At 32.2% G+C, this 72,089-nt stretch overlaps 5 protein-coding genes across 5 annotated transcripts in view; 4 read left to right on the top strand and 1 right to left on the bottom strand.

The window, feature by feature from the left end:
* LOC139523320 (serine-rich adhesin for platelets-like) overlaps nt 1–1,671 on the top strand; it is a 10,554-nt gene extending 8,883 nt beyond the window's left edge. The window contains exons 2-3 of the mRNA XM_071317196.1: nt 1–911; nt 1,582–1,671. The exon at nt 1–911 is cut by the window's left edge and continues 483 nt beyond it. Of these exons, the coding sequence (XP_071173297.1) occupies nt 1–723 (723 nt within the window). The 3' untranslated portion in view covers nt 724–911; nt 1,582–1,671. The remainder of the gene's footprint in view (nt 912–1,581) is intronic.
* Nucleotides 1,672–18,013: 16,342 nt separating this feature from the next.
* Nucleotides 18,014–57,321, top strand: LOC139523349 (selenoprotein S-like). The gene is made up of 6 exons (XM_071317238.1): nt 18,014–18,225; nt 20,264–20,401; nt 20,988–21,094; nt 23,994–24,077; nt 52,981–53,038; nt 56,016–57,321. The coding sequence occupies exons 1-6, from the start codon at nt 18,135–18,137 to the stop codon at nt 56,087–56,089; spliced, it is 552 nt and encodes a 183-aa protein (XP_071173339.1). The 5' UTR covers nt 18,014–18,134; the 3' UTR covers nt 56,090–57,321.
* On the bottom strand, nt 34,662–43,159 carry LOC139523350 (uncharacterized). Its single transcript, XM_071317240.1, has 2 exons — nt 43,024–43,159; nt 34,662–35,228 (listed from the first exon to the last, which is right to left on the bottom strand). Exons 1-2 carry the CDS (start codon nt 43,084–43,086, stop codon nt 34,863–34,865), a joined length of 429 nt encoding a protein of 142 aa, XP_071173341.1. The 5' UTR covers nt 43,087–43,159; the 3' UTR covers nt 34,662–34,862.
* Nucleotides 57,322–58,172: 851 nt separating the features above from the next.
* On the top strand, nt 58,173–59,891 carry LOC139525018 (uncharacterized). Its single transcript, XM_071320194.1, has one exon. The coding sequence runs from the start codon at nt 58,173–58,175 to the stop codon at nt 59,889–59,891; it is 1,719 nt and encodes a 572-aa protein (XP_071176295.1).
* A 6,362-nt stretch (nt 59,892–66,253) lies between these two features.
* Nucleotides 66,254–67,996, top strand: LOC139525017 (E3 ubiquitin-protein ligase TRIM71-like). The gene has a single exon (XM_071320193.1). It carries the CDS (start codon nt 66,254–66,256, stop codon nt 67,994–67,996), a length of 1,743 nt encoding a protein of 580 aa, XP_071176294.1.
* Nucleotides 67,997–72,089: the final 4,093 nt, after the last annotated feature.

Genomic DNA, 72,089 nt, shown 5'->3' with positions numbered 1-72,089 from the left:
ACCAGAACGGACTCCGATCGTGTTAATGATAGTGATACCGGATGTGAATATGACATGAGCATTTCAACTGAAAGTGATGTAAGCAGCGAGTATAAGGAACTAATAAGTAAGATACAAAACAATTTAACATTGAAACATCAAATCTTAGACATGATAAAGGAATCAGAAACTGGTGAAAGCGGGAAAATTAAATCGTCTGCAAAGATCACGTCTTCATCTTCTCTTGATTCTTGTGATTTTATTCGTTCACGAGATACTTTTGACAGAGACGAAACAGAATCAGAATACAGTAGCGGATTTGAGGAATATGAGTTAGACGAACATTTGTCTTGTGAAATTCCTTCAGCACAGGCCAAAAACAGGATCGTATCCGCAGCAAGTTCTGAAAGTGGAAAATCTACCTCAGAACCAAGTGTTTCTAATTCCGAAACGTCGTACAAATTACAAACTAACAGCCTCAAAGAACAATATGGTATTCCTAAACGAACCTGCAATCTTCAAAGTAAAAGTTCGACCTCGATAGACAGTTCTAATAATAAGAATTCAGACATTTATGGCAAAAGTTCAAGGTCAAAACGGAATTCGTTGCAATCAGCCGCTTCATTGGCTCCTAGTCCAACAAATATCTACCAAAAAAGTAACAACACTAGATATTCCAGTTCAAATAGAATGCTTGGGGATCTTATAAACATGAATCATAATATGCAAACAATGAAATTTTAAAAGACTTTGTAAATTCTTCACGAACAACATATTCGAGGAAGTCTGTACCAATAAGCATGACAAAAATGTAAATTCTTCACGTACATCGTGTTGGAGGAAGTCTGCACACCTAAGCATGACAAAAATGGCATTGGTTCCAACGGACTTGAATGTCCAAGACAACAGGAATGATGACAAGCGACGATTTTGTAAGTAATTGAAATTAAAAATTTAGTATTTACATAAGTATGAGAATCAAAATCTCATTATAATTATCGAACAGATTTTCCGAATATCTGGGATGGGCTAAAGTAAATAAATAATTCAAAGGCCGGAAAAAAGAATATCAAAATAAAAAAAAATATCTTTGCATCACTGCTTTACAATATTTTTATTTATTAACACTTATTATAAGCTCATTTGATGACCAGGTTTGAACTTTTTTGGCTTTTTGTAAAACATACATTTTATTTCGTATGCATGTTTTATAAATTTAATGTTTGCCTTGAAGAAAACACAATAAATTTATTGTGACACTTTTATAGCACTTACATTTTATTTTGTAAATGGTTGGAATTCAATAGTGTCGGAACAATTTATCTGCACCCATCTCTATTCATTATAATATTTATTGCACGGGTCAAATCTTATCGAATACATATATATTTAGAAGAAAAGATCTTATAATTTGGACTGAAGTTCTGTGTAAAGCCCAGGAAAGTCAAGACTCGTTGACACAAGACAAAATAAATATGCACAAGTGCTTTAATTAGTAGACCAATATTGCAGGTTGTATTTAAAATTAAAGATATCATGTAGCTGATATATATGAAAACTTATGATTTAATTGAACTTATTATTTTCCAATTTCTTTTTCAGACAAGACGATAAAGAGCGCCACCTAGTAAAACCATGTAAAGTACACAGACATTGTTAGTGCTTTGTCATTACATAAATAACAAAATTTAACTACTTAGTTTTTTGTTCTTTCAATTGAAACACTTCAAAGACAAAGATCATATGTGGTGGTCTTTAGGCTCTTTGTTAACCCAGTTAAAAGGAAAATTGGGAGGAGCAGAGCAAACGGAGAGGTTAAGTCCCGTTGATCCGAAAGGCGATTAAGATGTTACCTTTTTCTCTCAAGATGTACCCTTTTAAGACCTTGTAATCAATGCCTTTTAACTTTATAAATCTGAACACATCTTTGATGTTTTGTGGTGCATCTAATTTTTATGACTGATCACATAATCACACATTCAGACATTTTGTCTGGCTCTCTGAAAAGTGCACAAATCTTCATGCAAAACTTTCTTCACTACGGCCATTTTTCGTAATAAAAAAAGGACAAGTTGGCAAGCGACAGTCAAAACACATAAATCGAAGAAAGACAGTGCTAATGTTATCGCTCAAGAAAAAAATCTTATCAAATATCAGTCCACAAATCTAGCATACAAACAAAAAGGATCAAACAATACCAGCTATACCAAAATACCTGGGTCAGGTGTTACGGGAGAGGGAGAATCTGTTCCGAGTCCCATTGCGTAATAAACCATTATATAATAGGGAATACGTGAATTATTCGAGTTAAAGGAAATACGGGAAATACGCCAATATGAAAATTCGACAAAATAAAAAGCCAAAAGACATCTTTCCTCTTATTAAAAAGCTAGATAGTCCTAAAGCCTATCGATACGTGTATATCACAAGGTAACAATAAAGTTTCTCTTCAACAAAGGATGACGTCTTGACAATAAATGTCATATCTGGGAACAGTATACATTTAATATATATCGATATAAAATTGCATGAGAATGGAAATAGGGAATGTGTCAAAGAGACAAGAACCCGACCAAAGAGCAGACAACAGCCGAATATATATGTTCCTGGTCATATGTAGTTACACCACTTCTTCAGAGTAGGGGGTTTGGTTGGCTGCTGTCTGCTGGCATTGGTTTTTTGCTTGTTGTTGGAATATAAATTAGGCGGTTGAATTTCTTTTTCACTTGTCTTACATTTTATCACTCTAATGACCTTTTGTTGAAGGCCGTAATGGTTTACTTTTGTGGGTTGTTATTTGGATGGAGAGTTGTCTCATTGGCACTCACACCACATCTTCCTATATCTATATACATATCACAGGCATAACACAAACAAACAACCGAGTAAACTGATCCATACACAACTGCCAACTTCACAATAACCGGGCATCACCCATGAACTCCGAAAAGTAATCAACTCCAGTCATATGTCTATGCGCCTAAAAATGAACACAGTGAATTATAGCCATCATGCACAAGGAAGAACAAATTCCTTCATTTATAATGATTTCCAATATTTCATAACTGCAAATTTCAATTATCTAAAAATTACATCAATCGAACAACATGAACATGCCGTATAAAAAGGCGAAAAATATAATACAAATGACCAGAAATAGAGTATTTATCTGTATTTAAATTATTTTCGATGAACAACTTCGAAATCTGCAGCGTATCTTGTTAGCAAAAATAAGCTAATCTCAGCATGCTGATATTGCTAATTCTTAAATAATGATCGTTTTACAAATCATAGCTTGACAATTGCACAATTTTGTTCCGTTGCAATAATATGCAAAATTACTATTTAATTTAGTCAAAATCTGATAGCTCGGATGTACAACTCGGTGACTTTCATTTAAATCAAGAAATCCAACAAAGTTTCAATTATCTTGACATATAATCAGCTTAGAAAGTATTGACACATAAATCAATCACGCACTTCCTCTTGAGGTCCTCGTGAGATATTGCGCAAGTTAATGCCCATGCATCATCTGTCATTCGGATCATTTTTGCATTTGGATCTCCTTTGAATTACTCGGCAAATTCAGTCCAGGATCTTCCTTTGTAACAATTCTTTGTTCCATTGCAATCATGCAAGCAAAAATATGATCGCCTTTCAAAGTGTTTCGGAGTTTAGTATATATGACGTCCATTATCACTGAACTAGTACACATTTTTGTTTAGGGGCCAGATGAGGCATGCATCGAGATCGGAATTTTCTCGCTGCATTGAAAAGCCATTGGTGGTCTTCGGCTTTTTTCTGCTCTTTGGTCGGGTTGTTGTCTCTTTTACACATTCCACATTTCCATGTTCAATTAACTATGATTGTTGGTATACATGTATTTTTGGCTAAATCCCTTTTTTGTTTGAACTACACCACTTGATCTGTTAAAACTTAGAAAATTGAAGATTCGAAGCTTACAGTCAATTCAAGAGCTTAACCATCTAGCTCGGGTGAGCCTCTATATATTAGCGGACGAAGGTTTGTCGGGAAAGAGGGACAGAAGATTGTTTCACTGAAGTATTGTTGAATCACCTGTTGCTAGGTATTCTTATTTATTTTTGAGCGACATCTCTTTCCAATTTTGAACACAATTATAACTCTTTTTTTGTGGGAGAATATTCATAGACCATCATTTTCATTTTCCAGAGCCCTGTTCTGGAGTCAATATTGTCCCTTTATAAAACTAAAGTAAAGTATCATTTAATTCCCGATAGTGAAGCACTATGCAAATAGAAAATGAGGTATGGTTGCTAACGGATAACTTTCTTTATAGCTACAATATTTGGTTATGCTTTTATTTATTATTCACAAAATGTAAATGGTTGTACTGATAGAAACAATATTCAAAAATCTGATAAAAGTGTTAAGATGATAGCATATTGTATTCAGAGGATTGGTAGGTTTAAATGATCGTATCTAAATTTACGGTCTTTATAAACAACATCATCGTAAAATTTATGATGTTATATCTTGTATGTAATACGTTTTCTATAGTCCAGACAGTTAAGATTCCAAATTAAATCTTTGTGTATATGAAAATAATTTGTAAAGAACCTTAGTAAGTTATGGTTAAAGTTCCCGGACTAAAATGCGTTACAAGAGATACATATCTTCTTATATTTATATATACCACTCACTGGAATTCTTAAAATCACTACAGACAAGAGCAAAATAAACGAGTGGATATAGATCAACACCGCAAGATTTTGCCAAAGACACATTACACGCAAGATTTTTCCTAAGACACATCACTGTCAAAAAAAAGAAAACGAACAATACCACACAAACACACTTTTCGGGTTCTTCGTATCATTTGAATGAGGAAACCTTGTTCTATAGGAATATGCCTGTCGTATGGTTAGAAAATTCATATTTAAAAAGATTAAAGTCAAAGGTTAACTCCTTACAACATTTTTGTGCTTTATAGAATTGTTTCCTTTTCTATATATGACAAATACCTGTTAGAGGGTAAGTGCCTGTGGTCAAGTTCCTTGATTGTGTGTGTGTGGGGGAGGGGGGGGGGTTAACTTATCAGTGTGCGTGTGTGTTGAACACTCAAGACTGCCCTTTAATGACACTTTCAATACTTCCTGTTTCATTTCTATATCAGAAAATCTTGGTCTTGGACTTACATCAAAATTTAATGCACGTTCAGCAGCAAATGTTTTGACTTCATGTCATTGGCTTATCATTTGTAAACTGTCGGATATAGCCACCTGATCTGTATCTAATAATGACAAATCACCATAAAATAATTAAGACATTGAAAATCTATATTGATTATTCAGTGCTGTAATTGTGATATTTCATTTACAAATATGAACATTTTCAAATACAAATTAACCTTGCTCTCATTATCATCAAATATTGGTTTATCAGATCCAATGTCGCTTTCTCCTTCTTTTTAAAGAATAAAATAATTGCGTCACGCATAATCAAAAAAATTAAAAGCATAAATCGGACTATCAGATTTCAATTTAAAAAAAGTTAATAACACAAGCAAGTATGAACGCCTTCGAATATAATTCAACGATTATAAAACTATCAGTGTACTGCTATACCATGAAGGTCATGTTGACGGTTAAGAAGTGTATCATATCTTTACTCATATTGAAGGTTATAAGCATAAAGCATGTAATATAGATGTTTATTAAATGTCAATTAAGAAATACAAGTTGGAAATGAGAAATGTCAAGTTTGAAATTAGAAATTTAAAACAAACATGCCACCACCTTTCCTAGATTACATTTTCATATTTTGAAGAATAAAAAAAAATAGTATTCCGATATTGTCCAATACAGCTATAGGAACAATTATGTATTCCAAAGATTTTGTTCATGAACAACTCAAGTGGCTATTGACCCCTAGTCTTACTGAGTGTAGATATCTGGTCACCTATGGACTTCTCCTGTCGGACAGTACAATATTTGCCAAACTTTGAAGTTCGTTTGTCTGTTTGGTACCTAGAAATACCAGAGACATATGATACAATTATCATATGTCTCTGGAAAAACGCACCAAAAGCAGCTGGGAATTGAGATGTATAAATCCTATAACTCTCGTAAGGAAATTATCCCACTCTATGAACGCTGCAAAAGGTCCGTTAGACGCTTGACCTGAATAGTCATGACCTATTTGTCACTGGACGTATTTTTTTTTTTTTAGCAAACAACAATAAAATGACTTTTCCTTAATTGAAACAGCTTGTGTGTTCTGGCATATAATTAAAACATGTATTTTCAATAACCAATTTGTTTCATCTGACAAAGTAAACGTACTGATTATCTATATAAATATATAAAACCATTTTATTGAGGAGAAAAAAAATCGCTATAAATCTATCCAACTTTTGTCTGTTCTGACATAAAAACAAAACAAAAAACCCTTAACAACCTAGGTTAATACCTGTACATAGCGGATACTGTTTATTATTCCTAATATAATGCACATATTTCATTATTTATATTATTTGTTGTCATTCTCAGCTAATGAATTGCTTGTAATTATATAAAACACAAATAAAGTTAATCACTGATGTTTTGATATTTGTATATAATAATTATATAAGCTGTATTGCATTTGATATTTATTATCTCTTTTCATATGTATTCGCTATACAACTTGTCTTGTGAATATTCACTGGAACATATTTGGTTAATAGAAAATTCAAATAAGGAGATTTGATAGGCTTGTCAATGGAACAACTATCCACCAGAGTCAGCATGACGTGGTCACCAGATAAACAGCCTTCAACGAGTAGCAAAAAGTCGTCCTGTTTAATCCGACTGAAAAAGTCCAATGAAACAATTCACAATAACAAAACAGCAGATTGATCAGTTTATTACAAGGAGAGTAATATCCCTTTTGACTTGATTTAAAGATACTGATCACAGATAAAGTTAATATAAACAAAGATGTGGTATGATTGCCAATGAAACAACCAGAGAACAAATGATTTAAAAGTTATCACCTTCAACAATGAACATAACCCATACCACATCGTAAACTATAAAAGGTCAGGAAAGGACAAATCTTAAACATCTCAATAAACGAAAACTAATATAGTATTCAGAAAATCACTGAATTACAGGCTCTTGTCTTAGGACTAGCACATACAAAATGTGGCGTATAACCCTCTCCTAATCTTGAACGAAGAAGCGAAGAGGGGCGAAAGATACCAGAGGGGCATTCAAACTCATAGACCGAAAATGAACTGACAACGCCATGGCTTAAAAAAAAAACAGAAAATAATAGTACACAAGACCAAACATAGAAAACTATATAGACTAAGCAACACGAATCCCCCCCTCCCCCCCCCCCCAAAAAAAAACAACCAAAAAACTGGCGGTGATCGAAGGTGCTCCGGAAGGGTAAGAAGATCCTACTTCACATGTTGGCACCTGTCGTGTTGCTCATGTTATTACAAACCCGGAAAATAATTTAATTCGGTAGGTCACATTCGTTCCACATACACAACAAACTATCAAAATCAGACGAAACAGGCTTAACTAATCAAGTCGATACAAACCAAAACAAAATACCCTAACAAAAAATCTAAAGACACATCTCCACAAGAGACCAAAAGATACTGGAGCAATGTATTCTACTTCATTCGTTGTTATTTTAGTGAGGTTTGTAAAGGATTAAACCAAAAGACATCTACCAATTTTATTTTGCAATTAAACCACGCCAACTTTTGAAAAAATCTAAGACATTTGATTTTTTTTTTGGACATAATTCGATAATGATTTTGAATGCTGTATGGGAAAAATTCAAGTTACCATATGTCAATTCCCAAGTAAATCCTTATGTTCTAAGATAATGATAACGCGACTTAATCCCTAAATCCACACTGAACAAAGTAGAACCAATTTTGTCTGTTGAAGGTGTCAATCACATTGTCAAAATGTAAAAGTCGCCGAATAAATATTTAAGATATAGAAAAGAAGATATGGTACGATTGCCAATGAGATAACTCTCCACAAGTGACCAAAACACACAGAAATTAACAACTACATATTTATCACCGTATGGCCTTCAACAATGACTAAAGCCCATTCCACATAGCCAGCTATAAAAAAATGAAAAACAGTTCAAACGAGAATACTATAACGGCTTAATTTACGTACACAAAAAAAATGAAAGAAAAACAAATATGCAACACAGCAACACACGACAACAACTAAATAACATGTTCCTTACTTGGGACAGACATATTTATACAGAATGTTGCGGGGTTAAACATGTTAGTGTCCCCCCCCCCTAACATGGGACAGTGGTGTCACAGTACAACATAAGAACGAATTATACAAATCAGATGAAAAGGCTTAACTCATCAGATGGATACAAATAGAAATACACAGAGTGGACGTGATCGCGTACTTGTACATCCCAACACAAAACGATGTTTATAGTTGTAACTTTTTTTTTCTGTCATTTCACAAAATTACTTCAATCAATAGGCGTCTGTGTGATCCTTTTAATTTGGCCGTTATTATTTCTACTATTTGTTAACTACAGCAATGTGTGCTGATCCTTGATGTTTACAGTTATCTTATAAATACAAAATGTAATCATGGTATTCTATGATGAGTTTATTTGTAATAATAAGGAGACGTAGTATAATGGCCAATGAGACAACTATCCACCAAAGTTCAAATAAAGTGTATGTAACATAGGATTTGTGTTGGGATGTATAAGTACGCGGTCACGTCCACTCTGTATATTTCTATTTGTATCCATAAGCGATATAGGCAACCGTCGGCCTTCATCAATGACCAAAACCAACACCATATACTATTAGTTGGCTATAAAAGGCCCCGACATGAAAAATATGAAACAATTCAACTACGGAAATTAACGGCTTAATTTATATCAAATCAATTTACGATTAAACAAATATGACAGAAGTGAACCAACAACAACCGCTGAACTACATGCATACGGGGGACAGGCACAATAGAATGTGGCGGAGTTAAACATGTTGGTGAGCGATCAACTATTCCAATAAAATGGAACAGTGGTGTTACTGCACAACATAATAACAAACTATTACAATCAGTTGGAACGGGATCAACTCATCAGATCGATAGAAAGAAAATCATCAAACAAAACAGACAAGACACGGCAGGGTATATATAAATCCCACACCCCTAACACCAAAAAATACTCTTAAGGTGGTATGGGAGTTTAAAATAAAAATGATAGAATTTGTTAATACTTTGCCAAAACGTAGTTCATATTGATATATGTTCAAAAATATAATAAAAATGATAGGTCCAGCGCATTTTCTTAAGCTACAAGGTATGGCAAAATGACACGTTTAGTATGGATTATACAGGGAAAAAAACATAATTTTGTTGATTAGAAGCTAAACTAAATAATAGAATTGCTAAATAAAATACTTAAAGATAGCTAGCTTTAAGACAATGCTTTGGGAATATCAAAAGATAGGATCACCGTACGTTTTTTTATAGCTAAAAATAAGAGGAAAATTCCATGTAGATTCCGTCAGAAAATGCACTGTTTCAGAGTTACCTCCCCTTTAAATGCAAATTTGAAAACATTAAAAATCAACTTAAAATAATCTATACTTGTTAAAATATTTATAAATTATAATCTATAAAAGTGTTCTTTACAATAAAAATTGACATTAGTTATCTGCATTCCTGCATCAAATTTTGCTAACTTGATTGACCTTAGTTTCTCTGTTTTTCACAATCCAAGATGGCGAAAGACACCCATACCACTTAATATAAGTACAGATCTGAGATTACTCCCAGATTTACCCACAGCTAGCGCAAAGCCAATAACAACTAATGAAAACATAATATACTAGCACCTAAGACTTAAATATCAACCAGTACATATCGAACTTCCAATAGATTTAGTGTATAGACGTCATTAGTAAAACATGACCTTATACTGCTTCAGATACAAACATAAATCTATCAACATAATGTTTCATTTGTATACCAATAATGCTTCAAAATGTAAGTTATATTGATTTGTGAGGGACTGCATGTCACAGTATCCTAACTTGAATTAAATACTGATTTATCGAGATAAATTTTGAACACGGATTCAGAATCAAATGCCAAGGTAGTGCATCTTGACTAAGAGTGAATTAATACCATACAAAAAGCACTTTAAACATTTCCTAGCGGAATTAGTTACCAGAGAGAATTAATATTAATTTTTATCGAACATGTTTTTAATTAATAAATTTGCCTCAAATCAATGTAAAGTTTCAATATTTGATAGGATTGAACTCTAAATATAAATATGTATGAGCTCTTAAAGAGTATCATATATTAAAAACGGTTTCAGGCACTAAAACCCCAACTTAACAACACAGTAAAAATAAAACATTTTCCTAAGCTGAATAAAAATTCTAAACTATTAAAAAATAAACAATGTGTTACGTCATGTGATTTTTTTTATCAGCTTGAAATCGAAGGCTAATTCCAAACCGAGCCTCTGGTTATATAATCAAACCTTATATATGACTTTTGAAAAATAACGTTAGCATAAATTTGTGATATTTACGCAAGTGTAATCGTTTTATTTTTCTAGGTATTAACCTAACTTTCAATGCTTATAATAACACGTGGGAAAAGGATTAAAAGAGATTCAGTAGCATTTAATGGTCTTTATATTTTATTGCATGATGATATTTGCAATTTCAAAATGAACAGTTGTACTTTTAATTGAAGGTAAAATGAAAAGTTGGTGGGGATAATAAACAGAAACGGGACTTGGTGTATACTAAAATATATACTGTCTGTATAAACAAAACTAAACAAAAAAAAGTGAAGACTTTTAGTGTCATCATATATCCTTCAAAATGGACAGAAACTGTATGTAAATAAGGCCATTAGTTTTCTCGTTTGAATTGTTTTACATTGTCATTTCGGGGCCTTTAATAGCTGACTATGCGGTATGGGCTTTGCTCATTGTTGAAGGCCGTACGGTGACCTATAGTTGTGAATTTCTGTGTCATTTTTGTCTCTTGTGGAGAGTTGTCTCATTGGCAATCATACCACATCTTCTTTTTTTTTTTATAGAAACTGTGTGTACACAGTCAAAAGCTCAAAATTCAGCTTATAAGTAAACAATTTCATTTTAGACTGTCAATATTTACACGTCTAGCGGATTTATGCCAATATGCTATAAACGGTCAGAGAAAGCATATACTTGTGTGCAAATAGTAGTGGTTGTCGTTGGTTGGTATCTGTCATAGTTATTCATTTATAATTTCTCTTTTGCATTGTTTCACATGTTGTCATTCTTTCATAGTTTACTGTACGGTATAGGCATAGTTTACTGTACGGTATAGGATTTTTTGTTCACTGTTAAACACCTTACGATGACATGCATGCTGGTTTTCACATATCTGTCACTTGGTCATTTTTAATATTTGTTTTTTTGGCATTCATTTCGCGTCTCCTTATATTTGTTATTATATCTGCACGTTTTGTTGATGTTTTTCCTCTCAAATTAACAGTCAGTCCTTCGACACATTGCAAACTTGAATTTAACTTCAAGTGCAAAAACGGACTGTGTATTAATGCTGGTTCGGTTATTTTATTTTTAATGTCAATAACGCTATGTGCATTGAAAAACAAATGCAATTTGATTACCTAAGTGACTCATGTATGATAATTGCAAGGCAAAATCATTATCCATCTCTAACATGATGCCATTTTTCAGTGGCATCTAAATTTTTTGTGACGGTCGACACATTTTAAAGAACCGTAAGAACCTATACCTACCTATTGAATTCATATGTTTTCGCCAGGAAATATTTGCCACTGAACATAAGGCTAGCAACAATCGATAATTTGAAAGCTTATTGACGAATCAGGCTATCGACTTTGATAACCATTCTGGACCACATAGAGTCACCCCACTAGTGGTCGAAATATGTGTTTGGCAGTATAGTCTATGGTTGTATTTCATGGTGGGACCAGGCTTAATGCGAGATGCAATGGTTTCCGATTTAATCTATTAGCATGTATTGCAATCAAAGATCGACAACTCCAGAATGTTTTACCGCATTTTTCGATAAAGAAAATTATTACATATTTATGTTTTTGTTACTATATTCAGGCATTGCGACGTGGTGCGACGGAAATTGTGTGATTTTCCATTTTTCTTCGAACAAAGCGGGATAATTCAGATTTAAAAATCTGTATTCATTTTAGTACTTTTTGTTACAGATGTCAGATACAACAAATTTAAAATGAAACAAAAATATAAATTAAGATGTCTTTTGAATATTTGAATAAGTCGTTATGTATTTCTAACTTATTAACACTATTCTTCTATATCTTTTTGTAACCTTCTAAAATTTAATTATTACAAGAAAAAAAATGTATAGAAATAAAAAAGAAGTTAAAACAAATTGATATGATTATTACATATTGATAAGGATTTATTGAAGTTTTTTCAATCTTATCTCTTACAACTGACATTCCTTGGCATCCAAAAACTATATTTTAATGTTAAAAATAGAAAATTAAGTACATAAGATAACGATTTATTTTTAGATTGGAGCCATTTTCAGGTAACTTAGTAGTAATTAATATGTTGACACTTTTCCCTAAGGTGGCAATAAAAAATTACATTGATTAATTAGGCGATAATAGGAAACCAATTGCACTTTTCAGCCATAATGATCATGGGGTTAATTGTAAAAATGTAATTGCAGTATTGAATATTTACAGAACAATCGTGTTAATAATTAAGTGTGTTTGACACGCGTGATTTATGATTCTACATGTTTCAAATCTCTTACACGTGCCAATTAGATCATGATTCCATAATTAGATAACGAGAATTTAATTATTTGTTTTTTTCTTTCGTTCAGTTTTGTTGATGAATAAATGTAGATTCAGATTAAATATTTATTATAATCTCACTACATACAAATACATACATTTTCACAATAAAATATTAAAATGTATTTTCGTTTTTTATAAGTAACGGGGTGATAGCAAACTATAATGTCAAGAATTGTTTACAAAATCATGAAGTTTTTTCTTTTGCTTATATTACATTTCTTTTTCCAAGAACTATAAGTTTTTGGAATTCTAAGGCTTGCCAAACCAGGTAGCCAGTGGCCCAGAGTTAGATACTTTAAAGTCCTAAACACAGTCCATTATGTAGATGTAGAAGTATTGTGAATGTTTTACTCTCTATATTTGAACAGGAAAAACAACTATGTAAAATAACATTCAAACGATAAGTAACTTCAAAGAGCCATGATACAAAATGTTTTTAGAAAAAATAAAAATATTGGAAAAATCGTCAAACGATATTTTCCTTCAGGCTTGCATGGTAAACTGGTTTGTGAAACTGAATACTTTGATGTGTAAATTCATAGATGTTAGCGTTGCCTAGTACTAATACGGAAAATCCAGGAAATATCTGGTTTGGCGACATTAATTCTGGTCTCCTCCTTATTTCAATGATTGAATAAGAAAGAGTTAAAGACAAATATCGGATCTAAAGGATAGTCAACAACTTAATGACTTTTGATCGGCCGCTTTAAAAAAAAGTCTAATAAATTTGTATTTTACTAAGGATTAAAATCAGAAAGATAATGAAACCTGCACGGGACTTCTATAACACATTATCTGATGGACTTTTGATTCATTTAAATATACTTCATAACTGTCGAAATTTGTATTTTATTCAAATTAAAATTGAAAGCCATAATTGATTGAATTGCTACAGTTAAAGAAAAACGACACGATGATGCTTCAAATTAAAAGTGAACATATGAAGCTATTAGATTGTATATTTTATTAAAAACTGTAAACATCTATCGTCAAGTGTAGAATTTGGAATAGTTGCTTATAGTTGTAAAATGATTTCTTTTTGATTTCAACAAAAAGTCATTGAAAAAAAAAGAAGATGTGGAATGCATGCTTCAGACATATAAATTATTTAGATAGAAATTGACAATTTCCAACTTTTGCAGGCAAATAAAACACTCAGTCTGGTTATTATTCCAAATATGAAGTTGCAATGCTCCAAATAAGAAGTTGCATTGCAAGCCAGTTATTAATCAAAACAACTAGAATTAAAATTTAAACAATGAAAAGGTTAATGAAAATAAAGATCTTTCTAAAAATAGTATAATTGATAGTTTTTTTTTAATCGATTGGAACAAAATCATCCGAAAAAGTAATTTTCGTTTTTCCATTGAATTGTTTTGAGAGTGTAAGTTTTCAGATTTCTCCAGACAACTCAATCTTGTTGAATGTTAAAATTGTTCAATCATAACTAGAGTAAATATTGACGAACTCATAAAACAATATGATAATTGTAATTAAACTTATGATTACAGTCAAAGCCAGACCATACAATTTCCTTAAGACGCAATCATATTGGGTGAGAACCTCCGACAGTGTTCAGAACAACTCTGACACGAGTTTCTCTAGCCCCAAGCTGTCATGCGCAGACTATAAAATATCCTGTATCTAGTTAAATAGTTATATTTCACTAAAATCTTAGTAAAGCTATTGTTTCAATACCTTAGGCAGATCTCGAAACAAGAATATATAAAAACGTCAAAGTAGAATTTGAACCATAATTCAAAATATCAGTCAGGATAAGCACAATATAAGAACACAAGGATTATTCTGTGGATATAAGTTTATTCAAGACGAATCTCATCACAAGACGTATTCTTAAAACTGGTAAGTAAAAAAACCAACCCCAAAACAACAGATTTTAGTTAACTGTAACTACAAACTGCATATATTTTTTTTTTCTAATTTGAGTTAAACTATTTTATTTATTTATTTATCAATTTATCTGTTAATCAATTAATTAATTTATTTTTATTTATTTATCATTTCATTATTTATAAATGCAACTTTTCTCTACAACTTATCTTTTATAAATTTATAGTTGTTTTATATGAAAAAAATTATAAATACAATTTCCTTTTTTCAGTTACAAAACTATCAAAATGTTTCGGTGGCTGGAAAGAAGAAAGGAGAGGCGAGTGAAAAGGAGACAGGAAAAACACAGACAAATCTTAGAAGTTTTGAAATCGAAGGACACAAGAGGAGCTAACTCTAGTGATTATGGATTTTATAAAGACGATTTCATTTACAAGAAAGATTCAATGTCTCAGTGTAACGTAGAACACAAACCGCACGATTATGAAGAAATTGACGATTTATCTAGCCTCCCACCTCAGTTTTCCAGAATAGTAGGGATGGATTTTAGATTCAACTGTGCCACTGATAACATTCCACAACCACCTCAGCTTCCAGCAAGAACATTTTCAACAGGAGGTCGCTCTGTCTCTGTCAGTGGCTGCAGGGATATTACAAACGGGAACAATTTCAAAGAAAGAACATTTTCTCTGCCGTCTTTCGCCAGGAACAGTAAGTTTCCAGTAAGCTCAGACGACGACGAGGAACCAGCAGAACCATTTTATAATGAGCCATGGGATCGTAGAAAGAATCTAACAATTACTAGCAAGCGTGATTCATTAAACAGTACTAACAATTTAAGCAATGTTCAGTTGAGAATTTTTGAGAAGCTGAACAAGGAAGAAGATCTTTCAGCAGAAAGGAACTTCGATTTAAGATGTAGTAGAATTTTAGATGTAAGTAATATTTACTCTGAAATAGAAGATAGTGACACAGGTATTGAGTCCGATGCTATTTCTGAGTCGGGTAGTGATTGTAGTGTGTTCATAGACAATGATGAGCAAACTCGCTTGCTTCACGGACTTAAACAATCACTTCAATCCTTTACTATAGACAGAGAAGACGTTTCAGATTCGGACGCTAGCAGTGGATTTTGTGAGGGACATTCTGAAATCGACGAAGACCATAAGTGTTTACTTTTAAAGTCTTTAAGACAGTCTCAAAATGAGATTTCTTCACCAAGCTTGTTCCGAATGAGTAAAAGTCCGTCAATCCGTTGCAATACATACCCTCGAACACCAGTCCAGAAAATTGCCGAAGATTCCGAGTTGTACCTTGTTCCGAAAAGACGACATAGCTTAAATACTAATCGAAATGACAAATTGGATTTACCCATTCAAAAGAAAAAATACAAAATGGAACAAAGGAAGATAACTCATGAAAACAGAAACAGACTATTAGATGATATAATTTGGAGGAATAATTTCAAATAACATTCTGTGCTTTAAAACAATCTTATTTTTTGTTTGTTTATCTAGTGCTGCATGATATTATATTTGTTAAGTGAATGTTACTGACTGAATAAAAAATAAAAGGTGTACTTCATCGTTAATTAATACTGTTTTTATCCACACGCTACAACGACATATTAGTTTTTAAGTTATTTAAAATTTAGATGTTTTATGGAACACACGTTTCAGATGAAAGTAATATTTACTCTAAAATTTTCTGCATAAGAAAATGCCTGTACCAAGTCGGGAATATGACAGTTTTCCATTCTTTTGGTGTGTTTGAGCTTTGATTTTGACATTTGATTAGGGACTTTTCGTTTTGAATTTTCCTCGGAGTTCAGTCTTTTTGAAATTTTACTTTTTCTGATGCTTTAATTTAAAAACTGTGAAATATTTCTGATTTTTTTTCATGATAGTTGATTGTGAGTTGGTCTTGTATAAATCTTTCATGTTTTGCACTGTCAATGATACTACAGCCTTTGTGTTTTTGTGGTTGTGTGTGTGTGTGTGTGTGTGTGTTTTTTTTTGTGGTTTGCTTTCCGTCCGGTGTTGTTTTGTCAGCTGTTTTACTTGTTTTGGCGTTTTTATGATTAAATTTCATTAAGTGTCCCGTATTTAAAACCTATGCTCCATTGCGTCACATAGTAGACACTATATATCACTACCACTTCTAATCTTCATGCCTCTCTAGACATTTGAAGGACCATCTGTGTATTGAGTATTCAGAAAACAAAAAATACCGTCAAATACCGCTTCATCTATAGATGTCTATTATTATTCAACTTATCGTTCTGTCCTTTTAGCTAGATCCCTGTTAAAGAACGTTTTATTCAACTTTTGTAAACAGCCATATGAACAAACGGATTAGACTTTTTAGTGTAAAACAATGACTCTTTGAATTCATGTTTCTGGTAGAGTAGAATGAAAAATAGAAACAGGAAATTTTTCTTAAAAACATCAACAATCCTACCAAAGAGCAAATCACAGCACAAGGCCACCAATAGGACTTACAGTTTAATTCAACGCAGCGAGAAAATATCATAGATTCAGATTCAATATTTTATTATAGTCTCACCACATACAAACATAAAATGAGATTCACATACATTGATTTAAAACATTAAAAAATGTGCACACGGTCAACGCTTTTACAACCCTATGAAGTAACAAAAAGAAACATTCAATCATGACTTATTATTACATTTTTTAGCTACGATCATGAAAACACGAATTTTATTATTTTTTTAAAATTTAATTCACATGTGCACTTTATTGTGAATGAATGAATGATAAATTATATTGTGTAATGCATTTGCCTAAGGAATGGATTTCATGAATAGCACTTGATGTGCAGATAGCCAATCACTAGAATAACGTATTGTAATTATGAAACATACATCCAATGTAATTATTTATATATTTAGTCCTAATCTGTAATGAAAAAGATTGATATGCTAGAAACACGTACTAGGAATGAGGCGAGAGTGATTGAAGTTTATCTTGAACAACTAAGTCAACTCTGAGACTACTATAACACACATGTGTTATAGAAGTCTCAGGTCAACTTCTATATAAGGGAATGCATGTGGAATGTCATTATGATTAGGTCAAAATGATGTCTGTTCTCTTTCTCCAAATTTGGAATAAGTTTGATTTAAATGAAAATACTATTCACTATTAATGAACGATTCAAATTTTGTGCTTCGAATTTGACACCCAATCCCCCCCCCCCCCCCCCCAAAAAAAAAAAAATTAGAATTTGGTTCATGCTGGTATATATTTATTTTCGATTTCTTTGTGGTTATTGGCGACACTGTTGATTAAGTCCGTACTTGACTTTGAGATTTAGACACCATTGTTTTATTTCCGGTGTAAAATTATGACCACGTAATCTTAGTAAATCGATTTGACACTTACTTTCATAATGGGTGATGCTCCTCAAGGAAATCAAGAGCAAGGCCAAGAGGTTCCAGTTAACCAAAATCCACAGTTTGTGACAGAAACATTTTCGTCTGGTATGGACTTTTAATTTTTGTGTTTGCAGTAGATCTAGGCCCAAGACTGCAAGATTCAGTAATGTTTACTTTCAGTTTTACTCTTCACAGTTCACTGCAAGTCAATAGTTTTTGAGGCATAACAACACATAGTCCGAGATTACTCTGACGTCCAACGGCTGTTTTGCTGAAACTTACATAAATGAAGAGATAAATGAAAAATGAACAGATTGATTCCCGATTTATATAATTCCAAGGCCCTCGATCGGCACCAGAAGCGATGAAGCAGCGCATCTATTTTGGGTGGGCAAATATCCACTTTTTGATATGGGACGAGCTCTGACGTCCCACGACCCCAGCTTGTCTGTCAAAACAGCCGTTGGACGTCAGAGTAATCTCGGACTAAACAATACAAAATCAAAAACTGTGGTAAATTACTAAATTTTGTTGTATTTCAAAAATAAACAAAGACCATCGTGTTTTTACAGGAAACAAAGAAAAACTATCTGACAGTACACGATTAAAATCACAGGCACTTGTTTTCTATCCATGGCAAGATCTACTATCCCTATCTTAATTTATATAGGGATAGTAGATCTTGCCATGGATAGAAAACAAGTGCCTGTGGTTAAAATAGACATATTTACACTTTTGTGCTAATTTGTTCACCATTGCTCAAAATCACATAAGTTCCCGTATAATTTTACACAACAAATTAAAAAAAATTGATGTCACAAGTAGAAGGTGATTGTTGCTTGAGGTCCGCAGGTTATTTGGATCAGATCTAAGTCAATTTCTGATGAGACAAAATTCAGTTAAATACCAAAAGTGTAAATACGTTTATCTTAAGAACTTTATTTTAAGTCGGGTTACATGAATTTGAAATACTACAAACAGGAGCTCTGTAGAGCTTTTTTTATCCGATATCCACAGTTACATGTACGTCAACATCTCCCTTAAAGAGATCCCAGACTCAATTCTGCTCCTATAAAGAAATATTTGACATCATAATCATGATAAACATATATGGTTTACAGTTGTACAAGCAATTAATTGAGAAACAGACATTCATTTGAAGAAAGTCAATACATTTTATGAATCTGGAAATGGTGGACAATTTTCAGTATCATTTGTGATATTATTGACACATTATAAATAAATTGTTACATTATATTTAATATTCTTTGAACAAGTTTCTTGTAAATGAAGTTTCCCTGAATTATGTCAATGACATACATGTATGTAATTTTCATGGATCATACATGTACAATATAGTATATTTGCATTTGAATACAAAGGATCTGTTTTCAGTTTTCTGATACATTGTATTAAGAGTTTACATGCATTTTTGTTTATAACATTAGTGGATGGGTGGAGTACATGTATGTTAGAAAAAACAACAACTGAAGACACAATATTGTGAATAAAAGTAACAAGTGTACAATGTACAAATGCTGACCCAATTAAATTACTATAATATATATATATATTTAACTATAAGTACTGCAAATACAACTTGATAAACCATTGTTAATGTAGTTCATGTTGTTTTGAAATATTCTTTGTTAAGGCTAAAAAAAGGCATACATATTATGGCAATCAAATACTATAGCAGAGAGGGTACAATCTGAAAGTGTACTCTGTTATTGATGAAATATGAACAATATTAAATAATCTTTTGTTAGAAAATACAAATAAGGTATTACACAGGTACATCACTGCAGGGGTAATTACAGTCAGGCAGATGTCTGACTAATCCCATTGGGACATATATAGGAGCAAGACTTAAAATGTACATGATGTACTGTATATATGAAAATGCACCAGTTATCAACCATTAACAATCCAGGATACATATAAAAGTGTATGTAAAAGATTTACATTCTTATATCGATGAGAATAGATATTTTCACTTTTTAATCTCAAGTTCAGATGTACATGTAAAAAAAATTAAATGCATGGATTGTTTGAATTGTCAATGTTGTCCAGCTAATTCAGCTGGTGATTGATGACTACCAGGAGAAGTGCACATGTTGATAGTTTGCTTTATTTTTTTCAGTGATAGAATTTCTGCAGCAATATGGCTGGTTTGTTTTATTTGGTATTGTGGTTCTGATTTATATAAAGGTCAAGTTAGACCCTCATATCAGAAGAGTAAAGAAGAAAGCTGAAGATGTGATAGAACAAAAGAAATTTGGTAAGTGAAAATGCTAGTTTTTTTCCCACTAAAATGATTTTACAATCTCTCAATTTTCCCACTTGAAACTTAAAAAAAATACAGTTGTATATTCTTATCACAATAGTTTGTAAAGAGTGAATGACCTTATTTTGCTAGTGTTTTATGAAATGGATGTATAAATATTTCAATTAGTGATATAGACTTAAGTTTTTATATTAACAGTTAAAGCTATGATGAAAAATGTTCTAAGAAGGAAGGAATTTGTTTCTTGATGTTTTTTTTTACATCAGCTAAGTTCTTAAAAGGTGTGTTTCCTTTCTTTGTGATAAGTTTGTGTACGATATTTACAGTAGTATTGCCAGAATAAAATACATGTACAGGTTTTTTAAAGATATAATATACTTCAATGGAATTTTTTAAATAAAACATTATAGTTTGTAAAATAAGGTGAATCAAAGAAGTTCAATGGAAGTTAAAAAGTTAAATAGCTTGCTGCTCAGTACAGCCTATTTAAAAAGGGATGAACAGCAATGTTGGCATAATTGGCATAAATATTTTGTTTTTCAATTGTCTGATTTAATCAGTTTATTTTATTATTTGACAGATCCAGATGTAGCACAGAGACGTATGGAACAGATGGAAAGAGCCAGGCAGAGATTACAAGAACAGCATGATGCTGAAGCAGCCAGATATGCTGAAAAACAAAAAATTGTATGTCATTTTAGAAAATTTTTGAACAATTTGTTTTTTGTTTTGTTAAGCATACTACAGTAGCGTCCACTCCCTTTGACATTCTTCATCTGTAAAAAAAATGTTATCTTGTAACTTAGGAGGCCATTGGTTAACCTGGTAACCCCCACTTATAATTTTTACCCTTCGGCAAATGAAATATTGCTTTTGTTGGGAAATTAATGATAGAACTTGTACAAAGACTTTACTAATTTATTTTTAATTTATTCGATTCTCCTCCAAGTGTTCATTCCATAATTTTAGAGGTTAAAAAATGATTTTTAAAGAATACAACCTAGTTGACCTAGATGCTATCTAGACTTTGACATAAAGTAAGAGCTCACTGCATATAAGTTGCCCCTAACAAATAACACCCTAATGAGAAAAGGTTAAATATAAACAAACTCTGGACTAAAGTGACATGTTTTTTTCTATATTTTTAGCTCACCTGGCCCAAATTTCCAAGTGAGCTTTTCTCATCACTTGGCGTCTGGTGTCGTCCGTCGTCGTCCTGCGTCCGGCTTTAACTTTTACAAAACTTTCTCCTCTGAAACTACTGGGCCAAATTTAACCAAACTTGGCCACAATCATCATTGGGGTATCTAGTTTAATAAATGTGTCCGGTGACCCGACAAACCAACCAAGATGGCCGCTATGGCTAAAAATAGAACATAGGGGTAAAATGCAGTTTTTGGCTTATAACTCAAAAACCAAAGCATTTAGAGCAAATCTGACGGGGTAAAATTGTTTATCAGGTCAAGATCTATCTGCACTGAAATTTTCAGATGAATTGGACATTTTGTTGTTAGGTTGCTGCCCCTGAATTCGTAATTTTAAGGAAATTTTGCTGTTTTTATACGCCCGTCGTCTTTTAGACGGGACATATTATGGTATACCATTGTCCGTCTGTCTGTCCGTCCGTCCGTCCTTCCGTCCGTCGTCCACACTTCGGACAATAACTCAAAAACACTTTCACCAATTTCCATGAAACTTAAGTGAATTGTTTATATCTATTGACGTAAGCTCCCTTTCGTTTTTTTTTAATTTCAGATTTTAAGTTTTGGATTTATGGGGCTTTATTCATAAAAAAGGGGGATTTTCAACACTTCGGACAATAACTCAAAAAGGCTTTCACCAATGTCCATGAAACTTTGGTGAATTGTTTATATCTATTGATGTAAGCTCCCTTTCAATTTTTATAATTTTCAGATTTTAAGTTTTGGATTTATGGGGCTTTATTCATAAAAAAAAGGGGGATTTTCAACACTTCGGACAATAACTCAAAAAGGCTTCCACCAATGTCCATGAAACTTTGGTGAATTGTTTATATCTATTGATGTAAGCTCCCTTTCAATTTTTATCAATTTCAGATTTAAAGTTTTGGATTTATGGGGCTTTATTCATAAAAAAAAGGGGGATTTTCAACACTTCGGACAATAACTCAAAAAGGCTTTAACCAATGTTCAGGAAACTTTGGTGAATTGTTTATATCTATTGATGTAAGCTCCCTTTCAATTTTTATAAATTTCAGATTTTAAGTTTTGGATTTATGGGGCTTTATTCATAAAAAAAGGGGGATTTTCAACACTTACATTTTCTTAAGTTAAGAATTTTTATGCTTAAAAAAGGGGGGATTTTCCAATTTTGGGACAATAACTAACACTTTCACAAAATTTTATGCAACTTTGATAATTGTTTATATCTATTGAAATAAGCTCCCTTTCCATTTTTATAAATTTTAGATTTTACGTTTTCTTAAGTAATGAATTTTTATTCTTAAAAAAGGGGGATTTTATGAAACTTTGGTGAATATATTAATGTAACATCCCTTTTGATTTGTATATATATTTCTAGTTGATCATATAAATTCATTTAAAGCATAAAAGACAAGTTAAAAGAGCAACAGGCGTATCATGCGCTAAAGCGCAGCCCTTTATTGGTTATTATCTTGAATATTATTATAGATAGAGATAAACTGTAAACAGCAATAATGTTCAGCAGAGTAAGATCTACAAATAAGTCACATGACCAAAATGGTTAGTTGACCACTTTAGGAGTTATTGCCCTTTATAGTAAATTTTTAACCATTTTTCGTAAATCTTAGTAATCTTTTAGAAAAATCTTCTCCTCTGAAACTACTTGGCCAAGTTAAACCAAACTTGGCCATAATCATCATTGGGGTACCTAGTTAAAAAAATGTGTCTGGTAACTCGGCCAACAAACCAAGATGGCCGCCATGGCTAAAAATAGAACATGGGGGTAAAATGCAGTTTTTGGCTTATAACTCAAAAACCAAAGCATTAAGAGCAAATCTGACAGGAAGTAAAATTGTTGATTAGGTCACAATCTATCTGTCCTGGAATTTTCAGATGAATCAGATAATCGGTTGTTACATTTTTGGTTGCTGCCCCTAAATTGGTAATTTGAGGAAATTTTGCTGTTTTTTTGATATTATCTTGAATATTATTATAGATAGAGATAAACTGTAAACAGCAATAATGTACAGCAAAGTAAGAACTAAAAATAAGTCAACATGACCAAAATAGTCAATTGACCCCCTAAGGAGTTATTGCCCTTCATAGTCAATTTTTAACAATTTTCATAAAATTTGTAGATTTTCAATAACATTTTCCACAGAAACTACTGTTATAGATAGAGATAATTGTAAGCAGCAAGAATGTTTAGTAAAGTAAGATCTACAAACACATCACCATCACCAAAACACAATTTTGTCATGAATCCAGCTGTGTCCATTGTTTAATATTCACATAGACCAAGGTGAGCGACACAGGCTCTTTAGAGCCTCTAGTTTGTATTGGCATGACTGTCTTGAGTGTTCATTATTGTGCATGTTTTAAAAAATCTTATGATTGTATTTCAGAAAGAAGAAGAAAAAAGAAAACTAAAAATAGAAGATTGGGAAAATCATCAGGAAGGAAAGGGTTACAGATCTAAAGTTAAACCAGTAAGTTCATTTTTTATACGAAAGCAAAAATATATTGGTATCACTTTGTCATTGTCATCATTAGCGTCGTCCGAAGACATTTGGTTTTCAGACAATAACTTTAGTATAAGTAAGTAGAAATCTATGAAATTTTAAAAACACAAGTTTATAAGCTCAAAAGGAAGGTTTGGATTGATTTTTCAGGGTTATGGTCCTAACAGTTTAGGAATTATTGGTCCAAATAGGCATTTTTCTAGTTTCTAGACAAGAACTTGTGAAATGGTGAATGCACCTCTTTTAAATCATGTATATAGAAATGTTGTATTGTCTCGAAATGATTAGCTGTCAATTTATTGTTTGAAGTTAATATTAAATGCTGATTAAGGAATATTAATTTAAGCCATTATTATGTATGCCATTTTCTATTTTAAGATTTTATGATGTATTCAAATTGGTAATTATGATTGCTAACTCCATTGGAAATGTGAAATGAGATTATGAAAATATCATTTATTTTTTTTATTTTTTTTGGGGGGGGGGGGGGGGGGGAAGGGGTCAATACGCAACAGCATAGTGTATTGCAAAATTGCAAAAAAAATCACATCTGTATCAAGAGCAAATATTGTGTTCATTTTGCCCCAACTGTTCAGGGTTGGACCTCTGTGGTCGTATTCAGCTGCGCACAGCGAAGCACCTTATTTTTAAACATTAAACATGTATCTTGCATTATAATTTGTCTTACCTCCTATACATTTATAGGAATAAGATTGTTTAAAAGAAACCACATCGAGATCGTGTCTATTTCATTCAGGATTTGAAGACTTGGTTTATTTCAATACACTATTAAAAGTTGTGTTTCGTCCCATCAAAAAATTGAAAGGTTTCAACAGACGAAGTAATTGATAATGAATGATTGAAATAAATTCATAAAACACATTAAATGCTATTAAGTTGTTATTATCAGCATTTGTTTTTGTATAGTCAAATTTAAGTACATGTAGGTTCTTGATATTGAAGACTTGATCACTATGAATGGCCACTAGTCTAAATACCACATGTTCAGATAGTCGGTTAGATAAATTGGTTACATAGTCTGCTTGTGACATGAGTGACCTAATATGATATATATATATGGGGTCACTAGCACAATATGTTACTTATAATATTAATTCATTTTGACTTACATGCAGGTTTGTTTTCAACAGGTCTTATTTTATTTATTAAAATTGTTTGACATAAACTGTGTACGTTTTTTCACCATAAAATACAATAAAAAAACATATGGTGACCAATTCCTGTGTTGTAAACTTGTTACAACCTCCTGTATCTATGTAATGCATTTGTGCTTGCATGTATTTAGTGCTATCATTATCTGTAAAGAACATAAACAATGTGGGCAAAACAAAAATAAAGCACTACAAAGTACCAGTGTTCTGGCTTACACAAGGTCACAGACTCCAATGTTTATGTATGATAATATAAAATTGAGAATGGAAATGGGGAATGTGCCAAAGAGACAACAACCCGACCATAGAAAAAAACAACAGCAGAAGGTCACCAACAGGTCTTCAATGTAGCGAGAAATTCCCGCACCCGGAGTCGTCCTTCAGCTGGCCCCTAAACAAATATACTAGTTCAGTGATAATAAACGCCATACTAATTTCCAAATTGTACACAAGAAACTAAAATTAAAATAATGCAAGACTAACAAAGGCCAGAGGCTCCTGACTTGGGACAGGCGCAAAAATGTGGCGGGGTTAAACATGTTTGTGAGATTTTAACCCTCCCCCTATACCTCTAGCCAATGTAGAAAAGTAAACACATAACAATACGCACATTAAAATTCAGTTCAAGAGAAGTCTGAGTCTGATGTCAGAAGATGTTACCAAAGATAATAAACAAAATGACAATAATACATAAATAACAACAGACTACTAGCAGTTTACTGACATGCCAGCTCCAGAATTAAACTGACTGAAAGATTATGATTTCATCATATGAACATCAGGCACAATCCTTCACGTTAGGGGTTTAGTATCATACCATCATAACATATATGAGAAGAACATAACCCGTGTCATGCCAACATCTGGTTTTTGAATAAATGTTTTTAGTTTCGATGCAAAGACCCTATTAGTGAATCAATATTAACGCCAAAATATGTAATTTTTAATGACCTGACAACAGTATCGTAACTATATCCCTTCTTAATAAGTCTGTTTATATGATGAGAGCAGGACAAGATGAACATTATGTCTAATGTTGAAAAACATGTGTCAGTTTTGGTTTTGATGTGTTTTGTCAATACCAAAATACAACTAATCCTTAAATAAATCATAGAAAACAGAGAATGTTCAAAAACCTCTCTTAAAACAGTCTATTAAAGTTGTGTTTAGATTTTGTTAAATTAAATGAATTAATATAAAATTTGTTTAACCCTTATCGGTCTGTATGTACGTACGGCCAACAATCGGTTTCCGTTCTCCAACTTGGGTTTGCCTCAACCAAATGTTATAAAACTTATACACAATGCTTATAACCACAAAACACAGATCAAGTTAGAATTTTGGTGGAGTTACTTTATCGTTCTAGAGTTATGCTCCTTTATAAATGGAAAAATTTCAAAAATTTTCAGTTTCCATTCTCTTACTTAAGTTTGCCTCAACCAAGTGTTATCGAACTTATTCACAATGCTTATTACCACAAAATACAGATCAAGTATGTATTTTGGTGGCGTCACTTCAACCGTTATAGAGTTATGCTCCTTAACAATGTAAAAAGTGCAGAATTTTTGGTTTTCGTTCTGTAATTCCAGTTTGCATCAACAAAATGTTATGAAATTTATAAACAATGCTTATAACCACAAAACACAGATCAAGTATGAATTTTGGTGGCGTCACTTCAACCGTAATAGAGTTATGCTCCTTAACAATGTAAAAAGTGCAGAATTTTTGGTTTTCGTTCTCTAATTCCAGTTTGCATCAACAAAATGTTATGAAATTTATACACAATGCTTATAACCACAAAACACAGATCAAGTATGAATTTTGGTGGAGTTTCTTTAATCGTTCTAGAGGTATGCTCCTTTATAAATGGAAAAATTGCAAAATTTTCAGTTTCCATTCTCTAGTTTCAGTTTGCATCAATGAAATGTTATGAAACTTGAACACAATGCTTATGACCACAAAACACAGATCAAGTTTAAATTTTGGTGGCGTCACTTCTAGAGTTATGCTCCTTTCTTTATAAATTGAAAAATTGAAAAATTTTCAGTTTCCATTCTCTTTCTTAAGTTTGCCTCAACCAAGTGTTATCAAACTTATACACAATGCTTATTACTACAAAATACAGATCAAGTATGAATTTTTGTGGCTTCATTCCAATTTTTATCAAAATTATACACAATGCTTATCACCACAAAACAAGATCAAGTATGAATTTTGGTGGCTTCACTTCAACCGTTGTAGAGTTATGCCCCTTTACAATGGAAAAATTGCTGAATTTTTGGTTTCCATTTTCTAACTTCAGTTTTCCTCACCCAAATGTAATGAAACTTATACACTGTGCTTATAACCACAAAATACAGATCAAGTATGAATTTTAATAGCCCCACTCTAACCGTTCTAGAGTTATCCCCTTTATCATGTTTATAAACGGATAAATTAAAAAAAAATAGATTCTGTTCTCTAACTTAAGTTTGCCTCAACAGCATGTTATGAAACCTATACACATTGCTTATTATCACAAAACACAGATAATGGTTGAATTTTGGGGGGTCACTTTAACCGTTCCAGAGAAATGCCCCTTTATAAATGAAAATAAATGCAAAATGTTAAGTTTTTGTTCTCTAACTTAAGTTTGTGTTCTCTAACTTAAGTTTGTGTCAACCAAATGTTATGAAACTTACACACAATACATTTGTACATGTACTTATTTCCCCAAAATACAGCTCAAGTTTAAATTTTGATGGGTCACTTTAACCATTCACGAGTTATTCCACTTTATACATGGAAATAAATGCAAAATTTTTAGTTTATGTGCTCCAGCTTAAGTTGCCTAAACCAAATGTTACGAAACTTATACACAATACTTATAACCACAAAAAACAGATCAAGTACAAATTTGGGTAGTGCCACTTTAATCATTGATTTATATCCGTTTAAAATGGTGTATGCAAGCGGGGGCATCATCTGTGTCCATTGGGACACATTCTCCATTTATATTTTATCAAAATTAAACATCAACAAAAGGTTGAATTATGTAATAGATCTTCATTGATTAAAAAACTCATCAAAGATGCCAGACTTATAATTTGGTACAGCAAATTTACTATTTGGCTACATGAGACATACCAATGGGTCAGAGGATATGCTACTACTGAAAAACAGAACTTGACAATTGGAAAGTTGAAATCATTTTGGTTGTAGATTCTAGTACAAAGTCACTTTATGTCAATTAAGAAAACGATATATGATGTAGACATTCTTGCTTTGGTAGTAGACACATGTATCTTTAATGTCAAGTTCACTGGGGTACATATATATGAGATGCAAGTGCTCTCTGAAATGAGGGTTACTGAGTGACAGGCCATTGTATTTAATTATGGGCCATCAGGAGAGTTGATTGAAAACTTGGAACTATCTTAAGATATTGTATTGAAATGTAAATATGAGACTGGAGATCTTTGTGAAAACTGTAAAAAATCTTAAAAGTAAAATGTGGACACTTTTAAGATGTGAAATTGAAATTGTTGATGCCGATTTCATCAGTGTGCATAAAACTATGGAATAACTTTACTTGATGCAGTCAATGGAGAAATGTTAAGAGAATAAAATGAGCATACAGAGTCTGGAAGAATTTAAAGAGACCAGAAAACATAACACCAAAACAATTGTGTTCTTTTTCATTTTAGTACGGCGGCTTTGTGAAAAATTGTGCACATCCTGCTACAAGCATGAAATTTGGCATAGACCTTCCTCAACTATTACTCTTGTATTTCAGATAGGGAGGCATTTGAAAAAAATGTCTCACTTCCGGTTAAATCCAAAATGGCGGACATCATACTTAAATCAGCCCAATATTGAAGGCTAGCATGTGAATAGGTGTTATTTTAATGCTACTATCATAATATTTGGTACAAATCTTTGTTTTTTACTACTTTTGGATATATCATATAGATTAGTGGTCTTTAAAAATCCTACTTCCGGTAAAATCCAACATGGCGTACAGTGTACTAAAATAAGCTTATTTTTTAGGGCGGGTAATTGAAATGTGTTTTAACGTATTGCTACTATCATAACATTGTGCAGGAACCTTTCTTTGGTGCTTCTCATGGATTAATGTATAAGACATATATCTTTAAAACCCTTACTTACGGTAATATCCAAAATGGCGGACATAGAAATATCAGTTTCTTATTTTAATATTCAATTTTTTTCTACATGTAAAGAAAATGTTTTTTTTTAGCTGGTCATTATATTTTTGGCTTTAGGTTAACCCAAAAACCACTAATTCTATTATGTTGTAAAGGTTCAAATACAAACTTAACACTTCTGGTAAAAAAAAACCAATATGGCGAAAATTTCAAAGATGAGTCTTCAATTCATATCTTACATATGGAGTTTGGATAGACCGATTAAAACAATATAAAATCACTTAAATACTAAAACATTTTTAAAATTACTACTATTTGGCCAAAAATACATGTTTATTCACGGTCACCCCAGATGCACACAAGGCAGTGCACAGGAGACCCGATTTTCCCCATTAACAACGACCGCGGCATCCTTTCTTTCATCCACAATGTACAAGCTTCTGACAAAATGATCAGGCCTCAGAGTTTTCAAAAGGAACCTCTTTGTCTCTTTGCCCCCTATTAGCGCATCGAATTGGTACCATAAGAGCCAATTCCAGATTCTTCCCCCTAAGTACCTGCCTTAGTATGTTGTACGTTTTACATGCTGGAATGACTAGACCAAGTTGAGGAGAGAACCGCATCACAACTGGTAAAGGCATGGATCACAATAAGTGTGTGTGATCATTCATTGCCTTGTGCATTTGAAAGGCCATTGATAGATATTAATCCAAATTGTTTTGCCCTCTCAAACAAAATCCATAGTTCGTCTACCCCTATGTCACGGAATAGCGAAAAAGTAATGACAGCATCATATCAGTAACGACTGTTCGAATCATGACTCGTTTAAGTTCGTGTTTTACTGCATCAGACACATGCACCATGATTCTAGTGTCTGCTTCTTAATGTGAACTTAGTGCTAAACTTGAAACACATCATGTGGTGGATAAGATAGAATATCCTGAGCATTTGTTGCTACAACTACCATACGCATCCAAGACTTCATCCATTCGTATAAGTCTTTTCTCTTCCAAAAACACATGTTTTCTTGCTTTGGAAACCCCATCTGATATTGTTTTTCGATCTTACAACAAAACCACGTATCGTTTTATCAATGACATTATCAAATCCATAGCTGGCGTTGTAATGTTGGTTGATCAATCATAATTCTAAATGCTAAAGTCACATCTTCAAACGCCATCAATGTGACCAACGATGTTCCTTTTCCGGCAAACGTGTAATATCTCAATGCCTAGTGCATTTGATAGATATATATATCTAAAGCTTTTCCTACTTGCAAATGCAAACCAAAGTTCATCAGCCCCTATGTCACAGTATATTGAAACAGTAATGACATCAGCATAGACTGTTCGAGTCATGAATCAGTTAAGTCTGGGTTTCCCTGCATCAGTGACATCAATCTTGATTCTAGTGTCAGTCCCTTCATGTAAACATGGTGATAAACTTGAAACATCATCGTGTGGTGGATAACACTGAACATCCTGAGTATTTGTTGCTATAACTACCATACTCATCCAAGACTTCATCCGCTCTTGTTACAGTTTTAAGGTATTTTATTAATTTTTATTTATGATCAGTGTTATCCACAACGTGATGTATTTCAAGTTTAGCATCATTTTCACATTAAGAAGCTGACACAAGAATCATGATGCACCGGGGTTTTACTGTAAGATCGCACAAACTTATCAGATGGAGCTAACATGGTTATCGAAGCAAGAAAATAACTATTTGCACAATGTGGAGGGCTAATTGAGGCTATTCCCTCAACTTGGTATAGTCTTTTCCAGCATGTAAAACGTGCAATAAACTAAGGCGGGTGTTTAGGGGGACGAGCTTGGGATTGGCTCTTATGCTACCCAGCCCAGGCGCTAATGGATGATGAAGGGACAAAGAGGATTCCTTTTAAAAAAACTTGTTCTCATAATTTTGACAGAAGCTTGTACAGTGTGGATGTAAGAAAGGATGCCGTGGTCGATGTTAATGTAGAAAATTGGGTCTCTCGTGCACTGCTTTGTGTGCATGTTGGGGTGACCGTGAATAAACATGTTTTTTCTGGCTAAATAGTAGTAATTTTATAAAGGTTTTTGTACTATAGTGATTTTATTTTGTTTTAATCAATCTATCTAAAACTATATATCGCAGAAATGGATTCAGGACTCATCTATCAAATTTACGCCATATTTTTTACCGGAAATGTCAAATTTGTATTTAAACATTTACAACATAAAAGAATTAGTGGTTTGGGGGATAACTTAAAGCCATAAGTTGAATGACCAGCACAAAAAACAATTTAAAAAAAGTTGAATATTTAAATAATAAATTGATATTTCTATGTCCTCCATTTTGGATATTACCGGAAGTATGGGTTTTAAAGACATAGGTCTTATACATTTCACCAAAGAGAAGCACCAAAGAAAGGTTCCTGTACAATGTAATGATAGTAGCAATACGTTAAAACACATTTCAGTTACACTCCCATAAAATAAATTTATATTAGTACAATGTCCGCCATGTTGGATTTTACCGGGAGTAGGGATTTTTAAGACCACTAATCTATATAATATATCCAATAATAGTACAAAACAAAGGTTTGTACCAAATATTATGATAGTAGAATGATAATAACACATATTCACATGCTAGCCTTCAATATTGGGCTGATTTAAGTATGATGTCCGCCATTTTGAATTTAACCGGAAGTGAGACATTTTTTTCAAATGCCTCCCTATCTGAAATTAAAGAGTAATAGTTGAGGAAGGTTTATGCAAAATTTCATGCTTGTAGCAGATTGTGCACAATTCGTCTGAAATATGCTTGTAGCCGCCGGACTATTTACTGTGCATGTACTTTGTAAAAAATTGAAAACAACACATTTAATATATTTTTGCTTCCAAAGCGCTTTTCTGGATTTACCTTTATCAGGAACACTCAAAGCCAAACATTTGAAATCCGAAAATATATAAGTACCGAAAATCGTTTAAGAGCTATATGTCAAAAATACCTAAAATAAATAGCCAAATTCATCTAAAGCCAACTTCGCCTGAGGGAGTTGAAACCTTAGTTTCATAATAATTTCAAAATTAATAAACGGACAATTTTAGTAAAGTTTGTTGTAAAAGGTTGCACTTTGTAAATACAACTGTTTCTCAAAACATGCCTCTTTTGGGGAGATCTTGAAAAAAAAAATATTCATAGAAAATTAATTTTGTTTACATACTGGTTCCCAGTTATGCTCTCTGTGTTCCATCTCACAGAGACAGAACTTGGGAATGTTACCAGTAAATATACATGTGCATAGTGTTTACATAGAAATCTGTGGTAACCTTTCTTTCGAGGTAGGGGTAGTTAAGAAAATTAGTGTTAGTTTTAACTCTGAGAAGTTCAGGGCATATAAATGTTGAAAATATGCTATGCAGCCCTATATTTTGACCTTTGAAAAAAATTGTGGTGCATATGAACTTTAAATTCTAGGATAAGATTTTTTCAAAAACGTCATAGTAAAAGGGGTAGAGTTTTAGCCGTAAAAGGAGTTCCTATGGGAAATTGCATTGTCAATATTTACAGAACTGCAAAAAGAGTTTTAAAAAAAAAGAAATTTAGAAAATGAATTTTATAATGAAAATTATTCGGTTAAACGATGGCAGTTCAGAATCATTGGCTACAATGGGATAGAACCAATAACATACCTATAGTCTACAACCAGGCTTTTCAACCTATCAGCTATAATATTGTAAAAACTCACCAAAGATACCATAGCCTATAATTTGGTATGTTATACATTTGTTTTGGTTTCATCAGCCTTGACAGTAAAAATGCCAAATGAAATGCATACGAAGTTTAGCACTATAATTAGTGAAACAAATTTCTGTATGCACCACACATACATATAAAAAAGTTACTCCTCAATACCTGGCAGCCAAACAATTTCAAATCTAATGATATTAATGATATTAAATGTTGTTAAACTAAGAGATTTTTTATAGCGTATAAAGAAAGAACAAAACCTATTGATAAAGTTTCTCTAAAAAAAAGTAAAATAACAAAAATACAGAACTCAAAGGAAAATTTAAAACGAAAAGTACTTTATCAAGTGACAAAATCAAAAGTTTAAACACATCTAACGAATGGAAAACAACTGTCATATTACTGACTTGGAACAGGCATATCCTTATGTGACCAATGGTGGATAAAACCTGGTGTTATAGCTAGCTAAACATATCACTTGTATGATAGTCACATATGATTCCATTATATTGACAAGATCGGTGACCAAAACAAACATACATAATGAAAGAGTTGAAACTTGATAATACAATACATTTTTTGAATCATAAGATTATTCAGCGTATATTTAAAAGAGGACTATATATCAGTGTCAGCAGGAAAATTTAACCCATCTCAGAGCCTTGTATGTCACTTTTAACATTTTAAAACACATGTTTTAACTTTACTTAATCGTATTATTTGTTATTCAATGTGTTGCTTGAGCATTTGATAAGTCAATACATTTTTTGTCTATCATGTTAGTTTGTAAGAATACATTTTTTAGGAGACTTTTGAGGAGAAATGACTCTTTAATTGAATATGTTACCCTGTCCAGCACACGATGTTTTTTTTGCATTTAAGTAATACAAATATTTAAATAGTTAACCCCACTATTTCGGCCAATTTAAGCAATTAAAGCAGGAAGAGCTTCCTGAAAATTGTAGATACATCTACGACTGCAAAATACATAAAATTTAGCTTTAAATGATCATGAGTTCTGTATCTGTCATCTCCCTCATTGTTTATTGTTATGTAAAGAAACTTGCTGTATTGTTTGATTGAAATAGTGCTTGTTGCTATTGTGTTGTGTTGTAATGTACCAGTCCGTGATATAAACGTAAATTCAACAAGGAAGGTTTACAATTTCTCATTTTATTGGTTCATCTTAATTTGGTTATCCATGTTCTGTCACAATTTTTCTAGATGGAAAAGATTTTGAAACTAGGATAGATTTTAAAAAAAATATTTATTATTCCTGGTGAGTGAATGACCATTCATGGACTCTTTTTTTAATACTATTAATTGGAAAAAGATAATATAAGAAACATGTAATGTATTATTATTATTATTCTTTAGGGGTTAAATATGTAATTTTAATAAAGAAAAGTGTGCATTGTTGATATTTGCTAACAGTAAATTATTTTTATCTTTTTATTGTATCAGGAAACTATGAATTATTTACAGTAGACATTTTTCAAATTTTATTAAAAGTAATGTAGTATTTATAATGTCAAATTCTTTTTGTATGGTAAACATTCCATCTAATGACGGTCTTTAGAAATAAACGTGGATCACAGAATATCTTAAAAATGTCTAGCGGTAACATAATTTCGGTGAACCATCCTGAGTTTCAATTGCTTGTACTGAATATTAAAATAGCCGCCATCTTATCCGTATCTAAGAAGGTTTGAATTTGCACCTCCTCTACCATTTGTTCCTGCTTGACCCTGTCGTGGAACGGACACGTATCCTTGGGCTGGCATCCAAATCCAAAATCCATCTCGTTTAGCTGGCGTTTTGTGTAAAAATGGAGCAAACTTTTGCTGGTACATATTCGGTGGAGCCAATAAAGACAGTCCATTTCTTCGTTGTCTTGATGGATTTGTGTTTACATAGACAAAATGTCCTTCTGATTCAGAAGGGGTTTCATCTGCTACTTCTGTTTCCAAATCAACAGGTTCGGTAATTACCAGTGTAATAGACATCATCGTTACAAATAACAGGAAACATTGCTGTAAAACTATATCAACTTTCTGAAATAAGAAGAAGAAAAGTTTAGATTATTAAAGAGGATATTTATAAGTTAAATTTCGAGTGAAATGTTTTGCCATTGAAAAAGTTTTCATGATTGATTCACTCAACACCGGAGTAAAAAAAACGAGAATCGTAGTAATCTCGAAATCGCGGGACGTTTAGAGAGGTTAATCAAAAATGCTATCGTAACATAGTGTTATCCTTAAAAATACGGATTTAAAGACAACTTTAGCTTTTAATTGATTTTGTTTCCTGCTTTGAATATGTTTTTTGTTTGTTCAAATATGTAGTCGCAGGCTTGTAATTTGATTCGTCAAATTAACGTTTCGTCAACACCAGCCTCAGCAGTGACACTTGAATAATGAAATACAAAGTTGATGTATTCATAATACAACATATAACGGAGGCCTATTTCTAAATTCGTTACGCATAAGTAGATATTTGTCTGATATATTCTACTCGTCTTAAGTTTTAAGATTCATTCTTCAGGTTATGATTTCTTTTGTAGGTCTATGCATCAGTATTTGTATTTGAAAAGTCAATATTTTATGTGTGGATTTTCTGTAAGGAGTCAATGTCTGAAGTTTCCTATTTAAAGCTCATATACTATTTTTTTTACTTGTCACACAATATTAAAGTCGCAACAGAAGTAAATGTAAAAGTAAGGAACATGACAAAACAAGTAATAAAGTCGGATTGCCATAAATGGACAAGTATGATCTACGATATATTGGTACTAATGCGTTGAGAAACTGATATAGAAATGATCAACCTATTCAAAATAGCCACTGACAAAATTGTGAAGTGTTTGAAATCTTATATCAATCTATAAACAATAGTTGATATGATTAAATTCTGTAATTAGGCAGTGAAATAGAAAAAAGGGAATGGATTTTAATAATTAAATTAAATAAGTTCTCATTTTGATTGTCATGACTTCAAAACTTTTTTTTCTTTTGTAAATTTTCTTATTTTATTGGCCACACATTAGTGTCAGTTGCCATAAATAAGAAGGTCTTATATTCTCGTAAGTAGGAAAGTTGATCTTTAAATCAATTTATGCTTTTATTAATATTGAATCATGTCACCAAATGTTTCATCTATTTTTTTTTTATTTCTCGTTCGACCGTAAAACGGGTTCTAAAATAAAACGTATATTTTTAAAATTGGACGAAAAGACATTTTTTCTACATTTTCAGACAATTCTTAATTATTTTGTTGATCGCCGTCTAAATAATTAATTTAAAAAAAAACAAACCATGACATGTTATAGAGATCATTACATCCCTAAATAGTGACTTGGGTTTTAACGATATATTCACTAAGTTACAATACTTTAGGAAGTCTGTTTTTATTAATACTGAAGGACAAACTGGAATATATATAAACCAAGGACGTTTTATAATTATAGACACATTGACTATCACAGAAATCCCGTTTGAATTCGTGTTGGTGGTTTTTTAAATTGATTTATTATGTAAAAAATATTATATACTTTCTTACCGGTATAGTTTATTAGACATTCAATTTAAAAATAAGAAGATGTAGTATGATTGCCGATGAGACAACAGTATGTATATTTATTGGACATTAAATTATATATAATTAATAAATTCGTCCCTTTGTAACTCGATATTTCATTATTCGAGACACTAATCATGATATATACCAGTACAAATAGCTAAAAATCAAACATAAAGCATCTTCATTACTATATGGCCTTGTACTGAATTGTGTATCTCTTTTTTAAATAAATATTTTTATCATGATTTTTTTCTAATATGATAACGGGAAGGGAAAGCAAATTTTTTAAAATTTTAAATGTGACATGATATAAGTGGCAGACACATGGAGAGACACATAGACTTAAATGGCATGCAACTCAAATTTTAGACATGTGTAACCTGTTATTTTTTTTACTACTAAATAAACGATGAACAGAGTCTTCAGAGTATTATTATTATTAACTTATTTTTTTAACAGTACCCTGGATAGCTATTCATTATTTAAGTTACACGTTAATCGAACATTTTATGTGAGCACTTTATTTATCTTTACACTATTATAACCACAAAAAGATGACACACAACTATTTCGAAACATTTTTGACTCCTTATCAACTGATTAACGAGTCGGCTAAAACCATTTTAAAGCCTACTGGAGCAATAACAATGTGAACACAACCAACATTGGTGTAATCTCGTATTTATCGTTCAACAAAACAATATTGCTCTGTGGGGGAATGAAGCAAACATCATCAACAAAGATAAAACAATTTTTCATGTATATAATCTAAAAAGGATAGATCAGATAGAGCTAATATTGTAATTTCTCAATAAGTTTATCGGATTTGAAACGTATTGATACATTGCAATAAACTTTATCAGGCGTTTAGCCTACGCTTTGTACATTAGTTGCTGACCTTTCAGATTAATATTAATACTTTGTCTATTTGTAAGAAACACAAGAGTTATTTGGTGATTAAAGTTTAGCAACTCAGATAAAGTATTATCATGGGATTAGTTTTAAAAGTTTTCCGGAAATACTTTAATGTCCTTTTTTTTGGAGTTTAGCTACATGCGTATCGGAAAGGTTGCTGTGAACTTTTTTTTTTAAACCGAAAAGCTTTGAACTTCTACTTTAGATGCTATCATGTATTTGTTTGAATTGTCATTGGCTATGATTTTTAATTAAGAAAACAGTGAGAGGTCATAATTTGTACCACACAGTATTATTTTAAATGCAAAAATACATTATTTGTTTAAGTTATACGACATCAGAACACTACATGTATTAAACTTAAACACGCTGGCTACAGAATAAAAAAGGGTTTGACATTAGGGTCTTATATTATGTTGTTATGCTCCAAATTGTCGGGATAGTAGTTCCATTTTTAAAATTTTTGACAGGCCATTTAATGACTTCCATACCAATAAAAATAATCATAAAGTATTCAATCCTAACCACATCAAAGAATATGGCACACGCTCCTCCTTTAGGGATCATGCTTTTGCAGTAGATTATTAGTTACATATTTTTTTTATACAGCAACTAATTCTGGTAAACAGTAAAATTTAAAAAAAAATGAACTCCGAGGAATATAAAAAACGGAAAATCCCTACGCAAATGGCAAAATCAAAAGCTCATGCACACAAAACGATTGGATAAAGTTATGTTGCCTTGTAAAACAGTACATAAAATTTGAACTACGGTATTTTTCAAATTAATTTAAAAAAAACCCCATTAATATTCAATAATTTGGACATGATGAAACACAAAAAAATGTTCATTTCGTGCAATGCATGTCCGGTTACTAGTAATTAAGAACACGAACTATGGGAACTTATAATCAATCTTAATTTCATTTAATTTGAATCATGAAGAAAAAGGCAAGCATGATATTATAAAACTTTAGATTGAATGATTGATTGATTGATTCATTATTATTTTTTCACCCAATCTTAACACAAAAACAACGTATCCGTGGCGATAAAACTTTATGCAAGACCTTGAGGATTCAAATTATTTTAATCTATGTTATTATGTTTAGTTCCCAGTTTTCAGAGGAACAAAACCGGTCAAGTAAATTTTATCAATATATGAAACTATTATACTTCTTTTTACCGTTGTATATGAAGTGTTTCTCTATTGTTATTTATATTTAAAGAAATGTACCTAACTAAATGTGGAATAACAAGACTATTTTTCTCATTCTGATAGGCCATAGTAGTTGCTTTCATCCACGTCATTTGAACTCTGGTTTTGTCCTTGCAATCATAATACATCTTCTTATTTTTAAACTAATACGAATGCATTATAGGAAGAAAAGAAGATTTAACGACTAATTCTTAATATTTGTAAGCACAGTTGATGTGAAATACCTCTTTTTATTAACATAAAACTCAATAAAACTCCCACATTATATACATTGAGCTATAAATTTGTAATACAAAAATAAGGAAGATTTTTCACGGAACTATAATATTTATTACTTTGCAGTACAACTTTAAGTAATAAGATGTTGTTAAAATTTTAATCTGAAACATTACTGCATGTGTCAGACGAACCATATTATAAATATATATGAAAATAAGAAGATACAGTATGATTGCCGATGGGATAACTCTTCACCAGAAACCAAATGTCAAGGAAGTTAACAAGTATGGGTCAACCTTAGGCCTTCGACAATGAGCAAATTCTATGCCGCATGGTAAGCTATAACAAGCCCACGGTATTGATAAATGTAAAAGAAACGAGAAAACTAACGGCTTGAATTTTTTGCAAAATAATTAACGAAAAACAAATATGATATACAGCATAAATGTTCATTTCATGAGTAGGAGTTAATGAAACATATTCGCTATATAAAGAAACATTTCTTCAAAGAAAACATCTCGTTTGTCATTAATTGTTGTATAGGGTTTACCAATAAAAATACTAAAGTCATGATAATAATATGAGACAACTGTAGATTACCTAAATTCAAAATCCGTTTTGGAAAAACAAACCAAGCGAAAACTACGAAGATAATCACATGATCTCCAAATTAGAATTGAGACTCAGTTTGTCAATTTTGTAACCGATTCATGTTACATCATCATGAATGTAACACCCATCATCCGATTCTAGTCTCAATTTTCGAGATCGGTCAATTTACAGATCAGATAACTATTTTAGTTCCGGAAGATGATAACCGGCTTAATCATGTTTATCGTGAGCAGAGACGCAAATACATATAATCACAACACCGCTGTTAAAAACGGTCACTTTATTTCCTTAAACTGATTCGTATGCAATTAATTTAGTAAGTGTCATTCTCCTTTTCCTGCTCTACTTGTCGATTGCTAGGTCTCGAAGGTGCAAAATTTAATTCTTTACCCTGCAATACATTTTTAATATCCTCATTGATTGGTTATGGGATTAATAAGGTTCAAAACTCTATGTTGTGTCTTCTGTACTATTATTTGTCTGTTTGTCCCTTTATTTTTTGCAAAGGAGGTGTCAGTTTATTTTCAATATATGAGTTTGACTGTCCTTCTTGTATCTTTAGTCCCTCTTTCATAAGGCAGAGTTGACATAGATTTAATTTGGCTAAATATGTTATACACATTTTTGATCATAGAGGTTCCGTAGATTTCAAGTAATAATTAACGTTACATCATTAGGTTTCCAATTTTTAGGCTTGGACGTTCTTTATGAAAGTACGGTCGGAGACGCATCAAACAAAAGCGATATATAAAAAGATTCAAACGAGAAAAAGGTCAAGTTTTATTTTCACGATTTTAGCATTTCTCCTTGTTCAGTTAAAGTCCTTTCCCTAGATTTAAATTTTTGATGAAATACTGATTAATTACTAGATTTCTGTTGAGAGGGAAATAACTCATTTTTTAATAGATAAATGACATTTTGGATTTTTTCCCCTTTTCTTTAGTAAATTGTTTGAAGAATTCAGTGGTAGGTTTGTTTGTTATTTTTGTAGTTTACACCATGACAAGTTATAGATCAAGTTAGATTTTCGTTCCATTATAATTATTTTTTAATCGGTAGGGGACTATATGTATTGCCATGCAGGACTCACATGTTTGTTTTTATTGATGTTTGTAACGTCATACACAATACATTCATGGTTCAATCCCATCAAGCAAATCTTTGGGTGTCCCTTTTTGGTTGTGTAGCCTCGCAGCTATTGAAGTATGTTCTCAACTTAACATCTTTGGCTTTAATTTAATTTTAAATGTTTTAATATATGTGAGAGTTCCTAATGTTGGTAAAACCAGAAATACTCTTCGCGTACACCCAAATTTTTAAAGTGATATTTGATCCGTATAATGAACAAAAGTACATTTGGAAGAAGGACATATATTTATTATAAGATTCGATTGAGTATGACGGGGTATCTTGATATAAGTTTGTTAACGAATTATGGGCGTATTGTTATCATATGCCTCTGGCTAATATGGTCTTACATGGATTTTTAGTGAAATAACTCTTTAACTGTTTCGGTTCTTACACATTCATGACTTTCAAATATCCGGCTTTCAGTCTTCCTGGTGAGAGTGAATACAGAAAAGGCATTTCGGATGCATTACATTTATAAAGTGCTGTTTTCATTAATTGTAAATATATGTTGATATCATAATCTTAAATGACTTATGCCTTTTTAACTTTTTTCAATCCTGGTATCTACGATGAGTTAATTTATGTTTTAATCGGATGAACATTTGTAGAACTCATTAACTTAATACTACGATATCTTTTTTATTTAATAATTGCATGCGTAGAAATCGAGTAATTTGTAAAAATAAATAAATATTTTAACATGCAAATTCTACTCATCTTTCATTTTGTAATTTAGTCGTTGATTTGTAGGGAAATGTTTCTTTCTGCTAACAGCGACTTAAAATCTTTTGTTAAATACTGAAAGTACTGTTTTACAAAATTGGTATTGTGTTTTGTAAATATATTCATGCAGTGCATTTTTTATTTAAATTTACCATGTTACTCTTTGTATCCTGATTGAGTAAGAAAAACCAACACCAAAATATGGAGCTCTGACAAAAATTCAAAACGGAAAGTCCCTTATTAAATGGCAAAATCAAAAGCTGAAACACGTCAAACGAATGAATAACAACTTTCATATGACTAAGATGGTATTCTACAATTCTGTACTTGGTAAAATAGATTATTAAGAACAACATTGAGAAATTTGTGTATAGATTTTCGTGTTTAAAATTGCATATTGCAATCATATAAAATTTGTGTCCCTATATAAAAAAACGAGGATGTAGAAATATTGCCTGGATGATTGTATGCCTTATATTAAGCATCAATTCATCTTTCCACAAACTAACATTATTTCTGTCTTTTCGAGCGAACTTCTTTAAATTAGGTTGTTTGTTGATGTCATTCTAAAAAAGTTTAATTTTTGTGGGTAGAATTAGACGATCTAAAAAAACAATTGGATAATTCAATGAATTTCAAAAACTTATTTGGGGTGTGAATAAGATTTTTATTTATATAAAGGAGTAGGTCCGGTAAGGGCCGATTTTGGCCTCAAATTTCAGGTTCATCTAACGAAAGATTTTGGACAGTTTTTTTAACACTTAAGTGCCTATTCCAATGGATTCAATTAGTGTATGTGAAAGATTTTAACTGATTTAGTCATTAAAAACGCTTTGATTCAAGATTAAATATGACAATTTTTTCAAATATGCCAAAACACGTCACTTTTCAGATGGTTTTTGTCAAAAACGAAAGTGGCCGCATCCGTGTTCATCCTCAACCTTTATATGTGTTATGTATTATCATCAAATACAACTTACATTTCAATATTATGAATGATCACGAATGCGGCCACTTTCATTTAAGACGGAAACCGTCTAAAATTGAACTAAAATGCTAAAATTGTGAAGATTTCTGTAATTTAGCATGACTTAATGATGCTAGTACCCGGTAAATGTGCATTGCATTGTCAAAAACTGCCCATATTTATGTAGCAGAAGCATTTTACTTTCCAGTAAATAGCTAAAAGATTACATTTTCACAATTTTGTAAAACTGCTATATTTTGAGGCCAAAAAGGGGTTTTACTGAACCTACTCCTTTTTAATTATCATAATTTAAATGTATTTCAGACCTTTAATTTTAGAAAATTATTCCATAATTCTGTGAAAAAAAATCTTAAATAGAATCTTAATATAAAAAAAACCAAAAAAACAAAACCCAACAATTATATTAAGTTCAATTGAATATCAATTTATATGAATAAAATGAAGTCTATGAAGACATGTCTTACCATAATGGCTGTCTGTTCAGTTACTTTCAGGAGGTTCCAAGTGAACGAGAAAACAATGCCCATCAGTTATATACATGAAGATTTTTATGTCCAAATGACGTTATAGGGATAACCCACTCTAGATCGGCGGTTTTAATTACAAAGTCATTATTTATTATTAATTTGGTAATGAATATCTGAAAATAACAGTTTATATATTCTGTAAATTAGAAGCTCATCTCCAAACTATCAATCATGCCTGAAAAACTGTTTTATTATCATTGAATATTAGCATAGAAATTAGATAATGTAATCAATTGACACGGAAGGAGGTACTGGGAGACAAAGAAAAATAATTTTGATCATTTTTATGAATTAATATGTACTTGATATGGCTTGAGGATGTTAGATGAATTTTTTCTCTCAAATGTATTGAAAGATGTTTCTTCTAGTACCCATTAACATTAGCTTGGGTTGATTATGCTGTCAATGATATTGGAGACCGTACTTTATATTAATATTTTGATATATAACAGAAAAGGCTTTAGAGTATTTTGACTACTTGTGATTTAATACAACTGATATAAATTTTATATTCTATAAAGATACAAAGTACAAATGACGATCATCTCATAATGATTGATTAATAGTTGACATGATGTCTGACACTATTGTCTCGCCTGCAATGAAAGTCGGTGGTTGAAGAAAACAATTATCTTAGTCAAATCTTTCTGAAATTGCATGAACGTCTTCATGTTAAAAATACGATACCAAAAGCAGCATTTTGATAATGTTGTTTATTTTTATTTATTTCTAACTGGGTTTTTTTTTGCCTGCAGAAACCTTAACAAATGTTCAACCGGAGTTTTTTATTTTATTTTATTATATTTAAAATAACAACATGAAGGTCTTGTTCGATTTTCACTTTTACGTTCGGGAGTAATGGACCTTTAGGAGAATGTCACTTGGTGTTATTATCTTGCATTTGGTAGACGATCAACCAACTGGTATCCTGGGGTGGGGACTGGAGATTTTTTTCCAAATTTGTCATTTATTTTTATCATTCACGCATGGTAATTTTTTTCCATGAAAATTTATTTTGATTTTTGTTCATATTTGTATCATCTTTATGATGCAGAATATTTATGTGTACCCCGTCTTATATATGCAGTCATGTCATCTATTTTCAGTTCTTACCATGCCAAGTGATCCATTTTTAAAGTCATCCTTCCCCGTCCGTCCAACCCCAAGGAAGTCAAATGGACACCCCCTTATTGATAAACCATTTAGCTAATGATTTTCAACTTTTCTTTCTTATGACAAAATTGAGACCACGTAAATTTATAAACTGTGTACATGATTTTCAATTTTGCCTTTCACTCATTATGGTCCTTAATATATTGGTAAATGGCGCTTTATGTCGATTCCATGCGACAACACGAGTGCGCTTGAATCCATCCTTTTGTAAGTTTTATATGTTTTTTTCTCACAACGACATAGATAACAGTACTGGTGATTGTCACTTTTGCTCTGCATGACATTTGGCCCTTGATTGCTTAAACATTGACACTAGCGAAAAGAAGATCCCAGTTTTCTGTCATTTTTAACAGAATCTTATTCCGTATTTTACTGATAAAATATAGAAACTAGAAATTTATAAATTTCCCGTGTCGGAAGTCTATTCTGACTTGGTATGGTCTTTATTCATGGTTTTGTTTCTGTACGAATTCGGGTTTAAGTTTTTTGTGTCAAACGTTGTTTGGATTTAAGAAGCTTGGATAATTCTGTTCCACCAAGATATAGTAATTGTTTTCGTATTTAATTTAAAATGGAATAAACTCGTGATAATTTCGATATAGTATAGCGTCATCGATAACGTTGTTCAGACTAACATATACATACTTCTTTAGCGCCAACATTTAGAAACAATTCGCCAAAGAAAAAGTTTAATTACTTGATCAAATAAAGGCAACAGTAGTATACCGCTGTTCGAAATTCACGATTGAGAAAAAACGAAACCGGGTTACAAACTAAAACACATCAAAAATAACAGAAGAACAATGACACAACAGAAACACTAAAATGCAACACACACAGAAACAAACTATAAGATAACAATAGCCATTTTCCTGACGCAAACCTTCTTATACAAACGTTTACATAAGTGTCTTTATAATAGTTATCAAAGGTACCAGGATTATAATTTAGTACGCCAGACGCACGTTTCGTCTACATTAGACTCATCAGTGACGCTCATATCAAAATATTTATAAAGCCAAACAAGTACAAAGTTGAAGAGTATTGAGGATCCAAAATTCCAAAAAGTTGTGCCAAATACGGCTAAGGTAATCTATGCCTGGGATAAGAAAATCCTTAGTTTTTGTAATCCAGATATAGCAATCTTGGCAAATTTTGATATCAATCATTCTTAAGTAACATGATGGGCGCCACTTGTGGAAAATAACGTGTTCCTTCCGAAGCATAAAATATCACTGTCGGATTTTGGTAGGGGTTGTGTTTACCAGTCTTTAGTTTAACATGAAGTGTTCTGATAACTTGCATGTCTTTTTGTCGTTTTTGGTTTTTTGTCATGGCGTTGTTACTTTCTCTTCGACTTAACCGTGGGAAATTCTCTTTTGTATCTTCGATCCCTTTTTAATCTGAGAAATGGACTTCTGTGGAATCCCATGTAACTTTTTATTTAACATTTAAGAGGGCGTCCATGAAAAAACCAGGCAATGGATGGCACATGACATATTTTGTTTTCAAAATTTATTCATCTATTTCATATCACAAATTCATTCTTTCTCAAAGTTAAATTTTGTGTTTTTATTAACTGAATCAAATGAAGAGAAAAAAAATACATAGAAAGCACTGAAAATTCATTGAAAGGGGAGATAACTCTTCATTTTGTACAAAATTTTGTTGCATTGTTAGTGAACGTTAAAAACATTTTCTAAGCCATCCACTGTTGATTCAAAAATATCTTTGACATATATATACTTTGTATGATATAAACATTGCATTGGAACCAAAAATTCGGTGGGAAAAAAATTATGTTGTGCCACCCATATCATCGGATTTGCCTGATATTTACTTCGACAGCCTCTTAATACTACATAATATTTCATACATTGTAATATGTACAACAAAACAAAATACAAATTGTAATAAAACTGCAGCTGTTTTCTTTTTGAATTCTTTATTGAGCTTATTCTTTGTTTAACCTTTTTCTTCCTTTTGTGTTTTTCCAAAGCCAGGGTGACGAAATGGATAAAAACTATAGCTATAAGAAACCATGCAAATTATTCATTATAAAACCCTTATTTGATTTGCTATGAAAATCTGATTGCATACTGTTATCCACTTAAAATTTCTGTTCAATAGGCTATCGGGTCTTACGACATATTATACATGAATATAACGTTTTGTTTTAGAACAACTGGTAAAAGTAATTTTGCACTTAGCTAATTGGATATATGAGTTGTAAATGGTGATGTAGATATTGATATCAACCTCAATTGAATTAACAGATCTTTTAATGTCAGCGTGTAAAAAAAGATAACATACAGAGAGTCGATAAAACCATAAATTTCAGAAAAAAACGAAAATAATGAGGTCTATGAAGAAGGTATGACGAACAGATATACAATACCTCACTGTCAAAACACTGCATAGAAAACTATGAACGAACAATGCAAATCTATCGAAAAACCTCCACATGTTTACAGATTCGTGTAACATTCTTGGTAAGTGACCCCGCCAACCAACCAAGATGGCTGCCATGGCTAAAAATAGAACATAGGGGTAAAATGCAGTTTTTGGCTTATAACTCAAAAACCAAAGCATTTAGAGCAAATCTGACATGGTTAAATCTATCTGCCCTGAAATTTTCAAATGAATCGGACAACCCGTTGTTGGGTTGCTAAACCTGAATTGGTAATTTTAAGGAAATTTTGCTGTTTTTGGTTATTATCTTGAACATTATTATAGATAGAGATAAACTGTAAAGAGCAATAATGTTCAGCAAAGTAAGATTTACAAATAAGTCAACATGACCGAAATGGTCAGTTGACCCCTTTAGTAGTTAATGACATTTATAGTCAATTTTTTAACCATTTTTCGTAAATCTTAGTAATCTATTACAAAAATCTTCTCCTCTGAAACTGCTTGGCCAAAATAATCCAAACTTGGCCACAATCACCTTTGGGGTATCTAGTTTTTAAATGTGTGGCGTGACCCGGCCAACCAACCAAGATGGTCACCATGGCTAAAAATAGAACATAGTGGTGAAATGTAGATTTTGGCTTATATCTCTGAAACCAAAGCATTTAGAGCAAATCTGACAAAGGGAAAAATTGTTCATCAAGTGAAAAGCTATCTGCCCTGAAACTTTCAAATGAATCGGACAACCGGTTGTTGGGTTGCTGCCCCGAAATAAGTAATTTGAAGGAAATTTTGTATATTTTGGTTATTATCTTGAATATTATTATAGAAAGAGATAAACTGTTAACAGCAATAATGTTCAGCAAAGTAAGATCTACAAATAAGTCAACATGACCAAAATTATCAGTTGACCCCTTAAGGAGTTATTGCCCTTTATACCTTTATAGTCAATTTTGACCAATTTTTCGTAAATTTTTGAAATTTTTTACAAAAATCTTCTCCTCTGAAACTACTGATCCAATTTTAACTAAACTTGGCCACAATATGCATTATTGGGGTATCCACTTTAAAAAATGTGTGGCGTGACCCGGCCAAAAAACCAAGATGGCCGCCATGGTTAAAAATAGAACATAGAGGTGAAATGTTGATTTTTGCTTATATCTCTGAAACCAAAGCATTTAGAGCAAATCTGACATGGGGGTAAAATTGCTTATCAGGTCAGGATCTATCTGCCCTAAAATTTTCAGACAAATCGGACAACCTGCTCCCGAATTAGTAATTTTAAGGAAATTTTGCAGATTTTGGTTATTATCTTGAATATTATTATAGATAGAGATAAAACTGTAAACAGCAATAATGTTTAGAAAAATAAGATCTACAAATAGGTCAACATGACCAAAATTGTCAATTGACCCCTTAAGGAGTTATTGCCCTTTATAGTCAATTGTTAACAATTTTCATAAATTTTTGTTAATTTTTGGAAAATGACGCAGTCATTGTTCCATAACTGCCGACCTGAACTTCATTACATTGCTCTGCCTACCGCGCTTGGTTTCGTATTTCCTATTTTCCAAACAAACTGGAATCTGCTTTTGTTATCATTATGCATCATTGTGTAGTATTAAACCAGCCAGGACCCAGTTTACACTGGTTTTTGCTTGTATTCCACTACACTCGAACAAAGTGTTGTAGTTTGACGGGAACCAGTTTTAGAATTTGTAAACTACAAAACGTAATCGGTTATTGTTCATTCCGTTTTGGTGTTTCACACCGACTTATATGGTTTGAATAAGCTTAAGACCATTCAAACATTAATGTGATAGGTATATTAAAGATTGTTTTACAAAAGGATTGAACTGTTTTACTTTCAAAGTCGTACTATAGGGATATCTGTCATATACGGATTTCCACTCTCACCGGTTAATTTCTTCTTTTACACGTGCTTTGGAAACTTCCTGTTTAATCGCAAGTTTTAAAATTGTTTTTGAGTGAATTAAACTTATTTTAACAATCATGAAGCGTTCCAGAATCATTTTAAAGCAGTTTCTTCTTCTCTTTGATGATGGAAAATAGGTTTTCTCAAGAAAATACCGCAAACGATCGCAGAGGAATTGAAACGTACAAGTCAAGTCGGCACCTGGTTAAATTTGCATCTAGTCAAATCGGCACCTATTCGACGTCAATTCGGCATCCAATAATATTTGATATAATATTTTCTATTCAATTAATTAATTACTGTTACCAAGTACATAGTGAATATGTTGTTGTGTATTTTGGTAAACCACGAAACGAAAGTGGATATGTAGTGTATAAAGGTAAACAACGAAGCCCTTACCAAAGCTGTTGTTTTAACAATTAGACAATTTGTGTAATTGTAAAAACAAGTCAATTATTAAAATAAAATGGAAAACTACGAGTCCCTTTCAATAAATCAAACTTTCATGCCAAATAATTAGCAAATTTAAGGTGTTTGTTTTTCAGTAAAGTTTAAACAGCATTAAACCAACAATCCTGTAAAATGCTCAACTGGTTAAAATAATGCAGAAAAATACACAATATCTCATGTATTAGTCCAAATAATTATGACGTCTGGCAAGGCTATTTTATTATTTTTCTGGGACGCCTTCCTACGACGTTCAGGTGCCAATTTAACTAGGTGCCAGTTTGACTAGAATTCTTTGACAAATGTTTGAAACTATCTGAGTTTCATTAGACCTTTGATAGCAGTAACAAAAAGATTATTTACTTAATATTTTGTGGGAGAAGGGGGTTCAGACTGTGTGGCATCAGGTCTGTTTGTGCCCAATACATTTTCGCACCCTACACGTTCGCACATTCACACTCTACTCATTCACGCCCAATTTTAATTCAAATTCAAGTTGAATAATTGGATAATTATGGTTGTTGTTTTAAATTGCTTTGGTGTAAATACTGAATGTATTTATAGCTTGGTATGAGTAAAACATTGAAGATTTTAAAGGAAAAAACACAAAAGATAATTGTTTTTAACAGCTTGGTCCCATTGATCTGAAACAACGAAACAATAAAACATAGAAACCAAAATATAGCAATCCACTAATATAACCAAAACATGATAAAATTTATTCAACACGCAGAAACAAACATAGTCAGAATCTCACTTCATTTTGAAACAAGTCAATGAAACAAGTTATAGCAATACACTAACCAAAACATGATTAAGAGTTATTCAACACAAAATAAAACGTTGACAAAATACCACTTTATTTAGAAAGGATTATTATTATTTTTAGCAATACCTTATCCAAAACATAATTAAGATTTATTCAACACAAAAAAAAATTGCTGTCTCACTTTATTTTGAGACAATGACAACAATTATACTTATCAGAAAACACTTGCTTACATAGTTATTAAACACAAAACCAATTAAGATTGGGTGCGAACATGTAGGGTGTGAAAGTGAAAGGGGTGAAAATGAGTGGGCGCAAACGTGAATGGAAGCGAACGGACTCAGATTCAGACTATGTACCAGTGAGAAATATACAAGCCTTTCTACGGTATTTATTTGTACAATTCAGCTAGTCTTGACCTATTCATTTGTCTTAAAAAACCAGCCAGTTGTCACCTTCAATTCACACACACACATACATATACGAATATCAATTATATGCTTACGATACATGTTGCATTGTTAAACTAATTACGGTATGTGAAAATCAAGACTTGCATAAAAACTATCCCAATATTAGAGACAGTGGCGTCATTTTTCTTCAGAGCTTTCAGCTCTTTGATTGTAAATTTTTAGGAAATATTTTCCACTGTGATTACTGGGCCAAGTTCATTATAGATAGAGATAATTGTAGCAACAAGAATGTACAGTAAAGAAAGATCTACAAACACATCACCATCACCAAAACACCATTTTGTCATGAATTTATCTGTGTCCATTGTTAATATGCACATAGACCAAGGTGAGCGACACAGGCTCTTGAGAGCCTCTAGTTTTTTTTTTTATCAATATCGTTTTCAAAACAAAACAAAAATCTTCAACAAGCTTAAGATTACTTGGTAAATCTAATTATTTTCAAGACAGTGTGTTTTCAAGTATAGAATGGTTTTTTTTTAAATTCTGTATGTTGATTTCTTATCTTAATACTTGGACAGACCATTGTTTTTGCCATTTCCAGATTCAGTTCGCGTTTTTCTGCCGATTATAAAAATCCCCCCTGTAATAACCATGAAATAGAAATTGATTATCTCTAAGTAAGGACGTGTCAATTAAATACTTGTCGTTCATTGATGATAGATATGTCCGCTGCCTCTCCATTATCCATCGTAAAAATACCATTTCATATAACTATTTTATAGACTATTTCCGTTTTAATTAAACATCTATGTGTTATTAGTTATAAAGATGTATAATTTCATTAGAATCGTGTAATAAAATGGAATACTTCATAAACGGGGATGGTTTTATGAAACCAGACAAACATTTTGCTTCTAAGAATCTTATTTGGTATCTTGAGATTTAAGACAAAAAAGAATGAGGGAAATAAACAAGACTCGATTTCAGTGCATAATATTTATAATTGTTGTAAATTGATTTCTCTATTTCTTAGTCGATTATTGTTTTTTTCAAGTGTTTATTTTTTAATTTTTGAAAAAAACCTTTGGTTTGTTTGAATTTAGTTTATAAAATTTCAACCTTCGTTGACCTCCTGATTTTGTGTTTTTTCTGTGTCGCAATGTGTTTTTTCTGTGTCGCAATGTGTTTTTTCTGTGTCACTATGTGTTTCTCATTGATGTGTATCCCACATTTCATTTTCCTTATAGCTGTATAATTCTTGACTGGTTGCTTAAATTTGAGCTCAGGATATTACGTTCTTAATTCACTATTAGTATTTTATGTTTACGGTCCTGTTTATTGTTTGAACAGTAAATGCTGTCTTGTATATTATAAAAGATTATAAATATTGTACCATTACATGTTGTGAGAAAATCAAATACGCCAAACGCACGATTCGTAACATCACTTTGATTCTTATTTAATTCCTTACGAATCCTGAGTAGTAACCCAGTTTTAAAGCATTGAAAAAAAAATCCGAAAAGGTTGTTCCATTTTCTCCTCACTTGACTAAAACAATGAGGTTGTTGATTTTAGATACAAAATCGTGCAATGAAACCCATCTTTAAGTATAAACTAGAATACCGATGGAATTATAAAAAAAAATCATTAAAGTCATAAGAAACCTCAAATTAAAAAAAGTCAATGGATAGTTTTCATTATAAAACTTATGTACATATACTTTTTTCTGAAGAAAATTCTTAAATTTATTCATATTTAGAAGAAGTTACTAAATTATAATCCTGGGACCTTTGATAACTATTATTTTAATTATTTTAATTGCTTCCTTCCAGGAAGCAATTCACCCAACATATTTTTCGTATGCAAAGTGACCTCAGTGTGAACCATCTCGTAAAAATTCGGTGATCGCAAAACGCATGGATGTCCTTAAAATTAACTATTATCTGAATGTACATGTTAAACACGTGCTCAATTGCCATGCTTTTTTTTTTTACTTTTTGTTGATTGTTGACAAACAGGTGACAATCATTAAACTTCGGCTTCAAAACACGAACTTTAATTACCTGCCATATTTTCACAACAACACTGACTGATTGAAAAAAAAATTACGAAATTGATGCGAAAAAAATGATAAAATCGTGCGCAGAAGACTAAGTTTATGATGTTTGTATGCATTGGTTCAAGAATTGGAATAACATTATTTTTCACCGGTCACTCGTTTCATATGACTTTTAATAAAACAAGACAGATACAGACATGTAAACGATAAGGAAATAATAAACATATAAACAGAAATTGATTTAAGATGTTTAAGATAGCAATTGGGATAACTAACTTTATTTCACTAGAATTCAAAACGAATATGGTTTGTTTCATAAAACTCAACCATCGAAAGATTCGCCAAATGTCTATTCAGAAAACATGCTAGATGACCTGTCCACCATAATCATATTTAAACATTCCTGCATTCTAACGTTATATCGACTACGTTTTTGTTTGAATGAATTAAGACCTTATATATTTCTTGCTTCCTCTATTTTTTCATTGTGTACAATTATCTTATTATGCTGGTCAAGTACGACTCCCACAGACAAGAGCTTATCGCAGATTGACGGGTTCTTAATCTAAGTAATTCTGTCTTGATACGGTATTATTTGGAAATAACCTTACATTTATTTAAATACTACCAGTTTACAACTGCTGTGTACTTAATCTGTATTGTTGCATTATCTTTTCTTTTACAGAAAGAAGAACAAGATATAAAGAAACCTTTGAAAGCTAAACCAAGATTAAGAACTAATGGTAAATGTTACTAGTTTATGTAATATATAGCACTTTTTTTTTTACTTTGATCACAATAACCAATTTGTTTTGTATGAAAAGAAAATAATTTAACAAAAGCTCACAAACAACTACAATTACCAATATGGTTCGATCACAACAATCTTACACTATTTGAATTGGCCTACAGTTGAATAAGAAGAACTGCAAATCGCCTTATCCTATTTTAGAAGATACTTAACCCCTAAGAAGCAACCGAAATTCAACAGTTATCTTGTAAACAACCGAAAAAACACGACAAATTGACTAAGTCAATGATGCATCCCCAATACAACATCTCTGATTATGAACACAACTCATATCCGAGAAAAACCGTGACATCGACTCAGACTCATATACGGAACACGTCTGGTCGCACTTCCATCATTAAACCAAGGACGACACAGTATTAGTGATAATGTAGAATATCACCAAGAGAAAGCATGGGACAATAAAATAGAAGAACATACAACACCATTCCGAAACAGAAAAACTATAAGATATACCATTGTCCTCAAGACACCACACAGAAAACTATCGATGAAGCATTATAACCCCACCAAAAGCCGATGTTGAACTTAATTCTGGAAACAAAAGCAGCTCCTGTTCCAATTTTGCCACATGTCGTGGTGTTCAAAACCAGTTAACATTTGAGTGTTTGCACAATCTAAGAAGAAGAAAAAAACGGACTGAGGCGATGACATTTGTGCATGATCATATCAGCTAAATATATTCTATAACGGTCAACCTAATCATGATCTGTCCCGTAAAACTATTTAATGGATGATTTCAACTTTACCATGTGTGTTTCAGAATGACATTGATCACGGTTCACACCCAATGTTGTTTATATTATAAATGAAGATATTCTATTTGGAAGTTTTCTAATTATATGACACTTCATTTTTTATGATGACGTTTTAAGAATATTTCTTGATCTATAAAAGTTCATCCTTTGGCCATTCAGATGAAGGCTGACTATTCCGGTTATTTGAAATATTTATTAGTCCTCGCTTCCTCTTATTAGAAGTTGAACTGCCCATAAATCTGTCTAGTCATGCTAGTAGTAAATATACATAAACAAAATTGTCATTGTTAATATTCATGTTAGGGAACACCAGCTACAACAGCTATTTTAAACAATAACATGTTTTTGTCTTCATAGAATTAACAGGAGCATTTACTATGCTTTTAAAGTTGGAAACCAAACATTTGTTATATATAGCATATTGCAATATGGGAAGGAAGTGTACTATACTTTAAAATTGTTAATATTAAGAAGTTTGAACAATGACTTGCACTTTTCAAACATTCTCCAGGACAAGTCCTGGTATAAGATACTGCAAATCTTGCTGTTTCAATCCTCTTCTGATTTAAGGATGTTCGCTACTCTGTTAAAAAATAACAAGCTTTTTAAAAGCCTATTATGAATTGATAGTATATTAATAAAGAAACTCAAAAAGTAGAAAAAAATGGAGGGTCCGTGTGCTCATTTTCGAGATATAAGCCATTGAAAATATGGCGGGAAATAATTCTCTCTAGATTTTTCATATATTTAACATTGGCACCTTATTTGTTTCAAAAACTATGAAAAAATAACAAGAATTTTATACAATTTTGAAATATGGTTTTTAAACTTTATGTAATAAAATTATGAAAAGAAAAGTAGGGGTTAGTGGGCAATTTTTTTTAATGACAATACATGGATAAAACCAGAGGATATTGAACATCTGGCAAAAATATAAAAAATGGAGGAGCAAACATCCTTAAGATAAGCCTTATATGATTTACATGGTATACAATAATTTTAAAGACTTTCTAACATGTATTTAGTTGGTGTATTGCTTTTTATGGTGCATCACTGTTAAATTGAAACAAAATAAAAAGTATAGCAAAAAAAAAAGTTTACCAAAAAAGTAACCTAATCTGCAATGAAAATTTAGAAAGTGGGAGTCCATAATAACTGACAAAATCAAACGCTATCAATCAACAGCAAGAGAAAAACAATTAGGAGATAACTGTATTGAATTTTAAGCTCCGACGGCATCAATTGGGGATTTGATGGTCGCAAATTAAGTTTACTGGCGACGCGTTAGCGGAGACAGTAAACGGGTATTTGCGACCATCAAATCCCCAATTGATGCCGTCGGAGCTTAAAATACAATATTGTTATCTCCATTCTAATGAAACCGACAGAAAACAACGTTAAAACATGTAATTAAAATCTATCATATGCCGTCTGCGCTTGCGCGTACGTCCCATAGCATCAATTGTCAATTGATGCCATGTAAAAAAAGTGACGTTATCCAATCAAAATGAACGTTACAAACGTTGTTGCATTAGAATTACCATTTACTGACTTTGAACAGGCATTTTCTGAAGAAAAAAATGGTCGGTTAATCCTCATTTTATAGTTTGCTATACCTCCCACTTGTATGGCAGAGGTTTATATTTAAGGAAAATAGATAAATCACTGTTTAAAAACTTTAAAACAGGATTGTCACTGTGACATACAAAATCAATATTTTAATATTAAAACAAACATTCAAATAAGTAAATAAGAATATATATGCAACGAAAACAATTTCAAAAAGTATGTTAATTATAAATGGATTAAGATTGTTAAAGGAGGTGATGTTTGTAATAATAATTTGAATGAATGTTTGAAAAATGATTAGTTAAACCAGTTATATTACTAAAGACTGCAGTGGGAAATAAGTGTTTTGTAAGGATTTTCGTATCCCAGGAATAGTTAACCTTAGCCGTATTTGGTACATCATTTTGGAATTTTGGGTCATCAATGCTCTTCAACTATGTACTTGCTTGGCTTTATAACTATTTTGATTTAAGTGTCACTGATAAGTCTTATGTAGACGAAACACGCATCTGGCGTATTACATTATAATCCTGGTACCTTTGATAACTTTATACATTAATCAACCATACTTGTCTATTTCAGATTACAATCCTTTAATGGGAGACATGGGAGGTGCATCATTTAGACCCCCAAGGAGGAGTGGTGGAGGAGGATGAGGTTAATTTGTGTATCCTGTTGATATGGCAAGGAGTAATCCAGTTGATTAATTAGGACTTCTTGCCACCAAGGATACACACTTTTTGTAAAAGTGATCCTGTTTTTTATTAAGTTTATATAACACATTTTTGTTATATTTCAAATAATGCAGACCGTGTAATATAAGTCCATTTGAGAATAATCAAGCAATTGATGTGTTCTAACCACAGGAGGAAGTTACAGAAAGAGGAAGAAGAAGCTGTAGGTCTTATTTAGGCTTCTTGAGTTTGTAGCATAGTTAACACATTAATGTCAATGAAAATTTTTATTTTAGATTTTTAAAGTTATTTGTGTATGTAATCAGTGTATTGATGTTATTGTTCTGATGTAATCAAGTCATTATTTTTTCCAATATTCTAATAACGCTTCCAACCTTAGAAAGACCATTGTGTGATTAGTAAAATTGTAAATATATAAGATCTACGTTATTGAAAAACTATAAAATTTAGAAAAATAATGTTGTTTAGGATTTCAAACAGACAACAATTTTGCTGTTAAAACTTATAAAACATCTTTTATATCTTTAAAGATTTTCTTTAAAATTATGTTCAGTTGTAATTTAAAGGAAACACACATTTTTATGCATTTTTTTTTTATAAGCTAATAAAATCATATATAGTATTTTTTAGTTCATGATTTTAACACTTTGAGTGTTTTGATAATAATATAATTATATCACATTTAAAAAATTTATATTTCAAAGCCAAGTTTTTTTTCAAGAGAAAAAAGAAGAAATGCATAAAAAGATCCCTTCAATTACTATCATTCAAATAGGCATTTGAATCTCAGCTTTGATCATTTAGATAACTAGTAGTTCATTTTGAGATTTTTTTACGCTTGATACTGTGTATATATATTCTAATTAAAAAAGAGGATCACTGTAAAGTATACAGTATTTTTCATTGATTTCCAAAATACTTATATGCATCCATTTGAATTGTAAGGTATAGATTACCAGTTGAATGTGTGAATTATTTGTAGGCTTATTATCAGATTGTACATGAATGTAAGCTGTATGTGTTATACCTCAGGATTCAAGGTGGATATCATAAATATTTTGAATTTTATGACAATTGTTCTGTAAAGATAAAATTTGTCTGGGAACAATTTGAAACAATGATAATACTGTGTACACATGTTTTGAGATTTTAGATATTTATTGACTTTTGTTATTAAAATGGATTTTAACTTACATACATAAATTTTAAATAAAAAGTTATAAAAAATAGTTTTGTTGCAAAAGCCTTCTACTGGATATTATTACATCTTACTCCCTTGACTTCCTGTTTTTTGACTTTGCCTTATTAATAACACATAAAACTGACAGGATCTAGAACCTCTATGTTAAAAAAAAACCCGCCAGAATTCAAATTGGAATTTCAGCATCTGAACTATTTGGAATTTGTTTACCCACAGTTAATAGGAGACGCTCTTGTAAAAACCGTTTTATGCATCTCAATGATTTAACAGACTGTATTCTGGTAAGCTAGAAATCGGTTTTGAAGGTCAAAAAAATATATAAAAAGATAAAGCATAAAACTTAAAAGGATGAAAACACATTAGACAAACAGTAAATGAAGATCAGCCATTTATAACACCAATATTGTAGTCCTACCAAAACCATTTTTTTATTATTATTTTTAATCTCAAACTTAACATAGAAGGGATAATGTGTGTAGATCTTAACATCACACCAAATAAATATACCCATTATTATATAAGCTTGTTGAAATCTAAGTTACTGATATTTTATGATTTTGAAATAGGAAGGAAAAGGACACTTGAACTTTCCTTTACCTCACATCTGCATGATAAATCAGGTTTTTTTTCAAAAGTAACTAACACTTCCGAAAGGTTGGTTTATTCAACAGATAATTTCCTGTAAATCAATTTGTACATTACACAATTGTTTTTAAATAAACCAGTTTTACATGTGTATTTGATAATATATACATGAACATATAGACATATAAGTATACGTCAAGCTGACACAATAATTACAAGTGAATGAAATTTGAAATTATAAAGATATATTGAATTGCAATGGCGTCTAACGATGAAGGAGGTGCACAGGTCCTGAAAACTTGTGATCTATGTGAAAAAGACACGGATATCAGATACAAATGCATGGATTGCAATAAGTTTTTATGTGAAAAGTGTAAAAGAATACATAAAAATGTACCTACACTGTCATTACATGATATTTGTGACTTGAAATCGGAGCTTTCATGTCAGGTAAATACAAAAGTGAGAATGGATAATATACCATGTAGTTATCACAAGAAATTTCAATGTATGTTTTGTAAAGATTGTGAAGTTTTAGTTTGTTCTGAATGTATTTCTAATTCCCATCAAAAACATTGTTTGGAATCTCTTGAAAAGACATGTGAAGAAAAACTAAGCAAACTTGAGCGATATAAAGCTAAAATAGAAAAAGATGTTGCTTGTCTACAAAAGTCATATAGTGATTTCGCAATCGTAAAAACTGAATGGGAAAACAGTTTAGACGACATCAGAAGTAAGATTAATGAGAAAGAAGATGAACTGAAGGAAGCTGTGACAAAATATGCAGCCAAGATGAGAGATGGTGTAATAGAGAAAAAACGGGACGGACTTGAAAATATATTGTCAAAACAAAAAAGGTTTGAAGATATGGAGCATATATTGAATAGCAAACTAGAAATATTAAAGTCCTTGCAATCATCTGCTGGAGGAGAAATTTTTGCATTTGAACAGCAAGTCATGAACTATCAAATACCATGTGTAAGTGAAAATATCATTCCGAGAAAGAACATAAAATATCTTGAAAGATCAACATCTGAGGAAACAATATCGACCTTATTCGGTTCTATGTACCTTCTGGACGTACCTTATACGATGGATATTACAATTGATAGAAGTTTAAACACCAATTATAGTAATATTGAAAATTTAGTCGTGTCTGAAGGTGAAATAGCTTGGGTTAGTACATTTGAAAACAACAAAGCTTCCGTTCAGAAAATCCATTTGACAGAGATGTTAGGAACGGTGAAGCAACTAGACTTGCATGCCTTTGACGTGGCTCTTTCAGAAAACAATGATCTAATAATTTCCATTGAGTCAACGTCAGAAATTATGCGTGTTTCTATTAATTGTGAGCTTGAGTCGGTTCTAGATTTGTCTCCCTTCTTAGTAAAAGCAATTCACGTGGCTAAAAATGGCGACTTGTATGTCGGTATAAGAGAAAGCGGAGACCCTTTTGAAATAACAGAATCAAGCTGCAGAAAAATTCTTGTATACAAAAGTTCAGATGGAAAACCAACGTCCCTTACGTCAAATGTTTCTTACGAATATGACAAAAGCAAGAAGAGACTATTTACTAGTCCTTGCAGAATAACTACACTATCGAATGGAGATATAGTCATTGTTGGTGATTGGATAACTCATATTGAAGGAAGGTTGGTTGCTCTTAACCGTAATGGTGATCTGGAATGGACATACAATGGGAATTCTAAAGTAAACTCGGACACAAGTAAATTTAGACCCTACGACCTTGTATCATCACCGGAAGGATACATAGTTGTTGCCGACAAAAATAATCATGCGCTTCACCTATTGAATGGCGCTGGGGAATTAATTGCCTGCAAACTTTTGGATGAGATAGGAATAACGTTACCAAAAACGCTTTGTTTTGACTTTTGGGGATACCTTTGGATTGGATGTTCTACCTTCCCAGAAGACAAATCTGGCGCCAATATCTATGCTGTTAAATTGTGTATCTAATATAACTATGTGGTAAACCGTCGATCATAACCACCAATACTCTTTTTATGTTTGTGTACATGTAATAATTAAATAACGGTCAAGAATTTCCGTTATTTTTGTTTGTTTCAAAAGGTTATTTCGACAACTTTAAACAATTATTTCTTCACTTTATTAATAAATAAAGAACTCGACATGGCAAAGTTATGCTTTTCTATTATTGAAGATGTCTTTTACGATTTTATTGCGTGGCTAACTTGCCTTATTGACCTTTGTCCCAAGCACCTTTTATCAATACTAACATTAATATTGACTTAAACACGTACTTGACATGGCTATGAACCAAAATTAGAAAGATATGTAAAAGCTTTAAGCTTCTTTCGAAGATGTTATGTTGTTGCTTAAGAATAAGAAAATAACAATAAGATAACTAAAATCATCGCTTTTGTCATAGATCTTGGATTCTGTTGTCCATGATCATAAAATTTAGAAAAGGACATATATATGTAATATACTTTGTACCTTTCCTAACAAAAGCAGATAATTTATGGATAAGGGGAAAAGGTACTGCAATGCTATACGGTTGTAATGATAACATCAAAGGTGTAAAAAATACGTCGTCCAACCGGCAATGATATAAATAATGAATTAATTCAAGACTAGATTAAGATCCAAGCTTGGTCATGGTCGAACACATTATCAGTGTTCTAACGTTATTTTCTGAAATAAGTTATATCAAAACCTTCCATTTTCAACCCTTCACACCACTTTACCACTTAAAAATAATAAAAACACGTTTCGAAGAAATAACTCGCAATGCTTTTCCTCCATAAAAAGGTACTAAAGGCTACACATTTATTGTTTTGGGATATAATTCTACATCCAATTTTTTAAATGAGCCAGAAAATAAAACATGCTATACACAAGAACAAGTGATTAGTAGGCTGTTGTTTCTCATTGACAACATATTTGGTGAATTTGGATGTAGAATTTTCCGGCATGTTGTCGGCATTCCTATGGGAACCATCTATGTACCTCTGCTGGGAGGCATTTTCTTAGAGTCTTATGAAGTTTAGACACTTGTATGAAAACAAGAAGATCAAAGAAGCTAGATTATTTATTTAAACTTCGAATACAGGTATATCGGTGATGTTCTTTCCATCAAATATCCAAACCTTTTTTTATTGGTTCCCATTAATATATCCTCCTGAAGTAGAGATTTAAGAAACCACAGATATAGCTTCATGCGCATCATGTTTAGACATTTACCTCGAATTTGACAACTTCAGTACTAGAATTTACGAAATAGAAAAGATTTCAATTTTGAAATTGTAAATTTTTCACACCTTAGCAGCAATAAACCATATTCACTTGGATACGAAGTATACAATTCTCAAATCATCTGATGTCTAAGACTTTGCAGCTGCTACTCATGCTTTGTGTAACGTCATCCGTGTCTGGGCAAAACAATAAATGAGTCTGGTGTTGTTAAAGAACGTCTCGTCCGTTTTCGCAAAAAATTCTATCAGACAGTACTAAGATCTAATAGATAATTAGTCAGTGTTTACTTCACAAATAATACAAGATGGTCTTGAGATTATAGGTTTTGACATTGTGCATCTTTTTATTATCTTTTCTTTCCCCAATATTTGACCTTATGCTTTTATATTCTTTTGGTGTTCTGACGTGACTCTGTCTGTTTAGATTGTTCATCCAATTTCGTCAATATAACGATACAGCAAACAATATTAACTGGCATACAAGTGGAAGGTTTAGTTAGCTAGCTTATTACCAGGGTTAATCCTCTATTTCTTTTGAAATTTCTGTACCAATAGATATAGGAAGATGTGGTGTGAGTGCCAATGAGACAACTCTCCATCCAAATAACAATTTAAAAAAGAAAAAAAAAGTAAACCATTATAGGTCAATGTACGGCCTTCAACACTGAGCCTAAGTCAGAAATGTAGTTGTTGTTTTTCGATTGTTTCGTTGATTGAATTAGTCTTGGAGTTCGTTGTTTTTGTTATACTTTTATGCTGCCGAAATTAACACAAAGGAAATTGATTTAAATCAAATATAGAGGTATTCCAGTAACAGTGTGACAACTGCAATATACTTATGTTGGTAATAATACTGAATCATTTACCTCTAATTTGTTTGTTATCGGCTATCAATAACAATGATTTTACGCTCACTTTAATAGACTGTCAGATGCCTTCCAGAATAAAAGAGTAAAATTCATGCATGTGCATAAGAAAAGTATTCAACTTAAATACAACACACAATGTTTAGTCATCTGCTAGTTATTCGTATTATTTGATGTATTCGTTTATATCTTTGGCAATCCGACAGTCTAAATGTCTTAAACAAGAAATGTTCTCGTGCACATTATTATGAAAACGATTCTTAACGGTAATAACTGTCTTTTCCTAGGTATAGTTATTTTAGGTTTACACAGGAAAGTCTACACTAAAATTTTGTGGCAAGAGTAAATTCACATTGAATATCTAACCATCGAGGGACGTTAACCACCGTCTAACTCCCTGCGGCAACATGCCGGTATATCTCAGTCTCTCTTGTTTTCGATCGAGCCGAACAGATAAAGGAAAGGGAACCAGATGTCACATTAGACATGCAACCACTGATGAAGTCCAAATTGTCAATCTTTGGACAGACACATGGATATGTGGCGGGATTAACGCTACGGAGCAGAGTAAGTTTATCCAACATAGATTAATATTCTCCCTTTTGAATATGTGTTATTCAGAAATTAAGAAATAATTCATGGAAGCCATATATTGTTGGAAATGTACACATGGCCTGGGCCGTGATATTCGAATTTTATCCTGAGCGTTAGCGAGGGATAAAATTAACGAATATCACGGCCCAGGCCATGTGTAAATTTCCAACAATATATATGGCTTCCATGAATTATTTCGATTCTAATAGGACAAATACGGTCATTAAAAAACTGAAGCGAGGGTGTGTATGCTGTGTGTGTGGCTGTTCTTTTTTACTCCCTGCTAGATAAAGCTCAAATATCTTTATAAATATGTAGCTTGCGTAGGTTAGTTTGTGAATAACTGCTAGAAAAAAAACTTTTTAATTCTTTAAATTCTCGAACCCAACATTTGCCATTTTAAATTTACATGTTTTTCTCGTAAGCTTCCGTTAAATCCAAAGTTGACATTTTGTAACTAAGGACCCGCCATGTTGACTTGCTGAAACGAGTAAATATGCGAATAATGCAATAGAATAGAAAATAAAACAAAACTTACCTCAAAAATCAGTTTTAATACAATATCATACGAATTCCGATGGTTCATGCAACAGAAAACTTTCAACTTTAGCGGTTTCATTTGTATGACGTCATGTTTTGAAATGACTTAAATGCGCCAAAAAGATTAAAAGACTTTCACGGAATTTTATTTAATTTTTATTTTGTTGATTTCTCCGAGCTCTTGTGCATTACTTCTTTTTTTTTTATGCATACGAATAAGAAAAAAAGTTATTTTGTCTTTTTTAATTGCCCTTTTTAATACAATAAAATCGGCAGAGGGTCTGCAAATAGGTTCCAATACATGTAGATTTACGTAGGAAGTATATTGTAACAGCCATTATTATGTATGTCTCCGAGTCTGCGCTAAGTATATTTTATCGAGAATTTTATCACAGTGTTGTTTACAAAGCTAAAGAAGCACGTCATATTAGAATTAAGAAATAATTCATGGAAGCCATAGATTTGTTGGAAATTTACACATGGCCTGGGCCGTGATATTCGAATTTTATCCTGAGCGTTAGCGAGGGATAAAATTAACGAATATCACGGCCCAGGCCATGTGTAAATTTACAACAAATCTATGGCTTCCATGAATTATTTCGATTCTAATAGGACAAATACGATCATTAAAAAACTGAAGCGATGATGGGTATACCGTGTGTGTGGCTGTTCTATTTTACCCACTGTTCGATAAATGTAAAACAAATCTAATAAACATGCATGAATGATTTCTTAACTAACCGCTAGAAAACAAAATGTGATTACTTTATTTACTTCTCAGTAAACCCAACATTTGCAATTTTAAATTTACATTTTTTATCGTATTAAGCTACCGTCAAATTCACTGTTGACATGTTGACTTGTTGTAACCAAGGAGCCGCCATGTTGACTTGCTGAAATCAGTAAATGTGCGAATAATGCAATAGAACAGAAAACAAGCAACACCTACCTCAATACTTTATTTTAATGCAATTGTATCCGAGTTTAGATGGTAAACGCATTAGAAAAACCTTCAGCTTTGACGTTTTCATTCGTATGACGTCATGTTTTGAAATGACGTTAATGCGCCAAAATCATTACTGGAATTTCGCGGAATTTTAATTTATTTTGTTTTTGTCCATTTTTCCGTTCTCTAATGTGTAAATTCTTTTTGTTATGCGTCAGAATCAGAATAAATGTTCTATATGGTTTTATTCAATAATGATTGTAATTAAAGCGAAATCCACAACCGTTTACACATAGGTTACGATACATGTGGATTTACGTGGGAGGCATATTTAAACAGCCATTTGTGTATATCTTGGAGTCTGCGCTAAGTATAGATATATCGAGAATTTTATCACGGTGTTGTTTACAAAGCGAAAGAAGCACGTCATATTAGAATAAGCAATCAATAAAAATCAGCTAAGGAATATTGCTTGACTTGAATATATAAATTAACGTTGGCAAGATAGATCAGAAAAAAACCACAAACTAATTTGTATCCTAAAAATATCAGACGCATTTAAAACCAAGTACTTATAGTATTTTTGAATACTCCATTTTTTAAAAGCCCAAACAGAATAAGTTGTTGGACTATTTCCAGTCCCGTTGGCTTTATGAGACCATAGATTTAATACCCATGGGTATTACATCTATGATGAGACACTATAACCATAGATGTATTACATCTATGCTATATAAACCGAAATCAAATTCTTGTATAGAGATTTACAAATCTCTATATAGTTTCAATGAAAGTAAAATGTCTTTACTAGTACATGTTGTGATACCATTAATCTAGATGATATCTTTTCTACAATCATCCAAGATTTTCGATGTTGAGGCCCCTCATGGGGGGGTCCTAGTAATCACATAATCACCATTTTTTTGCCAATATAATCACATAATCATTAAATATTTGCTTATCTTTAGTAATCAAATAATCATAAACTAAAAATACAGTCCTAGGTAATCAAATAATCATGAAATATTTGGCTTAATAATCAAATAATCATTAAAAAAAACGGCCAAGTAATCACATAATCAAAAACCCCATGAGGGCCCTCGATGTTTATTACAAGGCATTTTTTATAGCGCATTATATAAAACTTCAATTACTCTAAGCGCTTTACATGTTAAAACAAAAGTACACAAGTTCGTACATACACGAAATTACAAAGTTAAAAATAGACCAAAATATTTTTAAAAGCATATAACATCAAAACAACTATAAAAAGTTAAAAAGACTCTAGAATATATTTGCAAATGAAACCATTAATAAAGTCAACATTATGAATGGTGGATGTCTAGCTGTTTTGATAACGAGGCCGATTTTTCGATCGTTTTAGTGCATTTTCTTCATTGACATTATGATGCTCTGTAGCATCTTTCTTACGAAGTTAAACATGTTAAAATTATTCAGTTGGAGATAATTTTACCCACCCCAAAAAATTAAGTTGCCCCCCCCCCCTTAAAACCCTGGCAATAACTGAAAATAAATGTGTTCAGACATTATTAAACGCGATTTTTAGACGAATTAATATACATAAACAGAAGTTCATTAAAATTGTATTATAGGACACATTAGTTAGATATGAGGTTCTGTCAGGGGGTCTTCACTCCGGCCTGTATTCTGTATTATTTTTTTAGACCAATTCTCTCTTTTTAGATATGAGAAAAACTATTCAGAATGACAAAGATAAGAGAACACCGTTAGATAATAATTTAACTACATGATGTGTGTATATACATGTTAATTACGTAAATATTTCACTGAGAGGTCGTGTGTATTGTGTACATGAAGTTGCAAAATAAAGTTATGCAACATGTAACCGATGATGACTCACGACCACTCACCAAATCTAAATTTATAGTTATTTAAACGTGTGATGTGTATTACTATATTCTATAATAAAAGAAACAGTTTATATTTAAACAGAATATATTTTGTTGTTATTTTACTCTGATTCAACTTTATCTTTTCTTTTCCGATCGAATATTTTTAAATGGAGATAAATTATTTAGGTCAGTAAATAACCAGAAATGTTGATGGTTTTGAGATGCGCCCTTTATTTAAGCGGTTTATTTATAGCACATCACACAAGGAACGTAAAGAGACAGCATGGCATCTCTTGTTGAAATAGAAACGCCGAACTCGTCTGCAAAACCTTGTGAACTCTGTGAACAAGAATCAATATTGCAGTTTAAGTGCGTAGAATGTGAAAAGGTTATTTGTGATAGATGTAAAGGAATACACGCTAAAGTTCCGGTCTTATCAAACCACCTAATTATCAACATTGAAAAACAATTCGTACCTCAACACATGATTCAGAAAATACAGCTGTACTCTATGCCATGTGACAACCATACCAAGAAGTTTCATTGTCTGTTCTGTCGGACTTGCAACAGACTTGTATGTCCGGACTGTGTCTCTAGTATCCATACGAAGCATGAATTCGAACCATTGGAAAAAGCTTGTGAGAATAAACTTAGCGAACTCTCAGCATTTGACTCATTTATGGAAGAAAAAGTTTATAAATTGAGAAAAATAAATAAAAATTTCAAAAAGAAGAAGGAAACATGGGAATGTGAGATAGATCAAGTTAAAAAATATATTGATGAAAATGAACGTGAAATAAAGGAGGCAGTCACTAAGTACGCGAAAGAACTGCGTGAAAATGTAGAACAGAAAAGAAAAAACAGAAACCAGGAATTCGATGAGAGGGAACAGAACAATTGTGAACAAGAAGCCCTTTTTACTGATTTCCGAGGAAAGATAAAGAAAGCATTAGAATCAGACCAAGGGTATGACATTTTCAATACGGTTTCTGAAAAAGATAAGCTGAATACTTTGATTGATAATACCAAGATGCCAACAGAGATTATTGACCTTCCTAAACCAAAGTTATCCCCCAAGAGAATGGCTGTTATATTTGGAAAGATCAATCATTTTTCGGTTCCAGCCTATGTAGCCGTTAAACATGATTGTAACTACACCATCAATGTACAAGGTATAGATAAAATGAGGATGTGTACCGATGGAAGTTATTGGGCGTCAGTATATAACAATGACAAAGACGATTCTTATTTGATTAAAAGTACTCTTTCAAAAGTCATAAATTGGTGTAAAACTGTCGAAGTAAATGTTTTCGATTTGGCATTAACAACAGATGACACTGTCATTGCCTCCGTCCATATGACCCCAGAGGTCAAACGCATTGGGAAAAATGGTAGATTGGAAGAATTCATCAACGTTGCACCTCTTATTACACGAGGAATTCATGTCAACAAAGAAAACGAGATCATTCTTGGAGTTCGAGACAATGGTGACCCTTTTCAGATTACAGAAGAAAGTTGTCGAAAAATTCTTATATTTGGAATGGATGGAAATCAGAAAGAATCGTACGAATTCGACAAAAAGAAGACGAGACTGGTTACCATTCCTGTAAGGATATGCACTGATGTAAATGGTGATATAATAGTCATAGATTCTATGACGAAGGACACAAAAAGGGTTTTATCGATAGGAAGACGCGCAGGGGAAATCAAATGGACCTACGAAGGAGAATTTGATTTTAAACAACAAAAAGCTTTCGATCCTAATGATATAACATCAACTCAAACTGGATACCTCGTCTTATCTGAGGTTATCTCCCATAGAATATACTTACTGTCACTAGGTGGAGATTTTCTTACCTTCTGTGATTTGAGGACAATGGGCATTGTATTACCTAGAGCATTAGCTATAGACTCAAAAGGGTTTCTATGGGTGGGTTGTGCGAATGACAGGATGAACAAGGACTTTGCAAAAAAACACAAATTGCCCAATTTAACCTGTTTGAAATTGGAAATCTCTGATGTCTAGCCTTGTCCTGGTGTTGTATGTACAGAAACTTTACGGTGATATATTTTACAATTACCAATGTTCAAAAGATAGAACGATGACGTTTCATTTTAAATTCATGACAACTAAGCACAAGAGGGTCTACAAGCAATTTGCATTATTCCGTTTTGTTTGACGTTTAAAATTATAGAGTAATAAAAGGACATTTTTAAAACAGTTCTGACTTTTTTAATATATATTTCTAAGGCCCATGTTTGTCCAGCATGTCTTAAGACTCGAGTCTGTGAGGCTGAGGTGTGTCAGCCATCCCGTAGGTCCTTTTGATATGTCACTTTTATTCACTATATATATAAGTGACAAATTTCACATATATATATATATATGTATGCGCTCAGTGGAAATTCAACATTTCAAATATTCGACCAGTGTCATTCAACGTATTTGACTGCTTCTTCCAACAATAAAATTTCTACTAATTAACCAACAGTTCTGAAAGTAGCGTAAAACACTTACCAATGAAACGTCAACCGATCGAGCTACCAACCAAATCAATGTTTCCTACTCATCAATTTAGTAAAGCTCTAAAGCAGCAAACTCCAATTATCGGGCAGGCAAAGTTTGCTTAGTTCCTGGGTTCTTGTTACTCCTTTGTTGTGCTTTTCTTTTTATGAAAGAGAGAGAGGGGCATCGATAACTTAGGTTTAGCACCTTTTTATGCTCCATTTATGGGCATTATGTTTCTGTTCTGTGCGTCCGTCCGTTCGTCCGTCCGTCCGTTTGTCCCTCTTCAGGTTAAAGTTTTTGGTCGAGGTAGTTTTTGATGAAGTTGAAGTGCAATCAACTTTAAAACGTAGTACACATGTTCCTTATGATATCATCTTTCTAATTTGAACGCCAAATTCGAGTTGCTACCCCAATGTCATGGTCCACTGAACATGGAAATGATAGTGGATGGACACATTCTTGTTGAAATTTAAATCGTCTTGCTTTCAAGCTATAACGTGGCATCACTATCATTTTGTCAATCCATTCGTCTTTCGCTGGACATTTTATATTATCGTCATCTTCTCTGAGACCATTCTAACTTTTGACAGAAATTATAAAGCATTGTAAGTCCTTTTTAGCTCACCTGGCCCAAAGGGCAAAGTGAGCTTTTCTCGCCCGTCGTCGTAGTCGTTAACTTTTACAAAAATCTTCTCCTCTGAAACTACTATAGGCCAAATTTAACCAAACTTGGCCATAATCATCATTGGGGTTTCTAGTTTAAAAAATGTGTTCGGTGACCCGGCCAACCAACCAAGATGGCCGTCATGGCTTAAAATAGAACATAGGGGTAAAATGTAGATTGTGGCTTATAACTTTGTAACCAAAGCATTTAGAGAAAATCTGACATGGGTAAAATTGTTTATCAAGTCAATATCTGCCCTGAAATTTTCAGATGATTCAGACAACCGGTTGTTGGGTTGCTGCCCCTGAATTTGTAATTTTAAGGAAATTTTGCTGTTTTTGGTTATTATCTTAAATATTATTATAGATAGAGAGAATCTGTAAACAGCAATTATGTTCAGCAAAGTAAGATCTACAAATAAGTCAACATCACCAAAATGGTCAGTTGACTCCTTATGGAGTTATTGCCCTTTAAAGTCCTTTTTTACCAATTTTCGTAAATTTTTGTTATCTTTTACAAAAATCTTCGACTCTGAAACTACTGCGCCAAATTTAACCGGTTTCTAGTTAAAAAATTGTGTGCGGTGACTAAGTCACCATGGCTAAAAATAGAACATAGGGGTAAAATGTAGATTTTGGCTTATAACTCTGAAACCAAAGCATTTACAGCAAATCTGACATCCTTTTATCAAGTCAATATTTATCTCCCCTGAAATTTTCAGATGAATTGGACAACTGGTTTGTTGGGTTGCTGCCCCCCAATTGATAATTTTTACAGAAATTTTGCGGTTTTTTGGTTATCATCTTGAATATTATTATAGATAGAGATATACTGTAAACAGCAATAATGTTCTGCAAAGTATAAGATCTTCAAATAAGTCAACATGACCTAAATGGTCAGTTGACCCCTTAAGGAGTTATTGGCCTTTATAGTCAATTTTTAACAGTTATCATTAATTTGGTATTTTTTTGTAAATTTTTACAAAATATTTTCCTCTGTAACTAAAGGGCCAAGTTTATAATAGATATTTTCATAAGAGGGGGCCCACTGACTGCCTAAGGGGGGGGGGGCCATTTCGTCACAGGGGGACCCGGGCCCCCCTTAAATCCGCCTCTGTAGTCTATCCTTAATTCAATTTGCTAAAAGAATGAAAAGATCGCTTTCTGGACGAGTTGGAAAAGACAGTTACTGCCGACCTTGCTGAGATTTTGCAAACGTCCTCTGGCTTGATTTCAAACCTTTAATGGAAATAGACTTATTCGGAAAGTATATAGTTACGATACTGTTGTGAGGTCATTAAGGATTGCATATATTTTGGTATTGATATTGATTCACTCATATTGTATGCATCGGAAATAAACACATTTTTCTAAAATCAGTTGTTATGATGCAGACATAATCTTTCAATCAGTTTAAATGAGGTCTGAAGCTGGCATGTCAGTCCTTTGTTAATTTATTTATCTTTGTCATTTTTCTTGGTTTCTTTTGTTGCCTATTCTGATATCGGACTCTGACTTTTTTCAAACTGAGTTTTACTGTGCGTATTGCTATGTGTTTCTTTAGAATTCTACATTGGCTAGAGATATAAAGGAGGGGAGTTGAGATCTCAGAAAACATGTTTAATTAACCCCGCCGCATTTTCAGTTGCGCCTGTCTCAAGTCAGGAGCCTCTGTCCTTTGTAATTGTATGTTTTTTTGTTTGTTTGTTTTTTTTTTTTATTTTAGTTCACTTTATATGTTTTGGAGTTGAGTGTGACGTCCATTTTCAATGAACTAGAACACAATTTTATTTAGGGGCTACTGACGACCACCTCCGGGTGCGGGATTTTCTGGCTATGTTGAAGACCCGTTGGTTGCCTTCGGCTGTTTTCTTCTCTTTGGTCGGGTTGTTGTCTCTTTGACATATTCCCCGTTTCCATTCTCAATGACAATCTTATAAATATCTCGAGGAGCGGATGCAGGATTTTCAAAGGCATATAGGTTTTCTAATTTCCCAATTTGATGAAAATGACGCATCTTTTCCCAATAAAAAAGGGTAGAGGTAGTTTTGAAAAAAGCCAACAATATCACTGTAAAGATTCACTTGAGAATGAATTTACATATAGTTGGGATCCTGCTAACATATTTCATCCCGCCACATTCTCTATGTATGCGCCTGTCCCAAGTCAGGAGCCTGTAATTCAGTTATTGTCGTCTGTTTATGTGTTACATATTTGTTTTTCGTTCTCTTTTTTAACATAAATTAGGCCGCTGGGTTTTCTTGTATGAATTGTTTTACATTGTCATTTCATGACCTTTCACAGCTGACTATGCGGCATGGGCTTTGCTCATTGTTTAAGGTCGTATGATAACCTAAAGTTGTTAATTTTTGTGTTATTTAATTTTGGTCTCTTGTGAAGAGTTGTCTCATTGGCAATTATACCACTTCTTCTTTTTTTTATATTTCCAATTGGTCATAAAGGTTTCCCTGAAATGATTGAAATTAAACTGGAGAGATGACTAGAATTTGAGATGGGCAGTTCAACAGTAAAATAACAATGTCTATCAATAAATGTGTCACTGGAAAATTGTTTCTCGATGATACTGTAAATTCAGAAATTAGAAAATTGAAAACAACACGTTTATTAATTTCTTGCATCTGAAGCGCTTTTTCTGGATTTTTCTTCATCAGGAACGTTCAAAGCCAAACATTTGAAATGCGAAGATGTAAAAGTACCACATGCAGTTACTTTTACGATTCTAGACCAAAATGCAATTAGAATTTTGAGATTTTGAGAAAAATCCAGGAATACAAATTTTTGAGGAATCACCAAATTCAGCTGGTCTACATTATTAACTCTGTCTCTCCATCTAAAATTTCTATGCCATAAATTGGTATTACAATAACCAAATTACCCTTTCAAGAAATCAACAGATATGAGTTTTAAACCAGGACAGATACCCAAA

The sequence above is a fragment of the Mytilus edulis genome, chromosome 5 (assembly GCF_963676685.1).
Source record: "Mytilus edulis chromosome 5, xbMytEdul2.2, whole genome shotgun sequence".
NCBI lineage: Eukaryota > Metazoa > Mollusca > Bivalvia > Mytilida > Mytilidae > Mytilus > Mytilus edulis.
This window is presented reverse-complemented; position numbering and strand designations above follow the sequence as displayed.

Coding starts and splice junctions, on each gene's coding strand:
- LOC139523349 (XM_071317238.1), top strand. CDS start 18,135: ATGGGTGATGCTCCTCAAGGAAATCAAGAGCAAGGCCAAGAGGTTCCA. Junction 20,402..20,987: donor GATAGAACAAAAGAAATTTG/GTAAGTGAAAAT, acceptor ATTATTTGACAG/ATCCAGATGTAGCACAGAGA. Junction 24,078..52,980: donor ACAGATCTAAAGTTAAACCA/GTAAGTTCATTT, acceptor TTTCTTTTACAG/AAAGAAGAACAAGATATAAA.
- LOC139523350 (XM_071317240.1), bottom strand. CDS start 43,086: ATGGGCATTGTTTTCTCGTTCACTTGGAACCTCCTGAAAGTAACTGAA. Junction 35,229..43,023: donor CTGAACAGACAGCCATTATG/GTAAGACATGTC, acceptor TTCTTATTTCAG/AAAGTTGATATAGTTTTACA.
- LOC139525018 (XM_071320194.1), top strand. CDS start 58,173: ATGGCGTCTAACGATGAAGGAGGTGCACAGGTCCTGAAAACTTGTGAT.
- LOC139525017 (XM_071320193.1), top strand. CDS start 66,254: ATGGCATCTCTTGTTGAAATAGAAACGCCGAACTCGTCTGCAAAACCT.